Source organism: Syngnathus scovelli, chromosome 19 (assembly GCF_024217435.2).
Source record: "Syngnathus scovelli strain Florida chromosome 19, RoL_Ssco_1.2, whole genome shotgun sequence".
Classification (NCBI taxonomy): Eukaryota; Metazoa; Chordata; class Actinopteri; order Syngnathiformes; family Syngnathidae; genus Syngnathus; species Syngnathus scovelli.
The window spans coordinates 7,902,384-7,963,331 of record NC_090865.1 but is presented as its reverse complement, the minus strand read 5'-3'; the positions used below and the strand labels follow the sequence as shown (position 1 = coordinate 7,963,331).

The following is a 60,948-nucleotide window of genomic DNA, read 5'->3' as shown; positions in this document are numbered from 1 at the left end:
GTGGAATGCATGGCTGATGTTTTTTCTCTGAATCATGGACACGGCCAGAGTCGTCTTGACCGTTCAGTACTTGATTGTATCTTATGTTTTGACTAATGCTAGACGCCAGTTTTTGATTACTACTGAACGCTCTGCACAGAGGGAAATAGTTTGCCTAACAAAGAAAAGATACGGTTGAATGCGGTACGACAGTGTATGTCCAAGATTGGAGAAGAATGTTCACAGGAAGGTCACGTGGAGATAAAACCAGTGGGTGCCAGAAGGAGCCACCCGAGAACTCGGCCAAAGATGATCGCCAAGGCCGAGAGACGGGATGGAAGACAACAGCCCCCCACCAACACACCGAATCGCCCATAACCAGCACCACTCCCATGGAAGCAGACTCTCCTTCGAACTTGCCCCACCCCGAAGACTCATCGCCCATCAATCCCGGCCCACAATGTGCTACTGAATATAAAGCTGATCTAACAACCTTGGACTTTGCCTTTTCTGAATGGAGACTTTCCGCTCTTGAAGGGCCCAGCGCTGTATTGTACTTTCCTGAAAACAGAGGTTTTTGAACAAGAATTGTGATTGAACTCAACCAATCTGTCTAAGTCTAACTTCTGCTTCAGTGTCTTTGCATTTTCCTAAATCTGAAGAAATCAAATGAGCACGCAGTGAGTAAATTGGATAACAGGTGATTGGCAAAGGCTTTTGCCGTGAGGCGCAGATAACGCGCTCCCTAAATTGTGGACAAAATCCAACAAATCCGATCGGCACAAAAGGTAAGGGGGAAACTTTTTTCTCTCTCCCAGTTCAGCAATATTGTGGAGTGAAAGCGGAATACAAAAATTAATAATTTCAGCTCTGTGTTCAGGAATGGTGGTTGTATAGAAGTGTATGTTTGTGTGGAACTTGGTAAAAGTGATTTGTGGAAAAAATTAAAAATACAAAAACAGGTGAAGGCCTCGCTGATATAGCAGGACGGATGCCGAGCGACTCCAATAATGTGACCTTAGAACATTATAGGGCTGTCTAAGGCGAGGGACATCTGGGATGGTGAATTAAGAGAAAGGTGGTGAGGACTTTGTTTGATCAGCAAAGGGCGCTCACACCGCTGGAACTTGTGGGATGCCAGTGACTAGCATATGGGCACCTGAGTGGCCTCAATAGTAGACACTTAGGAACTTATACTGTTGCCTAAGGTCGGGGTCGATTGGATCGGCCAGGCCACCAATACGAGTCGGGGACTCGTGAAAAAAAAAAAAAAAAAAAAATGGTGAAGGCATCGCTGATATAGCAGGACGGATGCCTGGCGACCTCAATAGTGCGACCTTAGAGACTTATATTGTTGTCTAGGGCGAAGGGTAACTGGGTTAACCAGGTCGCTACATAATTGTTGAAGTGTGTCTATGATGATATTGTGTGGAAAGCAGGCTTGGCTGTCAGATGGGACAGCGGCACAGCTGAAGAAGTGAGTGATTAGTTGTGGTGCTGTTCATGGGATGGAAGTGATGATTTGTGGTTCATGAAGAACAATAAGTTGATTTGTATAAAATTGTTGATTTTATTTTGATTTTGCATGAGAGTTGGAGTCAGAAAAATGGCTTAACAAGAATTTGATAAAGAATGTATATTTAATTAGCATGAAGGTTATATCCCATTGTGTGGTGGGGTTAAACTGTAACCATTTTTGTTTTCAAAAGGGTGCGGGTCTAAAATTTGGGCCAAACGGTCAGGTGGGCACAAATGCATATTTTGGACAGAGGTGGGGGGTTACATTGGTGGCGAGGCTCTCCGCACTTCAGTTGCCTCCCACCCCACCCTTGTTATCAGCTGGGAAGATTGTTATGTCTATGTTGTGGGCCCGTGTGTTTGTTTATGTGCATGTTTGTCTTTGTGTATCAGTTCGTTATAAAGGATGGAATTGCGTTAAATTGGTGCACGGAAACGGTGTGCTAGGCAATGGTTTATCAGATTTGCATTGTTAAATGTAAAAATTAGAAATGATAGAATAATCTGAGGGTTGTGGTCAGAAACTCGTCCAACGAGGAGAGTGCCCAGCCCTCATAAAAATGTGAGAGTAAGAGAGAACATACATTGTAGAATTGGATAAAATTAAATTATGATTGCAGATTTTAAATTTAGGAGGAATTATTGATTGGTTATGACATAAGACTATACAAGGACACATGTAAGGATAAGTCAAAGATTTGAATCACTTAGAGTTAAAAACAACAAATAAAAATGACATTGCAAGGGGGGCACTTTTTATCAAAAGAACACCAAGTAAAGTATTAAGTAGTGGGCATTCGTGATTGGGATTAAATTAAGGATAAAATTAGGTCAATGATTAGAAATCAATGGTGCTCTACACAAAAAGGCTTAAATTTTAATGGGGAAATATTTGGAGTACTGTGTTGGTCTACATAGGTCATGGGCCTAGTTTATTTGGTTTTGATTGTGGTTTGGGTTTATTTTGTTTATTGTTAGGTTTTCCTTGTGTTTATCTGTTAGAGATTTGCTCACTCCAACTTATTTTGCAAGAACCAAACAGGAGACAAGCAAGTTCTTTTAGACACCTGCAGGTGGAGAGTCCATTCGTCGCTGTCTGAACAGCGATTATCGAATGAAGTCTAAAAGTCTCCTCCCTGCAAGGGCATATTTATTAGGAGGAACAGAGTGGGGGTGGGAGTGGACAGGTTTGGTGAACCCCCGGCCTCTGATAAGATCAGAGCAGGGGGTGTTTTACACTATTGTGGGAAACAGAACAACTTTGATTGCTTCCCCTGCAGCTGGTCAATCAAGCAGAGGAAGCAACCACTTCATCTTACTCTGCATTGTGAGGGCCAGACGTGATTGATTTAATCATTACATTGTGAGGGCCAGACGTGATTGATTTAATCATTACAGTCTACATTCCAACATAATCCTACGATAAAGATAACCTGGAAAACCCTAACATTATCGTTAAGGTGTTCCTTGTTATTCTCTTATCCCCTGCATTGTAAATGTCTTCTTTATGCAGATAGGTTAACAGGCTAGGAATTTAGTGAGGAGATAATTGATCAATTGATGGGGGTTAATAATTGTCCAAATCCTAGTCACATGTTTTGAGGGACCACAGCATTATATTTAATTTGCAGGCCATTATTTCGTATGTGATGACAGTGTCTAGATAAGTAGACTGTTTTATCAAAAATGTGAGAGTGAGAGTGGTTTGATTTGCAATCTGGCATTTGGGTGCCACTTTTAAGAGTCTGTGCAGGAGCATAGATTGTTTTTGTTTGTTTTTAAAGATATATTTAACAGTTTATCTCGGTGCAGTAAGGATATCGCAATTTTGAAAGACTTAAAATTAAAAGCAAAATTCCATTTTAATTCTGACACATGCCAGCTAACATGAGGATGGGAAATAAATAAAGGAATGAATACTAGCTCAAATGTGGCATGTGTTTTAAATTGGGCGATAAGACATTCACTTCCAAGCACTATCCTTTAGCGCTGCTGACAATAATAACTTATGAGATGTTAAATCAAGGAGGAGTGTCATATTTGGAACACCGGCGCTGTTTGACCTATAGATTGAACAATAACATTCACCGCATATACAACCATGTTGGTAGATTGTTAAATTACATTACAGTTTATTACAAAGGATTTCGGAACTTTATTTGATGATAAACACTGGAACAAGGATTTTAGCCGTGTTAATGGGTAGGGTGGATGGATTACAAAAAAAAAAAGCTTTTGATAAGGGCGGCTTGATAGTAAGATGATGAGTGTGCGCAACTGATAGGATACAATATGTTAATGGGAAGATTTGGGGTGTAAGGAACAAATACTACACAGGAAGATTGATAACACGAAGATCGTTTTGTAAAATTTGTGTCCCAGTGTGTTCTGCCCTAGAGCATGGCACAAGTCCTGAACTGAGTCCTTGTACTCTACTGGCTGCCTCAAAATCAACAGAGGACTGTCCCTGGTCATGAGACACCTTTGACTTTTGGGAGAACAACAGGAACTATTATCATGCTTGAAGGGGGCAAGCACAGCTCTTCACAGGACAAGAACCATATAGTTGGTGAAATACACACAGTTGCAGATCAAAAAGAAAATGGACTGAAAGAACAAAGACAAGATGGACGCATTTGAGAATGGCGGACGGTCCAGCCCTGAATCATCATCATGAGAATCTAAGAGGAGAGGCTGCTAAAGACTTGCACAAGTCACTTAAAGTCAATCTGGACACATTGCTAAAGACTGCTGAAGCATTACAAAGTTGGTGGAGTGTGGGACAAAAGGGATGGAAGTGTGTTTGGGTGCTGGGGCAGACATAACTGAGGAGTTTTGATAAAAGAGGGAATAATAAGGCTGCTTATTGACACTGAAACGGGGATAAAAAACAAAATACATAGATATGGACAGTGAAGATGCAATTATAATTATACGACAGCGTGATCAGAAACTTTGTAAAGTGGACATTGATCAATAGAAATTAAATCATTCGAATCATAAATTTTTATATGTAACTTAGCATTTCGAAGACATAATTAATCTAACTGAAATAATGAAATTTTATAATTGGACCAGTGAAAATTTGGATTCGGGCAACAGAAGGCTGAATTGCTAAACTTAATTGACCTGTATCAAAACAACAGAATTTAATTACACATCCACTGCGACTGATTTATAGGATGCATATTTCAGCTTGAAGGGGTGAGGGGCCATAAGAAAGTTGGAATTCTGGATAGTCAGCAAAATAGTAATACAGTAGGGCTTTAAATAACCAATACAATGACATGACCCTTGCGACAATTGATTTAAATGGCAATTTATGAAAGGCACTTGGGGTTAGGATTAACAATCCATCCATCCATCCATTACTGGTGCAGCTTGTCCTTACGAGGGCCACACATGATTAACAATAATAACTAGAATTATTCATTTCTGTAGAAATTGCGTGTGAAAGCGAAGAGGCTGAATAAAAATTCGGGGAAAGCTACAAGATTATGTTTAAATTTGGAACGTGTTGAATTGGCTAGAAAATTGATAAAAATATAGAAAGAATTTTGTAAAATTGGGCATGAATTTTAAAGTTGAAAATTTGAAATTTTCCACAAGTGAGAAGTTTTGGAATAGGATGAACCGTTGAAAAATTGAAATGGGTCGAGTCAGTGGAAAAAAAAAAAAAAAAGAAAAAAGGAAAACTAAGGGAAAAAAAGAAATTTTGCAAAATTTTACCGCAATGTTGGAAGTGAGGATGTGAAATTTGAATTTGAATCTAGGAGGTTAAAAATGTAATGGAATAAATCAAATGAATTATGTGGAAGTAGTTAAGATAAAAATAAAATAAAAGGAAGAAGAATGCAGAAGAAGTTGAATAATAATAAAGTCAAGGCAATTCAAATTTATTTATATAGCCCACAAGCAAGTCTCAAAGGGCTCCAAATGTACAAAAATTGCCAATTTAAAATACAAGAACAATAAGTGTGAGGGCCACAATGATGATCATGACAGCAAAAATATTTCTAATTGGTTTTGATAGGTACAAAGGGGGAACATGGAAGAAGGTTTTCAAAATGTGTTATATAGCGTGACTCAATTATCAAGAGTAAGTATTTCTTTTTAATTCTAAGAATTGGCATCAACAAAAAATGAGAACGATAATCCAAGGTTATAGTGTAAGTGGCAGGAGGAAGCTGTGTATATTTTTTAAACATTATTTTCAGTATCATTATTTCTTAGGAGGGTCAGTAATGCTTGATGAATGAAGGAACAAGGTAACAGTAAAAGGGAGTGCTCTAAAAATGTTTGGTTCTTTGCCAGAGGTAGTTATTTGGAGGGATGAATTTAAACTCAAAGCAAAATGGAACTGTTTAGTGGAAGAAATATGGGAAGGTGGAAATATTGAAGTTACAGCTCAACACAAAGTGTCAAATAGTCTAAGTGTGAGATGTGAGCAAACCAAATGGGGAGTTAAATCATGTTCCAGTATTATGCATATTGGCAAACGATGTGAGGACAGGAGACCAGACAATTAGATATTAATTTTGGATTTAAAATAAAAAAGGGACATTTTAATTGAGGAGAAAATTTTGCGTAGGGAGGGTTCTTTTTACAATTTAATATTGTATGTTTTATGTGTGTGTTGTGGGATGACAGTTTGTCTGTAATGCTGTATGAATGTCAAGTCTGTACTTGGGATGGGGTTTGTGTATTGTGAATGGTTAACATGATTCAAGGTTGGGGTGTTGTGATCACAGCAGAGGATAACATTCCTCTCACCTGAAAAATATAGAGATACCACAGATTTGAAAAAGCAAGATTGATCAGGGCTCATTTTGGACTAAATATGGGTTTAGGATGACTCTGGGGCACCATTGACAACAAAAGACTTCAATGGAGAAGGCCCATTTCAAGATTGTGACCAGACGTGACTCTACCAGCATTGACAATCAAGACTCTGAGCCAAGACAGTGTATGACAACAACTCTGGACTTACCTGACAGTGTGACGAAATGTATGTGACGGAATTTGTGATGACTTGCTTTGTTTTGATGTTTTACCTAATTGTATTGCAGCCTCTAACAGCAACCCAGGGAGCAGATTGTGCTTTATTTGTTAAACTTGCGTTTACTTTGCAGGTTGTCAACTGCAGTCTTGGAGAATTTTGTGTCATGTCTGTGAACATGCATTAACAACTAACCCTTTACTTTTCATAATGAGTTTGTAAATGTGATCGGTTTCATGACAGGCTCGGCAGGCTCCAATTTTCTATTTCATGCGTTTGACATGTGCCCGTGTGTGGATTATTATTTTTATCATTATGAATTTTTTTTTTTTTTTTTGGTATTATGGATGTTTATTGTACGGAGAGCTGCATGCGCAGCTACAGGTGGGTGGTGGCTTTTGTTCATACAGCCATGTGAGATGCTGCCAGTCGAGTTTCAGGGACTGAGAATTGGTGATTCCAGGCTAGGATGGAATCTGGAGGTACACCAAAGTCCAGCTGGCGGTGGGTATGTCACCATGGACATTGTTATTTTTACTTTTTAACAATGTGTCAAAAGGGGGAGGTAGAAAAAAAAATAAATAAATAAAATAAAGGGGGGAATTGTGAGATTTTAAGTGTTTTCAGATTTGATGGTTTTTAAGTCTTCAACATGCTGGACAGAGGAGAAGAAGCAGCTCGGCAGAAATGAAGTGAATGGGAGACAACATCATGAGATGGAGCCAAAGCCTGGTAACAAGTGTGAAGAGTTTCAAAATAGCTTATAATAAACAAATTGGGAACAGGTGGATTATGAACGTTAAAGTTTGAATAACACATTATTCACGTGATTCATTTGCAGGATAAACAATGGAAGGGATTGATAAACTGAACAAATTTAAGATGATTGCGGAAGTATTATGTCGGGAACAAATAGATTCGACAAGTTTTTTCCCTATAAAAGGGTGCCGTTTGGGTTTGAAGAACATAGTCGCTTCAAAGGAGGAAAAGCATGATTTAAGATACGTGATTGACCAATGAGAAGGCTATCCCTTGTACCAGGGGGGTCAAACTCATTTGTTCACGGGCCGCAGTGTAGTCATAGCTCCTTTCGGAGAACCGGTATGACTGTCCTACCCAAATAAATGTGTGAGCACCTCATATTATATAGAGTAAAAGCTACAAAACAAACTGGCAAGTAACTTGCTTTCAAATCAGACAAATAAAAACCGGTCTAATATTTAAAAATCAAATATTATTAAAAGTGAAGACAATTTGCAATTCGAGTAATGACACGTGAGTAAAAAGCACAATTTGTCTGCGCGGGCCGCATAAATTCATGTGTCAGGCTGCATCTGGCCCCCAGGCCTTGAGTTTGACACCTGTGCCTTATACAAAGGTAAAGTAGGATTAGAATTTGATAAAACAGATATGGACATCATCATATTCCATTAGAGTTTAAATTGCTTGCAATACAATTACAAATTAGTTAACACCTGTGTGATTGATTGATTGATTGATTGATTGATTGATTGATTGATTGATTGATTGATTGATTGATTGGGTGGTTGATTGATTGATTGGTTGGTTTATTGATTGAGTGATTCATTGAGTGACTGACTGAAGGGCTGAGTGACCGAATGGGCAATTGTTCAATGTCTGTCTATATGTATGTACTATATATGTATGTATGTATTTCGTTATTTGTTTTACGTATGTAATTCGTTATTTGTTTATATTTCTCTTTCACATTTTCTTTCTCATCTTCCACTTCTTTCGGCTGCTCCTGTTAGGGGCCGCGACTGCAGAGCGATCGTTTCCATATCTTTCTGTACCACCAACCATCTGCATGTCCTATCTTTGTCTCTGCCACACTCTCCATTATTTTGGCCAGTAGATTTCCAAGCCTCGCTTCTAACATTCTTTCCGATAACTTCATGCTTTGCTTAATCAACATAACAACACCTCTGTAGCTACTACAGTTTTGCGCATCGCCGTGGTCTGAATTAAGAAATAGAAGTCAACACCTTTCTGGGGAACTTCTCGCTTTTTAAAAATCTCCCCTGCAATCTCTCCTTGATAGTTCCATGCTGTCACTGGAATGTCGTCTAGGCCAATTGCCTTTCCACTCTCCATCTTTTTCAAATGTCTGGGTATGAATTTTATCTATATTTATTTTTCTCACTCATTGGCGGCCCCACAGATAACGCGCTCCCTAAATTGTGGACAAAATCCAACAATCCCCTTTTCCACACTTTTAACAGTTACCTCTTTTTGCACTTCAGGGTCATTTGCTGATATTTGTGTGACTTTTGGCCGTGTCCTTTTGTCTTTGCTCAGGCATTCAGGACCACACAGCCATTTTGATCTGAGGAACAATTCCACATGCAACCCTCGTGAGGCATTGTCGGCTGGATTGTCTTTTGAATTTATGTATCTCCACTGGCTTGGATGGGAGAGATCCTGGATTACTGCAATTCTGTTGGATACAAATGTCTGAAATCTCTTTGTTTGATTGTGGATGTATTTCAATACAGATGTGCTATCTGTCCAGAAAGTTGAATCATTGAGTGGTAATTGCAGCTCCCTCCTCAGCATTCGATCCACTTTTACAGACAATGTTGCAGGAGTAAGTTCAAGCCTGGGTATGGTGATCTGCTTGAGAGGGGAGACTGGCTTTTCCAAATAGGAAGCAGGTATGAATTATACCTTGGGAATTTGTAAGTCTCAGATAGCTTACTGCACCATAACCTGACTCGCTTGCATCGCAGAAGTGATGCAGCTCGGCGGTTTCCACTGGGTTGAAGTTTTTAGGCTTTATGCATCTAGATACTTTAAACTCCCGTAATTGGTCTAACCCATCTCTGCCAGGGTCTTGCAAAGTCCTGTGGAATAACTTGATCCCATCCATACTTTGATTTGCAGAGTTCCTGGAGTAGTTGTTTGGCTTTCAAAATGAAAGCAGAGAGAAAACCCAAAGGGTCATAAACGGAACTTACAGTGAAGAGTATCCCTCTTCTGGTAGCAGGCCGGCTGTTTACAGTAACTTTAAAGCTTAAGGTGTCATTGTGGGTGTTCCAGTGTATTCCAAGTGCTGGTTCAATTGAGATTTGCTCCGTCAGCCTTTTTCTATCAAGTTCCAGTTCCTTGACTGTTTTTGCTCTGTGGTGTACAGGAATGTTTGTTAACACCTCATTGTTATTACAGACCCATTTTGTCAATATGAAACCTCCCTGGCTGCAGGCTTCAGTTAGATCTTTGACAAGCTTGATGGCTTGGTCAGTTGTGACCACAGAGCAAAGACAATTATCTACATAAAAGTTATTTTTGATTGTTTTCATCGCTTCATCAGAGTAGTGGTTCTGATTGTCATCATCAGTTTGATGCAGGGCAAAATTGGCAATGCTAGGGGATGATATAGCACCAAAGAGATGAACTTTCATTCTGTAAACACAAAGTGGTTTGCTGATATCACCCTCTGGCCACCACAAAAACCTAAGGAAGTCTCTGTCCTTTTCTTCAACATGAACTTGATAAAACACTGCCTCAATGTCTGCCATAACTGCGATTTGTTCTTGTTGGAATCTTAACTGCACTCCAATGAGGGTGTTTGTTAAGTCTGGACCTTGGAGAAGCTCTTTATACAGTGATTTTCCTCAAAAGGAGGATGTACAGTCAAACACCACCCTTAGCTTGAGCTTTCGTTTGTGGTGAAGACCATGATTTGGGATGTACCACACATGCCCATCCTTTCTGTGACACTGCTGAGGTGGAACCTTTTCTGCATAACCTTTTTTGAGAGTGTCCTCCATAAAGGAGGTGTATTCTTCTGCATATGTTCTATTCTTCGTTAACCTTTTCACAAGGTGCAGTGTGCGATCTTTTACCACATGATAGTTATCAGGCATGACCTTGGCATTATCGCTAAAGGGCAGTAGTATATGATAATGGCCATCTTTAAGGAATGCTGAGCTGGATGCAATCTCCATGAAACGTTTATCCTCAACTGACATCTCATTTTTCTCCTCATACATGTTTTCAGAGAAATCCTGGTTATATTGTCTGATGAGTAAATCATTCAACTCAACAATAGATATTCTATTACTTGCCACTGCAATGGGCCCAGATTCTGCAACACAGTCAACATTGAGTGGTCCGGTTACCACCCATCCTAGTAAGGTCTGGACTGCATAGGGTCCGTTGTCATGACTGTTAATTATGTTCCACGGCTCCATTGCTCGAGGAATATCAATTCCAATGAGGATGTCAATATCCGCCTCAATCTCCTTTAACTGGATGCCACTGAGATATGGCCATCTCTTCAGGTCAGCTTGTGCGATAATGTTTTCCTTTGAGACAGGGATTCTACTTTGTGTGTAAACTTTTGGCAGGTCTAGATACGTGCAACCATCCAAGTCCCCCACCTCGAGTCCTCTGACCTTATAGGTCCCTGCCGGCCTTTCCTGCCCCATTGTTCGCAAAAGTATTTCTGTTTTGCGTCCTTTTGCATTTAGCTGGCTCATTAATTTTTCTGTGCAAAACGTTGCCGTGCTGCCGGGATCAAGGAAGGCATAGGTTTGAATATACCTGTCCCCTTTTGCCACCTTAACTCTGACAGGAAGAATTGCCAGTGCTGGTCCCAGTTGCATTGCCTGCTGAAACAAGAGCGCTGCTTATGGGGGTCTTTTCTGTCTCAGCAATGGCCTTTGTCGTTTGATTTGTCTGTTTGGGAATTATTGCATTGTTAATATGGAGTACAGTAGGATGCTTCATTTGACAGACATGGCACATTAATCTCCTTTTACAATTTTTGCTTAAATGACTTTTCAACAGGCAACCAAAACAATGTCCATGACTTCTTAGGAATCCGACCTTGTTGTCATGTGCGTCTGCTTTGAAAAGTGAGCAATCAATCAGAGCATGTCTCCCTTGGCAGAATCCACAGGAAGAGATGTTAAAATTGGGTGAGGTTTCAAGGGTTACTGGTGGAACAGCTTACAGTGTTTTCTGTTTGTGTGTTCACTGCCACTGAGGTAGCAAAACTGCTGTTTTTACCTTTGATTGATTTTGGTTGGAATCTCTGAATGGGCCTTTTTGCGGGGTTTTGGTCTTGAATGTCTCCAAGTAAGGGATCCAAAAGCATCTTAGCATGTTTTTCCACAAAATCCACAAGGTGATGGAATCTGATCCTACTTCCAGTTCTCTGCTGTATCTCATAGGCTGTGGACCGTCATTTTTCCCTGAGCTTGTCGGGCAGTTTAGATGCAATTAATCTTAGATTTGATGAGATCTCAAGTTCCTCTAAATACTGTCTTGCATTACATTACAGCATCCTCTTACATACATTGCATATGCATGCATCGTTTTCCCATCCTCAGCTTTAATCGCTGTCCAATTCAAAGCTTTCTCCAGGTAAGCAGCAGAAATCTTTATTTCATTCCCAAAGTTCTCTTTTAACAGGTCTCTTGCTTCCTTATAGCCCCTGCCTCCTCCCATGTGCAAACAGCTGCGAACCAGATCTCTAGGCAAACCAGAAGTGATCTGTTCTGTCTTGATTATTTTTAGTTTTATCTTCAATCAAGTGTTCAAATGCATGAATAAACAACTGATATGCCAATGGATTACCATCAAAAACATGAGTTTCTTTCACAGGTAATTTAGATACATTTTGCTGCTCCTCTTATTTATTTATTTATTGTTGTGTTATTTATTCATTATTTATTCAGCACGCTTTTGTTATACTTGTTACTTGTTTGTCTGTTGTGAGCCATGTCTTGTCACCGTGGGATAGGGGGGAACGAAATTTCGGTTTCTTTGTGTGTCTTTGGCATGTGGAGAAATTGACAATAAAGCTGACTTTGACTTTTTGACTTTGCGAGACAATGAGGTCTGCTGTATCATTTTGTCTTTGAATAACTACATCCAAATTACCAGGGGTAGCATTAACACCCTTGGTTGAGCGGGAAGGTGGAGGCCTGTTGAGATTTGAGATGGTTTGCTGGAGTGGGGTTTTGAGTATGGCACCTAATTGCACAAATTCCACATTGTTTTCCATTGTTTCTGGTTCATGGTGAGAATCATAATACTCATTCATGGCATCATCTGGGGCCTCCTGGCTCCCCTCATCATCACTTTGGAGTATTTTAATTTTAGCAGCTGATGAAGCAAAGTCCGCATCCAACTCAAATTTTTCCATCTTTGATTTCAATTTTAATTCCTCCATCAGCAAAGTTTGTTTTTCTTTCAATGCAGCAGCTCGTGCCAGTACAGCAGCCTGATCTGCCTTGGCCTTCTTTAATGCTGAGAAGACTGACGAGGCAGCGCCAGACTTTGATCTGCGTGATACATTTGATCTGCGTGATACATTTGACATGCTGTCCTGTGGTCCAATCTTTGACTGTGCACTTTCTCTTTTCCATGTTTCCACTTCTTTAATGAAATAATTCAGGTTAGTTATCTTGGGTTCATACCAGTCATAATAATCATTTTCCTTTTCCTCCTTACTTAAGAGTTCTTGCGGAGACTCGTGCGCATTTGTAAATTCATCCACAGTTCCTTTAAACTATTCAAATGCGTCACAGACTTTATCAACATTTCCAACATCAGTCATCAAAGCCTTAATTTCATTTAATTTCCTAGTGCATGCCCCCAATCTGGCTCTGCGTGAGGCAGAGCGCGACTTCCACACGTCTTCCCCAGGTGCGGGGAGCTCAATTACACTCTCAAGTGTGTCCGACATCCTCACAGGTTACGACACAAATTCCTTCAATTTCCGTTTAGTTCATCCTTGAACATCATTCCATCATTCCGTTTTGTTGCATCCACAATACGCAACTTTGCATTCCACAGTCCCAATTGTTTCCTTGTAGCACAGCAGCGCTTTCATTCATAAAGCTGAACAGCTGTTTTCACTCACGGCTTCCTCGTCTGACAGCGGGTGATCGCTTGGATCCACGGACTCTCCGAATTAATTTCTTTCGAGTCTTCAGTGAAGTTTATTCAACTTGTTCTGGCTACCCTTGTATTCCAAAAATTGTCACCACAAAAATAAAAGAGTAGCTTGTAAGGAAGTCTTAAACCCACTAAACCAAAAAGCACTCGCGGAGATAGTTCTTCAATCCAAAAAAGGTATTTATTTACATTAAACATAAATCTCCGGGTTGACTTTCATATAAGAAAAATAAAACAATCTAGTAATGATTTTAGTAATCTTAGTGGTTGAAAAAACTGTATCACTACTCCTCCTTCAAAACCAAGAAAAGCCAAAGGAAAACACACCTGTCCTAACTCCCTCATTATAGGTAGGAGGTGGCTGCAAAGGAGGAGACCTGACTAGCACTGGCCCTATCTGGCTTCACATATAGAACAGAAATAATTCATAGGCCAGACCACAAATAATGACATTAATACAATCAATATAGGGAACTAATTAGGCTCCAACACCAAGACTCAAGTGAAATTATCATGGGCTTTGTATGAATACTGTTGCCAATTTACAAAATAAATTTTAAAAAATCAATGTGTTTATGTTGCAATTTCCACAGACATCTTGGCATCTTTTAATTGAAGACTGCCCATGATCTTTACAGTTACTAATTAAATGAAGTAAAATCTTTAAAAAAGTAAAGGTTATAACTATTTGTTTTAGTTTTTACACTTAATGCAACTAATGCTGTCCATTTACAAGAAAAAAACTGCTTTTATTATTTACAAAAAAATTATTTAAAAGAAAAAGAAAAAACTTTATTTTAATTATTTACACGTGTTGATCAACTTACAAATTGCAAAGAGACCACATTTCAACTAAAAGTGTTCACGACATCTGACAAATGGCTCATTAAATTTGTCTGGTTTGGGTGTTGCGCGGGCGGATTCTCGGGACCTTCTGCCTGACAACTTGGTCTTAAAAATGGGCGAGCTCGGCGAGAGGAACTGCAAGTCAGTAAATTTGTCCCCACGCCGGAGTTTCCTGTTGAATAAAAGAAGCTATGCATCATTTTCACACTGCCTTGTTTGGTCAATAAAAAGGCAAACGATTGACTGGCGCTCATTTGGAAAATCAATTTATTCATGCATCAACGTACTTGTTCAACGAAGGCTCCTTGTAGTCCACCACCAGGGTGCGTCGGCGTGCTCGTGGGAAGACGTGGTGGTCTGCAGGCAACACATTGGTCACGTCACTCAGATCAGAGCCGAGACACCGCGGCGTTCGATTGGCGGCGACGTGCAGAGCAGACCCACCCGGCCCACCTGGAGAGATGTGATGGCAGCGCGGGGAGAAGAACAATAAGAAGTAGAGACATGCACAGGGTGATTCCCAGATAAAAAAGGAGGGGAATGCTAAGTTAACACAAGCTAAACAGTGGACAAATGGGCATCACTAATATCAACATACGTTTCTTGCGAACAGTCACTCGCTGGTGTTGCCACTGTGGAGAAGGGGAAAGCGGAGGCTGACTTTGGCAGAGGGAGTCTTCCAAACTGGAGAGGATGCCATCAATGGTCTTGTCGGCTTCCGCCAGGGTGCTGACTGAAGGCACAGCGGTGGCCACTATACCCTGGTGCAGGACTTCTGTGAAGACATGTTGAGCTAACTTCATTTATATAATGTTAGCAATTTTCAGGTTTGTTCAACCGTCTACATTGTGTTGGCTAAGGAGTCAACTACAAAACTACACCAACACCTAATTTTGTCGTCGTCACCATGGTAAGGCATCCACAGAACTGAAGTCAAGTATCAAAACGTGGATGCTGACCGGTGTTTGTGTTGGGAGGTCGCCTGCTGCGCGTGTTGATGATCTTGGCGGTCTCAGGGGGCCAGCGTCCCCTTCTGGCCTTCTTGGGTATGTACAGGTCATCTTCCGACTCAGAGGATGGCGAACATGGTGAGCCAGAGTTCGGAGCCGGGGGTTCTGCGGCGGGGTCTTCAAAGCTGTCCAACTTGCCCTTGAAGGGCGTCCGGTGAACAGCCTCCTCGCATGTGAAGTCAAAAATGTCCGAGCCCAGCGAGGTTTTAAGCTGCTCGGGGCGTGGCGCGCAGCACTCCTGGTTCTTGGGGTTCTCACAAGGTTTTTTGAGAGGGGCTCGCCTTGGTTGGCATCCTCGCTTGGGGGGCTTGTGCATGGACCCCTTCGCTTTGAGCCGTGCCGGTTTGCCAACCCTCACGGGCGCTTCAGATTTCTGCATGTGGATGCCATCGTCCACCTGCACCTTCAAAAGCTCCCGGGCTTCTTCACGTTGCTCGGGGTGCTTCTCTTTGAGCGCTTCCAAGTTCATGTCGCCCATGGAACCTATGCAGTTAGACCGCCTTCTGCTCTTGCATTCTCCACCATTGTGTTTTGGCCTCACCACCACCGTCGGAGGCAGAGCCATTTGGACATATTCAGACCGGACGTCCATTTTAGGAGACTCTGTCAACACAGTCAAAGGTTGTTATTGTACTAACACATAAGAGTAAGCATCTCCTGCCCCCACCAAAAAGTAATACTAAAGGAGAAAAAAATAAGCGCCATTGGGTGACAACACCTGCACTCAGTCCCCTCCACAAAACTGACATTTTAAACACATTCTACAGGGTCCTGTTAGCTGAGTTTTGAGTGAATCTACAGATTAACTTCACACAAAGAATACACCGAGTCATCCTTTTTTCTATCCAAATAGTAAACTGTATTACTGAAATTACTCTATACCAAAATAAATTAACTGCACGGAAAGAAAGGAAAAATCTGCTAGCTCAGTGGCCTAGTAGTAGAGTGTCCGCCCTGAGACTGGAAGGTTGTGGGTTCAAACCCCGGCCGGGTCATACCAAAGACTATAAAAATGGGACCCATTGCCTCCCTGCTTGGCACTCAGCATTGGGGGTTGGAATTGGGGGGTTAGATCACCAAATGATTCCCGAGCGCGGCGGCGCTGCTGCTCACTGCTCCCCTCTCCCCCAGGGGATGGATCAAAATCACATGGGGATGGGTTAAATGCAGAGGACAAATTTCACCGCACCCAGATGTGTGTGTGACGATGATCATTGGGACTTGACTTTAAGTTCAACACATACGTATGCAGTTCTATCTAGTAAGTTCTCCTGTCTGACATAAAATGAATTGTTCTGCACAATATCTTACTGTGTGTGTACCTGCACAAATCGGGGAAACGTCAGCAGTCCTGCCTTCACCAATACTTTCTCTCCTACACAATTCCAACCAGGCATAGTTAGAAAGACGATATTTATTCAAATGTACACTGAAAGAAAGTTGTACCATGGTGGAGCCACCGTTGCTTCCACGGGCAACTCTGCCACTTCCACGGGCAACTGTGACACCTCAGCCTGATTCAAAACACCATTTGAAGAGACTTATCATTATGAAAACATTCTTAACCAAGTTGTTGCAAGGACGCCGATTACCAGTGTGGATGCAGTGGCGAGGGCCCGCTGCTCCAGGAGTCTCCTTTTGAGTACTATCACTTGCAGTTGGAGGGCTTGCCGCTCCATCATCAGCTGCAAGATGACAGCTTTGGCCTGTCGCACCATCTCCTTCTCGGTCTGCAGTGCAATCGCCAGCGACGTGTTGTTTTTTTGCACCGCGGCCAGAAGGTCGCCTGGCGCCATCCTGCCTAATGTCCACAAGAACAACACACACTGGGTTAATACTGCACGACGCGGAAGGATTGTTGTTTTTTACAATAAAAGCAATTATGTTCTTTGTAAAGGACTGAATAAAATATTCATGTTATTATATCTATTAAAAACTAATGACAAGCAGAAATTAATGAGCGACTGGTGTTACTGTTGTGGGCAAGTCTGGTTCTCTTCCCCATGTTGCACGCCGCGGCCTGGGCCAGCTTCTTATTACGCGTCTCCTTCACTTTGTTCATAATTTCAGCCAGAGTGCTCCGAGCTGGATTTTTCTGGATTCGTTCCTTCACCATGGTTCTTTAGACGCAACAAGACAGGAAAATCATCCAAATGCCAAAACACAACTTCAACGCTCACAATGGCCGAAAGGACAACAGCTCCTATAGCTTCTGTTAGCATCAGGACAAACGTCTTGCAAAGCAGTCAATTTCGCTTGAAAATCGACCACATTTTTCTAGTAATATTTCCTACTTGAACAAGAAGTGTGTTTTATCCAATGTACAAGGAAACCGTTACCGTATTGCCGAGTCGACGACCGCTGCAAAAAGCCTAACATACTTAAGATTTTTAAATGTGTGCCTGGAACGCTGATTGGCCGTAACATGGAATAGGCGTCACTTCCGGGGTGAACCGCGCGATTGAGGGCGCCCCCAACAATTTTGAAGAATGTTTTTAATTTTTCATCATTTAAATAGTTTTGTAGAATGTACCTTTTGATGCTTTTATTCTCTGAATTATTTTATCGATGTATCAATTTTAATGTTGATACGTGTATTTGTATAATTCATTTACAAACAGTATTTGTCATGCTGCCATGTGTTGTCCTGGTTACTTCCTGTTTTATTGTGTAAATTTCCTCTCCTACCCTATGCGTCCGGTCACGTGACTCCCTGATTCCAAGCGTGTGCACCTGTGCCAATGACCAACTGTCTTCACCTGTGTTCCCCTCCTTCTGTGTCCATATAACCCGCGCCTTTCCCCGTGTGCAGCCAGTGCGTCTTGCCTTGCTAAGCACACTAGCGATCACGAAATCCTCGAGTTCCCCGTAGAAGCCTTGTTTGAACGACTTTGATCACCTGTGTTAACTTGGTTACATAGATATCTTCGTTATAGTATTTCCCTCGGTTCGAGGCGCTTTGATTTCCCTTTTTTCTCCCTCGGTTCGAGGCGCCTTAGTTTCCCCATTTTTTCCGTCATATTGATGCGCTATTTGTTAGTACTGCCTTTGGAGAAAATAAACACATCTTTGGACTTTGGAAACTGCATTCGAGTCCTCTCCCTGCTCCACGCCTGACAAGTATTTATTACTTTGAATGTTTCTATTTTGAAATAATATACATCACAGGTGTCAAACTCAAAAGATCAGTTCATCCTCACGTTCTGCGATAGCTTGATAACGATCCGGATTAATTGAACAAAGTGTGTTTAACGAGGGAAGCTTCAAAAACATTTAGGAATGCGGTATTCACCCTAATCCACTTCATTCCCGGAGTCTGTCATGATTTAACAAATGTGTCCGGTCAAATGCTACAATTGAATGCAACGAGTTTTGCTTCAAGGATCATTGTTTTTAAACAGTTTTCAACACCGCCTTTTCACTGACAGCGGTGGAGTCCACTCAAAATAAAAGCCCTCTGAAATATGCACATTTTATTGTCATTGCACCTAATTTAAAAAAATAATCAAAATAAATTCGTTAGCTGTCGTTAGACCAGACCAGTCCCGAAGAACATGACCACCTCTGGTGTCCACCGAGAGAGTTTCTATTGAAATCTGATGTTGCATTTCAAAATAAATATACATTTTACATTGTTTTACATTTTAAATTAGAAAACTGTTTATACATACTTTTTTTTTTTGATTCAAAAACATAATTCACTCATTTTTGTTGTTTTTTGGGGCCGCTGAAAGGGATTTATAAAACTTCCATTCATTTGTATGGTGAAGATGATTTGTATTTGAAGTTACGAGCGTGGTCACGAAATAAAAAACTCGCAAGTTCAATGCACCACTGTATCGTTAAAAGGCGACCAAAGAATCTAAAAAACAGCTTCTTTTTTTTTTACAAGCTCTTGCAGCAGCGCCTTTGCTCCTCCTGCACCTCGCTGGTGGGCCGCACCGTCCCCGACAGCGTCACGGCGCTGATGGAGCCCCGCGTCACCTCTCGGCTGGACACCTTGCGATGAATCGCTGCGGGGTGCAGTGAGGAGAAAAAGATAAGAATACAAAATTTCGACGGCAGCAAACAAGACGAGTGGAGCGCACCCGTCAGAACGTCGATGAAGGCCGCCTCCACGTTGGAGGAGTCCAACGCTGACGTCTCCATGAACATCAGACCCTTGCCCTCTGAATGCAGACCAATGGGATGGGGAGATCATGTGACCAGAGAGGTGCCATGTAGAAAAAGAAAACATTTGAAAATATTGGCAAATTGCGAGAGACCGAAATTGTCATTTTCAAAAAGTTGTAACGTTGTGTCCAGACAAAAATGTAAGATCGTGTTCCAAGACTCAAGTGGTGGGAAAACTACAAGGAAGTCAGCGCGCATGCACCTGCAAAGGCCCGGGCTTCGTCGGCCGGGACGGTGCGCAGGTCCTCCAGGTCCCTCTTGTTGCCCACCAGCATAACCACAATGTGCGGGTCGGCGTGGTCGTAGAGCTCCTTCAGCCAGCGCTCGGCGTTCTCGTACGTCAGGTGCTTGCTGATGTCGTACACCAGCAGGGCGCCCACCGCGCCGCGGTAATACCTGAAGCAAATGACGCTTCGCCGTAACGTTTGATCTCCACAACCGTGCACCACGTTGTACCGTGGACCCACGCCGAGGTGATGGCGCGGTAGCGCTCCAGTCCGGCCGTGTCCCACACTTGCATCTTGATGGTGCAGTTGTCCAGTTGGACGGTGCGAGTGCTGAACTCCACGCCGATGGTGGTACGGCTGTCGAGGTTGAACTCGTTTTTGGTGAAGCGCGTCAACAGGTTGCTCTTACCCACCCCGGACTCGCCGATCAGAACCACTGGGGACACATGTGCGCACGCACGCACACACACACAATTTAAATGCCAATCATGCCATCGGGTCTCCAAAAGCCCAAGCGCTCACGTTGAGTAGTTCAGTCACCACAACACAAAAACAGTCAGCACGAACTCACCTTTGAAAACAAAATTGTATGTGTCGTCCGAGCCCATCCCGCAATCGCTCACTCAGGCTTCCTACTCGACATCAGAAGCCCCCCCCCCCCTCCGACAGAGTAAATACTACATCCAGCCCTCTGGTTTCTCTCCCTCCACACCAGGGAGAGTACTGAGGTGGAACCGGTCCGACCGCACTTCCCTCTTTATCTCAGGCTGCCGGTGGTTTGAAGGGGGGGGGTGTAGGCTCAACCGGTAGAACGGCTCGGGAAGCTGGCCCGACAGGTGGCACGCCTGCCAGGACCGAAGCGGACGCACCTTTGTTGGAGATTACCTCCATATCAGCAGTGGACACGCGTTGTTGAAGACCGTTTTGGTTTGCATTCTAATGTATTTCATTCACTCTTCTCCACTAAACAAACGCAATTAAAAAGTGTAGTTACATGCCCGAGGCACACAGAGGCGCTGCTAGCTGCCACTTTTGGTTGGGTCGCTTAGCTCTCATTGTTCAAATGAAGCTATTTGAAGAAAATGTAGAGAATTAAGATTGTAAAAAGATGGAAAAAATTTAAAAAAATATTTTTTGTAATTATGTCTTTTGCTTAACGTGACAAAAATTTTAGCACAGGTGAGTTGTTGCTCCGCCTCTTTGCAGCTTTACAGGTACCAGGTTGACGGAACCAACCAAGACAGGGCGCAGACACGTTTTGACCATGTTTCATTTTAATTTTTTTTAGGACAGTACCGTTAAAAGTTAGTTCCAACATGTTCAATTGGGATATGAATTTATTTTTCTCCGTTTTCAGGCGAGGTCAACAAACAAAGCAAAGCTGAAGAAGCAGTTGCCATGGTTACAACTACAATGCTGAGAGTTTCCAAAGGAGAGAGCACAAAATAGATCTAGGGCTAGATTCGTCTTTTTCTTAAAACGTATGGCAGGCAAGCCCCCATACTAGAATTGTTTTGTAAATCCAACTGATTGAACAGATTTCATTCATTAATTTAAATGCGGCAAAAAAAAGGAACTTTCAGATTGAAAAGAAAGAAAAGCTCATTTTGTTTCATTGTTTCCACTCTTTGCGTCTGTAAAATCCTGTAATATGCGGCTGTGCGAATTTAATACACACAAAACCTGGGGGTCTCGCGTTGTAAGGGGGGGCACAAAAGGCACAGCAGCAGTGCCTAAGACACACAAGCACCCCCCCCCCTCCCCCCAGGAATGACAAACGACATGTGGAGGGCATCACTTGGAACGCCGCAACCATGCTTTGATCAAGAACAGAAAACAGGAAGTCGCAGGAACATTTATTTGTTCACCTTGGTTTGCTGGCGCATGGCGTCAGGCCGCGCACTTTGAGCTCTGCAAGCAAGAGGCCGTCCGTCCCACAATTGCCAAGTAATGGACGAAACAGAGGGTGGATGATGCTTAATGTTGGAATGGCGCAAAATCAAGGTGTCACATCTTGCCCAAAGTGTCTTTGTAAAGTTTGGGGAGCGATTTGCGATACTTTTAGTCTGTGGATGTGGTGTGTGTGAGCGTGTTTATGCAGGGCACTGGTATGTATGTATGTATGTATATATGTATGTATGTATTGTATGTATATATGTATGAATGTGTGTGCATGTATGTATGTGTGTTTGTGTGTGTGTGTGTCTGCATGCGTGTCTTTACGAGGGCTGCGAGCCCAAGAGTCTCTCGATGGCGGCATTGATGTCCCCTCCGGTGGCGATGAGGGCCTGCAGGTTGGCCTCGCGGTTGATAAAGCCCATGGCGTTCAGCTGGTCCAGCTGCGACTGGAAGCGCACCTCGGGGGTCTGGTTCTGCCCGGGGTAAGTCGTTGGAGAAAAAGCAAAATCACCCTTGGATCTCGGCAAACTACAACCTGCGGATGCTGTTCGTGCGTGCGTGCGTACCGCTGCGCCTCCTCCGGCAAACATTTGGAGCATCTGTTGCATGAGCTGCTGCTGTTGCTGAGTGACATTTGGCGGCGTTGCGGCACTGCTGGGCGAGGACGCGGGGTTCTCGGCGGGCGTGCTGCCTCCGGCGGGGATGCCACCTGCCATCAAGCTGCGGCCAAAAAGAAATGTGGCTATAATGTTGCTTGTCAAGCGCGCGCGTCTGCTTGTGGGGCTCACCTAGGCATGAGGCCAGGCGCTTCGGTCTGCAGCGTTTGCAGGCCCTGCTGGATCTGCATGAGCGCTTGCATGGCACGCGGGTTGGTCATCACCGACAGCGCCTCGGGGTTCTGCATCTGGAAGCAAACAAGCCATCAAAGTGAGCTCAGCTCGGAGGCAACGCACAAGAAAACGCCCGTGCTACCTGCTGCAGGAAGATGGGAAGCTGAGACCGGAACTGTTCTTGCAGCTGTGGGTTTCCGGCAAACAAGGGGTTATTCATCATCACCTGGGAAGACACAGACGATTCTTCTGGGTGAGAGCGTAGGAAAATAATGCAATGTCTGGGGCAAGTTCTTAATTCTCCAAATTGCTTACTGAGCTAAAAATGACGACTGTGTGTTTTTCAGGCGTGGCTTGAGAAACTTTTTAAGTTTGTTCTCGAGTCTTCTCATGACCAGGTACCCACCTGGGAGGCCAGCTCTGGGTTCTGGGACAGTGACTGCATCATGCTGCGCATGTAAGGAGCAGAGAGCATGTTCTGCATGAGCTGAGGGTTTTCCGAGATCTGCTGCAGGAGGCTCTGCATGCCCGGACTGCTGAACATTCCTGGGTGCGAGGGAAAAACAAAACAAAGACATGATCTCAGTGGACAGGTGCCTCTGATGACTGTCACCATCGTACCGTTTCCAAGACTGGCAGGGTTGACACCCAACGGGTTGGACACGGTGGGGTTAGTGCTGGTGGCGGGGGCGGCCGTGCCTCCCGCCGAGCCGCTGCCGTTCTCCGGTGGGGTGGAGGCGTTGGGCGGGCCCCAGGGATTGGGCAGGGGCTCGCGGTTTTCCGTCCGCGACGGCTGGACGCCTGACTCTGAGCCGCCGCCAAGGGCCGAGAAGGGGTTGTTGCCAAACTGCCCGGGGAAAAGGTTCAAGCGGGAGACCCCCTCAATGTCAAGCCATTCAAATTGGCAATGCTTAAGATGTTTAACGGAAACGCAGGACTTAAGGTGAATGTGGCATTATGGCAAATGAGAAAGTGCGACATTTTTCTTGAGGGATATTTTTGCTTGTGAAATGTGGACTTCAGCTGGAAGTCGGAATGGTTGAAAAGTTTGCTACCTGACATGATGTGAACGTTGTTTTGCTCCAAGAAGAGAAACTCTTCTGGCATCTCATTTACCTGCTCTCTGGCGGCGCTGAACATGGGCTCCTGGATGTCGGTGTACATCCTGCGCAAGGCGTTGTAGCCGCCCGGGATGCTTTCCAGGTTGCTGAGAGCCCGGTCCTGGTTGCGCATCATCTCCTGCATCATGGCTGGGTTGCGAGCGAGCTCCATGGTCTGCGGCGAGGGACGCAATGTGGACAAGGAGTCAAAAGCAGCACAGGTGGATGGGGTGCTTCCCCACGACTCGCGCCCACCTGTCTCATGAGCTCAGGATTGTTGAGCATGTGCGAGATCTCTGGGTTGCGCTCCATCAGCTGCTGCATTTGCGGGTTGGACACTATCATTTGTCGCATCAGGTCCGGGTTGGACATCATGTTCTGCACTAGCGGGTTCTCCATAAGCTGCGAGAGCATCTCCGGATTGGACATGAGCTGGCGCTGCATCTGCTGCTGGAGCTCCATGAAGTTGGCCGAGCCCATGCCCAGGCCCGCCAGGTTAGAGAGTTCGCCAAAACCCACTGCGGGGAATCAAAGGGGAGGCCGGTGAAGGCCACTGCACATTCGCGCAGAGACACTCACAGGAAACCAGCCAACTCACTCAGCAGGTTTGGCGTCTGTGCAGGCAGCTGGGGGGAGCTTGCCGTGGAGGCTGCTGCGGTGCCCGTGTTGGGGGCGCCAGCGCTTCCTGCTGGCGTGGGCGAGGAACTCGAGGCCGAGGTGCTGCCTCCGTCTGAGGCCCTACGGGCCAAATAACGTGAAAAAAAAATCTGAGAGTGCAACATTATTTTTTAGATTGTATTATTATTCATATTCTATATATGTATACGAGTGGAAAACAACACTGCGTGGCTACAATTTGGCCAATGCGCCATCTTACTTCTGTGCTGTCTTGATGACCAGGTGCACCGTCAGGCCATCCTTGATGCCGTGCTGGCTGAGGCTGTCGCCGTCCTTTAGGATCTTGCCGGCAAAAATCAGCACTAACTGGTCTTGCTTGGCTTTGAAGCGCCTCGAGATCTCCTCCTTGAACTGAAAGACAGACCATGGGCTCAGTCCCAAACCCAAACCTGGAATGCTGTTTCATGATTAACACCGTTTGTGCTTGCTGCCATAGTGACGGAACATGGACATGACAGCAAGTGAATCTCTTCTCAAATTCACATGTCGTGATGACTTTGGCCCTTTTGAGTCACATTATCATGCCATGTTAACCGTGACAACACCGTGCTGCCAGAACAAGACAATCATGGGCAATCGAGATGACCCCTGACCTGCGTTAATGGTTTACAGCACTTTATTCTACTTTGTACCGTTTCATCCATTGCCATCAGTAAATTCCTAGTCTAAACTGTCACTGTATGCATTATTATTTTTATATATATGCGGGAGGGGGCGTCTTTATTTTCAGAGGATTCTTGCACTGCATGGACGACTTAAAACCCAGCCCAGCAACTTCGCGATGCTCGAATGCAACCAGATGTTTACATCTGCTCCATTACGTGAATAATAATAACCAAGTGATGCTGTGTTACTGCGCTTGACACGTCGTCGAGCCAACGGGCCCTGTGGGTCGCGAGCAACAATTCCCAGGGAAGCTGAACGAGCCATGACTCAGTAAGTGGCGGTGACAGTGGAGAATGTTCCAGACTCAAACGAACGCCGCCCATTTGCTTGGCCGAAACTCGCAGCAAGACGGAGGCAATTGTCCAAGCCCCAAAACACATTCAAAGGCGGCCTCAACAGTGTTTCGCACCATCGGCCAGTTTAAAACATAAGCGTCAGCTGACACTATTTACGACACAGCTAGCTAGCGTTGACTTAGCCCAGGTAGCATAGCAGCTAACCGGTTAGCCACAGCGCACATTCAAACGTTGCAATATGTTACTGTTAAGTACGCTTACTCATGATCCCGCTACACGTTTGTTGAAAATGGGAGGCTCTAGTAAAAGGAGAAAAATAATACTATATCGACAGTGTCGCACTTTGCCGGTAAGAACGGCGTCCATTCTAAGGAGGCTAGCTGGTTAGCTGAAGTTGTGGGCACGACGCTCGCTTCTCTTCCCCCTCCCCGCAGACACACGCACGCGCCTGCCACCGGCCCCGGAAAAGCCGTCTCAAACCTGTGTGACGGACGAATCTTCAGCGATGGCGATTTCCTCCTTGTCCTTGGGTGTTTTAACGGTGACTTTAATGATGGTTCCCTCCGCGGAGTCATCTTTATTGTTGTTATTAGCAGGATCTGCGGCGCCCTGGTCAGCCATCTTTACGCCACCGACGGGAAACAGCTCGCGACTAGCGTCTGCTTCCGGGTCGACGGGGGGGTCAAATATACCCCGCCGGAAGTTGGAATAATCATGATAATCATAATCGTGTCCGGAAATTTTATCATTAATCATGTTCCAAACGAATAAATTTCAGTTTTGTTTTGGAAACCAAAACAAACAAGTCTCGCGTTCGTTCTGAAATGTTCGCGTTTAGTCGAAAAACAAATAAACGAAATTGTAATTCAAACTGTTAAAATAGTTGTGACAGTTAATTTCGACCTAAAAGTATCTTTATATAACTATTAGCATCAACGAGATTGGCTTTTTATCAAACTAACTTTGATCGCTCCTGACGTCTTTCATTGTGTTGCCCGTCACACACATAGGCTCCATAACGCTCACTCTGAAAGCAAAGTGTGCCTTTCAACCCTTTGCATTGACCAGGGCAGGTTGAGAGCACACCGTTTGAAAAAACACGCTGAGAGTGAATGAACACATGACGTATAAGATAGACAATGAATGTAATGCACTAACTTGAATTACTCTTCTTCTTCTGTCGTGTGTCTTCAGACTTGCAGCGCCGTTGAGGCGAGCTGGGTCAACGAATCGTCGTCCAGGTCAATCAGGCCTTGTTCGCCATTCGGTGGCCGGTGTTTGGGGCAACTGCTGATTATGAATTACTCTGAGAACATTCAAAGAAAATGTTAGGGTTTTCCAGGTTATCTTTATCGTAGGATTATGTTGGAATGTAAACTATAATGATTAAATCAATCTTGTCTTGCCCTCACAATGCAGAGTAAGATGAAGTGGTTGCTTCCTCTGCTTGATTGACCAGCTGCAGGGGAAGCAATCAAAGTTGTTCTGTTTCCCACAACAGTGTAAAACACCCCCTGCTCTGATCTTATCAGAGGCCGGGGGTTCACCAAACCTGTCCACTCTCACCTCCACTCTGTTTCTCTCAATAAAAATGCTCCTGCAAGAGGCCTGAGTCAGACTTCATTCGATCATCGCTGTTCAGACAGCGACGAATGGACTCTCCACCTGCAGGTGCTTAAGAGGACTTACTTGTCTCCTGTTTGGTTCTTGCAAAATAAGTTGGAGTGTGCACAACTCTAACAGAAAAAATAAGAAATTGTAGTGTATACTATACACTGTATAACATTCCCGAGTGGAGAATCAATGGGAAAGATGGCGGAGTCGTCACCGCGTTTTTGAGAAGCTCCCTTAAAACTGCAAATTTTTATTGTTTAACCTTACTTTACTTCACCCGAAGTAAAACGATTGACGCGTAAAAGTTGCTTAAACCGGCGACATTAAAACATCTTGCTTCTCCAAGACCTAAGACGCCAGGAATAATGAAGGACAACGAACATGACTATTGTTCAATGGACGTGACGACGCAGGCAAAACGTGGACCAGGCTCCACGCCGGCCGGCAACACCAAGTAAGTCGATGAAGAAGAAGAAGGCTAAGACTTCTGAGGAGAAAGAGGATGACCAAGCTACCAACAATGATATTCTTGAAGCAATACTTATGTTGGGACATCGTGTGGCTGAGCTTGAGTGCCAGTTAGACGATATCAGAGAACAAAATAGGCAGAACGCTGCCATGATTGCCAACTTAACTAAGACCGTGCAAGTCAACTCGGAGGAAATAGATGGACTAAAGGAGGATACCAGTGTGCTGAACGAAAACAAAGAATTGAAGAACAAACTCTTTGAACAACAATGCTATAGCATGAGGTCATGTTTTCGAGTGAGAGGTATTAAGAAAACGAGGGATGAAAATCTCCGGGAGACTGTGGTTCAAATACTGAACTGAATTGTTCCAGAGCTCGCAGTGAAAATGGACCTCGCGGTAGATGTTCACAGGCTGGGGAAAAGAGAAGACAACTGTTAGGGTTTTTCAAATTATCCTTATCGTATGATTATGTTGGAATGCAACTGGTAATAAATAACCTACCTTGTCTCATCCTACACAAGGTCGTAAAACATCCCCTGATATGTTTTGACTAGAGCACAAGGGCTTCCTATTCAGTCTACTCTTACCCCCACTCTTTCTCTTAATAAATATGCCTTTGCAGTTGGGAGAGGCTCCAGATTTCATTCCTGTAGCGAGTGATCTCTCCACCTGCAGGTGTCTAAAAGAACTTGCTTGTCTTCCGTGTGGTTCTTGCAAAATAAGTTGGAGTGAGCAAATCTCTAACATTTTGGTGCCGAAACCCGGGACCCCTCATACCCGGTATCTGTCTGACGAAGAAGGACGTGCTGCATTGTCGACAAGCCAGCGTCCACTAGGAGGACCTGGAGGAGAAAGTCCTGGGAAGAGAATTCTTCGCTGGGCCAGCATCTTAGGTCTGCCTTCGTCTGACAGAGGTGGATTGACGGGACCCGGCAGTGCAACGAACCAGGGGACAAGTAAGTTAAAGGCCTGAAGTTGTGTGATTGTGTTGTTGTTTGTGAAACGCGTAAAATAACCCACAGGTGCACGAGAGATACGGCTTTGGTTTGTCCGAGCTATGAGATACGGCTTTGGTTTGTCCGAGCTATGAGATACGGCTTTGGTTTGTCCGAGCTATGAGATACGGCTTTGGTTTGTCCGAGCTATGAGGCCTAAAAAAAGCGCTGGAGTTTGTGTGATTGAGTGTGTGACTGGTAGGATAAATTGACTAAAAAGCAGTTCTAGCGTTTATCCACGGCAATAAAACAGGCTAGTAATTTGTTGAGAGGTCAATTTAAACCTGCATTGAGGATCCTCAAAGAAAAAAAAAAAATGAAAAAAATTGTAAAACCTTAAACTACTAAAATTAAGATGGGAAATAAGAACGGTAAATCTATTGCTCTGCTCTTCTTTAAAACGAGAAGTTCATGGCAAGTAGATTTCTTAATTGTATGCAATACATGCTGAAGTGGAAGAAAATGTATGGAGTACAAGGAAATTTGAAATGTGGAAGAAGTGGTAGAAGTGCTAGAGTGTGGTTGAAATCTTCACAAAGAGATGAGAACGAATTCAAGAGACAAAAGCTAGAAAGATGAAAACTGATGAGGTCACAAGTGTTTGTCAGACCAGGAGACAATAAGGCCCCTGTGAGCAGGTGCAAAGCCGCAGCTCAAGCAGCGGCTCAAGCAAGGGGCAAGAGGAGTTTCCGGTCCTATGCAAATCATGTATCGAAATTTAAAAGATCTGAAACCTCTCCCATATGACAGCGAAACATGTCATTGTCAGGTTATCAAAAATCTTTTTAGATTGTTAGAGCCCCTGTCCACACAAGAAGTATGACAATGCTGTTTGTAAGCCCAATTACAAATGAATAGGGATCAAATTGTGTTACACTGAAGTTAAAATATGCAAATCAAGTGGTAAAGAAATGCAACTTGCTTCTAGAAGATAAATAAATAAAATTAGAATGTGCTGTCCTCGTGTGCATGGGAGGGACCAGCTCATGATCGACCACAGGAAATGGCCAGCCTGTGACGAATCATTGTTGCTGAGACCTACCTTCCGCACGCGAGAGCTGTGCATGTGTGTGCGTATGTGTTAAGTTGATGAAGATTGGCTAAACTTTTAGTATAAAGAAATTTGCTAGACTATTGTCTATTCAATTTACACCGCAGAACAGAAACAATTTTGACAGATAAAAATGAAAGAAAAAGAGAGAAATCTGTTTGCGAGCAGAAAATAATCCACACTAGTGCATGTTAGTTGTTAGAGATTTGCTCACTCCAACTTATTTTGCAAGAACCAAACAGAAGACAAGGAAGTTCTTTTAGACACCTGCAGGTGGAGAGTCCATTCGTCGCTGTCTGAACAGCGATTATCGAATGAAGTCTGAAAGGTCTCCTTCCTGCAAGGGCATATTTATTAGGAGGAACAGAGTGGGGGTATGAGTGGGCTGAATAGAAAGCCCTTGTCCTCTAGTCTAAACATCTCAGGGGATGTTTTACGATCTTGTGATAAGGAGGACAAGGTAAGGTATTTATTACCTGTTGCATTCCAACATAATCCTATGATAAAGATAACCTGGAAAACCCTAACATCTCCCTCCTGTTTTATCATATGATTATGCTACCCCAAACAACAAAGACAAGTAAGAAAAAAACACATATATATGTATAATGAAGAAAGAAGAATAGGAAAAATAAAAACAACAAACAATGATAGCAACACTTTCCAGTGAAGATGAGGCATTACCTTAATACCCCAGATCAAACTTATTGTGTAAGCGAAAAACCTGCTGGCCAGATGTTATTAGCAGGAAAATTCTTACACGGTCCCTTTGCCTTAAGGCGACCAGAATGCTATCAATAAAAAACAAAAACACAGAAACAGTACATCATTGTATCCATCACTTGTGAAGCATTTTCGGTGGTCAAATCATCAAGTTTCTGTAAAACATGCTCAACAGAACAGCATCTACGCAATCCACGTCTCATTATCATTATCACATCTGTCACGTCTAAGAAGTTGTATATGTGCCCGTGTTTTCGTCAGCTGATGATGTTCTAGTCTGTAGGTGAGGTCTGTCACACACACTGGCGCACACACTCGTGTCCAGTTGGCAGGCAGCATCGGACAACTCCTGTGACCACAAAACCATGATCCGTACTGAACAGGCACGTGCACTCATAGGATGCAGGTGAGGCAGTGCCTCTGAACTTCTGGATGAAGTAGGTCCCGTCCGATGGTGCAGCCATGTTGGTAGTAGAGCCCTCCCCACCTGAAATGGCTCTCTTATCTTGACACTCATCGGTGATGTCCAGAGCTCCCATCCAGTTTCCTCCTGGAGAGCAGTCGTCGTTAATGCATTTGTGGGTCCTGCAACCTTGGGTGCAACATGTGTAGTCAGCAAGACTTGGAATGGTCCCTCCCGTCGTGGCTGGCCCAGTTCCTTCCTTTGATGACCTCGATGTAGACCCAGTCTCCTGGATTGATGGGGTTGTCGACCTGTGAGGAGGAAAGATCAAGCGGCAGTAAATTTGTCTTTGACACAGTTTGAGCGTCCTGATCATATAATCTGCCAAGGACTGCTCTTCATCTGTTGTTTGCAACTCTCGTAGTCAATTGTAGTGCCCATTTAACTGGCAAATAGGAATGTTTGCGGGAAGAGTTTGAACACTTCCTAATGATTCCCTTTAACCAAAAACTGTTTATGACAGGGGCATTCCCATTTATTGCCTCCTGGTTTAAAAGAGATTGTCTTACCCATGCCTTGTTTCTCCTCACACGCTCGCATCCACACAGGGTGTGAACACACACACACACACACGCACACGCACCCACGCAGACAAAGAGATTCTAATCCATCTCTCATGTAGCTTCTCTTGATAGAATCTCCTATCGGTAACTGTATAGCAGACGTTTTAGCATATAATCCCATACTCTGCTCTCTCACTTCTACTTTTCCATGTCGGTGCAGTCGTAGGTGGCCCCTATTGTAGTCATTGTCTTGTTAACTGTTGCCTTGTGACTCCTATGCATGATTGTGTGAATGTCAAAAATTGAACGTACCTAACTTTCTGACCATCCAACCTCCACTGTGGTATAAAAACCCTTACTATTGTATTGAGTAGGTACATTGAGCAACCTAGCTTCCTCCTGACTGCCAAATGTCCTGTTCTAAAATTTATAGAACTCGACCTCTACGTCTTAAGCTTGATGAGCCAAAATATAAGATCTTGCTCTTGTTTCCTACCGTTTTAGCCTATTTGTTTTATCCAAATCCGTTCAATCTCTGATTATAATCTGTAGCCCTACGTATTTTTCAAATTTTTATTTATTTATTTATCAAATCTCCTCAGTTCTGTCAAACTCAGTGCACAATGAACCTCCCTTCCACTTTGAACCAAGCTCCACCAAATTTGGGAACGCCGTAGCAAGGAGTGCGATTTGGTTGTCAGACACTCCAAGTCCATATCTTTTTGCCGCACTTCACCCTATCAAGTTGGTGTTCTTTTGTTGTTGCTTCAGAGTGACCCCATCCATCACTCTTGAATGAGTCCATTGTTCAAATGAGTCAATTTTCATCATTGTGAGTTCCTCCGCTTTCCACTGTCTTTTCTCGTCCCCGAGGATGTTGTATTTCCTCTGGAGTGTACTTGTCCTCCTCCAAGCACAACAGCAGTCTTTTCTTGTCCTTCGCCAAAGGTCAAAGGTGCTTCAGAGCCAGGCACCATTTTGTAGTTGTTCACGGCTGCAGGCGAAGACTCGGATTGGGTTTCAGGGGCCCTGACACTGAGAATGACAGGCTGGTTTGAACACTTGTAAGACTATCTCCAAATGTAGCTGCTTCCATCAATTTGCTGGTAATGTTTGTTTACCAAACTTCAAATTCTTCTAATAACAGAGGTCTCGTTTTTATATCGTAAATCCTGCAACTCATCCTATTTTTTGAGCTACATTTTATCTATCTATAGTTCCAATTTAATCAGACAGTATGTTGTCTTCTGTATCATTATTGAAAATCAACTCATCGAGGTCTGCTTTCCACATCAAGCCCTGATCTGTATGTCTTGACCTCTCACATGTTATTGTCATGCTTGCTCAAAAATGTGATTTAGAGTATGGTGCTGTGAATTCTCAATCTCCCCAATGAAATTGGATCTCACCTCGTAGTTCTTATCGTTCTCATGTTCCTGTTAGCCTGCAATTGTCCAAATCAAAAATGTTTTCTTTTAACTGTCTTTCTTTTGAACCTCTAAATCTCTCATGTTGCTAACCTATCTACACCAGAACAAAAAATTTACCACAATATAACACCAAATGTATTCGAAAATTCATCATAAAGTGTTGTCTTATTACTATCTTCCACTATCTGTCCTACTCGCTCCCCCCCCCTTTTGAGGCTTGGCAACGCCCATGCCTCACACCTTGACAAACTTTTTGGGAGAATGTGTTCTTTACTACATACGATTCCATCATCATTTAATTTGACTTTCTTTCCAAAACGCTTCTCAATTTCTCAGTTCACACATCTTCTACATGTGTTACTGGTTCTCCAGTTTTTTTTCTAGTTAATTATCAATCCAAAAGCTACGTGTTTCTTTCTAACATTCAACCTGCTCAAAATCACTTTTTCATCAAAGTCGCTCTACTAATTCTCTATAGTATTCGCCAACGACTTCAACCATTCAACCTGTAATTTCTTTTCATTCAGGCTATCATTCATCAATGTTCATTTGCATCTCACACGCAGTCTCCAAAAAGGAGTCTTTCTATCACATTGGTCCCAATTCATCCAAGCTCACCACACAACATTCATATATCATTTTCAACTCAGGTTTCCTGGTAGAACAATCCACCAATTCAAAAAAACTTAACTAAAACAAACAATTGGCAAATTAATCTGAAGTTTTTCTTTGGTTTTAAATTTGAAGAACTCAATCTCTCAGATTTAGCTTGCATTTAGAATTTTGCATAATCTTATAACACAACCAATCAATTATTCCTATTAAATGTAGCATTGCAAAATCTTAAATTCACAATTTAGCTTCTTCCAATTCCTGAAAGCATGTTCTGTCATTTTTTTTTTTTTTTTTTTTCCGAATTTCTCATGTGGGCTCGACACTTAACATGCACTAGTGTGGATTAGTTTCTGCTCGCAAACAGACTTCTCTCTTTTTCCTCTCATTTTTATCTTTCGAAATCATTTCTGTTCTGCGGTGCAAATTGGATAGACCACAGTCTAGCAAATTTTTTTATACTAAAACTTTAGCCAATGTTCATCATTTTAACTTATACGCACACACATGCACAGCTCTCGCATGCAAAAGGTAGTTCCCAGCAACAATGATTCGTCACAGGCTGGCCATTTCCTGTGGTCGATCATGAGCTGGTCCCTCCCATGCACACGAGGACAGCACATTCTAATTTTATTTATTTATCTTCTAGAAGCAAGTTGCATTTCTTTACCACTTGATTTGCATATTTTAACTTCAGTGTAACACAATTTGATCCCTATTCATTTGTAATTGGGCCTACAAACAGCATTGTCATACTTCTTGTGTGAACAGGATTTCTAATAATCTAAAAAAAAATTCTAATAATCTGACAATGACATGTTTTGCTGTCATATGGGCATCTATTCTTTCTTTCTCTGTATGAGCATAAGCGGTCAAAGAGGAGGAAGCTTGTCATGCTAAAAATGAGGCTTTTCCTCTTTTCCTTCCTCCACCCTTTGATTGATATTGTTTTGCAAAACGACACTCTCGTGCGAAGTGTCCTCGTCTCCCACAGTTCCAACAGTTGTCAGAATCTCGTGGGGGTTTTGAATTATATGGCGGCCTGCGACCTTGTTGGCCTCTACCTCTCCCTCTAACCTGCTGGGACCCTTGGAAGAAGACTGTTGTATCTTCATCTAGTTCATCATCATCATTATCTAGATGAAATACATCAGAACTTTTGCCTTTTTTGATCACTTTTTCAGCATGTCTGGCCCATTGCATAGTTGTTGTCACACTTGCAACATCCACTTCCACCAAATGTTTCCTCACCCAGTTGCCTATTTCAGGGCGGAAATTAGTGAGGAGCGCATTTTTAAGCTGTTGTTGATAAGCACTCTCAGCTGTATCATTGAATGGGATGCCACTATGCACCCTGAATTCTTTTTCAAATCTATTAAAAAATCTACTTGCCATGAACTTCTCGTTTTAAAGAAGAGCAGAGCAAGAGATTTACCGTTCTTATTTCCCATCTTAATTTTAGTAGCTTAAGGTTTTACAATTTTTTTTCAATTTTTTTTTTTTTTTCTTTGAGGATCCTCAATGCAGGTTTAAATTGACCTTTCAACAAATTACTAGCCTGTTTTATTGCCATGGATTAATGCTAGAACTGCTTCTTAGTCAACTTATCCTACCAGTCACACACTCAATCACACAAACTCCAGCGCTTTTTTAGGCCTATCCAGGGATGGGTGTAAAACCCTCCCAAACAGCTTTGGAAAAACGGACAAAAGAAAAAATCTACGCCCTTCTTCAATTAAGAAAAAGAAGCTCTGTTTTTCTTAGCCCGTTTCTTCCACTGGGACTTGAACCCAAGCTATTCTTTGGCTTGGAAAAACATACAAAGAAAAATCTACGCCCTTCTTTGATTAACAAAAAAGAAGCTCCGTGTTTCTTAGCACGTTCCTTCCACTGGGACTTTAACCCAAGCCAGATCCCTCAGCTCGGAAAAACAGACAAAGAAGAGTCTACACACTTCTTCGATGAACGAAAAAGAAGCTCTGCCTTTCTTAGCCTGTTTCTTCCACTGGGACTTGAACCCAAGCTGTCTCCCGTGCACCTCTATGTGTTACGCGTTTAACAACACAACACAATTTCAAGCCTTTAACTTACTTGTCCCCTGGTTCGTTGCACTGCCGGGTCCCGTCAATCCACCTCTGTCAGACGAAGGCAGACCTAAGATGCTGGCCCAGCGAAGAATTTCCTTCCCAGGTCTTTCTTTACCAGGTCCGGCTAGTGGACGCTGGCCCGTCGACGGTGTACAGCGCGTCGTCCTCCGTCAGCCAGATGATGGGTATGAGGGTCCCGGGTTTCGGCACCAAAATGTTAGAGATTTGCTCACTCCAACTTATTTTGCAAGAACCAAACAGAAGACAAGGAAGTTCTTTTAGACACCTGCAGGTGGAGAGTCCATTCGTCGCTGTCTGAACAGCGATTATCGAATGAAGTCTGAAAGGTCTCCTTCCTGCAAGGGCATATTTATTAGGAGGAACAGAGTGGGGGTATGAGTGGGCTGAATAGAAAGCCCTTGTCCTCTAGTCTAAACATCTCAGGGGATGTTTTACGATCTTGTGATAAGGAGGACAAGGTAAGGTATTTATTACCTGTTGCATTCCAACATAATCCTATGATAAAGATAACCTGGAAAACCCTAACATTAGTGTCAAGCCCTCATGAGAACAAAACAACAGAACATGCTTTCAGGAATTGGGAGAAGCTAAATTGTGAATTTAAGATTTTGCAATGCTACATTTAATAGGAATAATTGATTGATTGTGTTATAAGATTATGCAAAATTCTAATTGCAAGCTAAATCTGAGAGATTGAGTTCTTCAAATTTAAAAACAAAGAAAAAATTCAGATTAATTTGCCAGTTGTTTGTTTTAGTTACGTTTTTTTGAATTGGTGGATTGTTCTACCAGGAAACTTGAGTTGAAAATGATACATGAATGTTGTGTGGTGAGCTTGGATGAAATGGGACCAATGTGATAAGAAGACTCCTTTTTGGAGACTGTATGAGATGCATATGATGAGCATTGATGAATGATTGCCTGAATGAAAGGTTGAATGATTGAAGTCGTTGGCGACTACTATAGAAAATTAGTAGAGCGACTTTGATGAAAGAGTGATTTTGAGCAGGTTGAATGCTAAAAAGAAAACGTAGCTTTTGGATTGATAGTTAACTAGAGAAAGAACTGGAGAACCAGTAACACATGTAGAAGATGTGTGAACTGAGAAATTAAGAAGCGTTTTGGAAAGAAAGTCAAATTAAAAGATGATGAAATCATATGTAGTAATACAACACTTTACTACATATGGATTCTCTAAATCATACAATTGAGTAAAATAAAACATACGTTTTGATTCGTATTCAAATTTCTAAGAATCTTGTGATAAACAATGAGAAAACGATTGAAAAGTAACTAAAGAAACTACAAGAAAGTGAAAATGTCTAATCATTTGCTAGCTGAGTCACTCCCCATTCGGGGAGGGCATCCATTTACTTGCTAAGCTAGTTGTCAAAACAGTCCAATTGCCACGAAAAGTAGCTATGTGCACGTGTGCAGTACACACACACACACACACACACACGAGACTGATAAGGTGTCAAGAGGTAACAAGCTTGCAGACAGAACCACAAAGCTGCAGCGCAAAAGACACTTCAAATTTTATACACACAAGAAGCAGATTAGATCACTGAAACATTTTTAAAGATGTGCAGCGACAAAGTCCATAGAGTGAAATTCAATTATGGACGAAAAGAGGGGCAAGATTAGAGAATGGCATCTATAAATGACCTACCCCACCAAAGAACCTATGCTAATGGTGAGCAATATTGAGCCATGGTGCGTGTCACATGGCTCAAGAGGAGGAATAGTGGGGCAGGTCAGTCAGCTTTATACAACATATGGATTTGATTCATATTCAAAACAGTTTCAAAACAAAACAATTTTTTTTTGTAGAGCTTGTTTCAACAAAAACAAAAACACTGAATGCCTCCAATTTAAAAGATCAATTTGACCTTTGCAGGATGATCTGCTGTGTCGGATCTGGACTGCCATGAAAGTAGGATGTTTATATGTGTACTTTGTCAACAACCTCTGTAGATGTTAAAGAATGGGATGAATATCTAGAATGAATGTGGATAATTTGTTTCAGGTAACTAACTATAAGAGTAACTGAAAAAAGAAACAATTGATTGCTTATGGCAAAACAAGCTGCAAAGACAGAAAAAAAAAAAAAATTGGATATGTCATATGTATGGATTTGCGACCGATTATTTATGTTGTACCGTTGCCATTGACCAAAGATTGTGTGAAATCTGTCACGTCTACTGGATTGTGAAGTGTGTGACAGAGCAGTCTATATAATATCCATTGAGAGAAAAAAAAGAAAAAAAAAGAAAAAAAAAGAAGCCATTGCTTTCAGAGAATGTAGTCAAGCGAAATTGTATATACATCAACATGCCAAGATCTGGGAAAAAAGCTGGTAAAAACCAAAATATCTTTAAATTTGAGAGGCGACGATGATCTGACCGAAATTGATGCAATTGGAGTCCCTAGAGGAGTTCCTGATTAATAAGAATTAAATGACCAAATTGCAGCAGGATGGGAGTCCTCCATTTGCTGCTGGTGAACGATGAACAAGAACGTAGACAGGATAAATTACATCCATCACAACATGCAGAAATTGGGCAAACGGACACAAGCGGGGCTCGAGGCAGTGCATAAACAGCTAGCCACGCCTTCCCTAATGTCGATCCAGAACCACAATGCTCATGATATGTTGTTGTCTGAGAAAGGAGGCGTCTGCGCAATGTTTGGAGAACAATGCTGCACCTTCATCCCCAACAACACCGCCCCTGATGGGAGCCTGACGGATTGCAGGCCTGCGATCCCTCAAAACGAGGATGAAAGAGCACTACAAGTGGATGAATGCTTTTGGGAAGTATAACGCCATTGTGTCCTCAATTTTACCATCAGTTTCAGTGTTGCTGCTATGCTCACCTTGTATGGATGTTGCATACCGTGTCTTCGTGCTCTGTTTAATTGTCTCTCCACTACAGTAATATCGCCCATGGAGGACGAGATTGCTCAGATATACCTAATGTCTGAGCGGCAACATGATGATGTTGATGGCAAAATTCCTGCATCTGTGTTACCAGACTTTTCCCAGATCCATGGGATTCTGAATGATGACATCACAACATTTATCCTTTGGTGTAAACATATTTGTCCTCATGAATGAGGGGTTGTTTACGGTGATGTGTGAATTTGAGCAAATATGTGATAAACAGTGGGGAAATGTCAGGATAATTAGTTTTGTAGAAGCGCTGGCCGGCCTGAACCGGAGGTCTCATACCTTCGCTCAAGGCCAACACATCTGCCAGGTTTTAGGGAGTTCTTATACTCCCTTCCTTGTCTTATCTGTGAGAGGCCCTCACTATTTATGAACAGAACACTTTTGTTCTTTGTCTAGCTAAAGAGAAGTTCTTTATCTATTATACCTTGTAGTTTCTATTTACAAATTGTTGTTGACCGGGACAGTTTTTAAGTTATCCCATATTTACTCAATGTTTGGTTAAGTAGACTTCATGCAAGTTATCTCACATCTGCTTAACGTTTGTTGGAGTGTATGCACGAGAGGTATCTGATGATTTACTCATCATTATTATTGTGTGAAACGTAGCAGGAAAGTCTAGAGCATTGTTTTACAGGGACACGGCATCCAGGAGTTGGATATCAACACCGTGCTGTCACAGTCAAAGATGCTGACCCTTACCGCCCTGGACTTGCAGACAGTGCCTGTGATCAGCTATTCTGGGCAAATCTCAATGTGACTGTTAGAGGATGAACAATACCACAAGTGGCCTAAACAGAGAGACCAGCTGGAGTGAATTACACGTTACATCCAAGGTTTATCCGATGCTGCCCGCCAACTGGACAGGAGTGTGTGCACCAGTGTGGGTGACGGACCACACCTACAGGATACGACATCATCAGCTGACAGGAGCACACAACTCTTCTGGACGTCGACGCAGAGCAGTTGCAACCTTTGACCCTCATGACCCTGTCTGGGGTGCGAATGTTCCAGAGGACCATAAAGTATGGTCCGTCGGAGACAAAGTTGTCCTTGCGCTCTTCCCTCAGATTGGGGTTGGGAAACTATCGCTCTTCATCGAGACACTGAACTATCGTTTTCAATCCTTTGTGAATCTCTCACTGCAAGTCAACGATGGACAAAATAGAGAGATTCAGGCTATTAGACTGATGGTCTTGCAAAACAGGATGGTTCTGGACTTGTTGACGGCAGCACAAGGTGGTGTGTGCCACATCATTGGGACTTCCTGTTGCACATACATACCAGGAGAAAATGACACCCACATCAACGACGCCATGAATTCACTGAAGAACTTACAGCAGGCCATGTCGAATGACAAGGTCCCACATCAGTTTGATTTCTTTTCGTGGCTATTCTCTGGCAACTGGTGGCAACTGCTTTTGAAATTGCTGTCTCCTGTGCTTGTTGTGCTGGTGGTGTTGTGCTTGTTTACGTCCTGCGTTATCCCATGTTTGAAGTCTGCTGTGTCGAAGTTTGTGTCCTCTACTGTAGCCCAAGTTCATATACAACTTCTTAGAGATGACGGATGTGATGACGATAATGACACGTGGATTGCGTAGATGCTGTTCTGTTGAGCATGTTTTACAGAAACTTGATGATTTGACCATCGAAAATGCTTCGCAAGTAATGGATACAATGATGTACTGTTTCTGTGTTTTTCTTTTTTTTTTTTTATTGATAGCATTCTGGTCGCCTGTGGCAACGGGGCCGTGTAAGAATTTTCCTGCTAATAACATCTGTCCAGCAGGTTTTTCGCTTACACAATAAGTTTGATCTGGGGTATTGAGGTAATGCCTCATCTTCACTGGAAAGTGTTGCTATCATTGTTTGTTGTTTTTTATTTTTACTGTTCTTCTTTCTTCATTATACATATATATGTGTGTGTTTTTTTTTACTTGTCTTTGTTGTTTGCGGTGGCATAATCATATGATAAAACAGGAGGGAGATGTTAGGGTTTTTCAAATTATCCTTATCGTATGATTATGTTGGAATGCAACCGGTAATAAATAACCTACCTTGTCTCATCCTACACAAGGTCGTAAAACATCCCCTGATATGTTTTGACTAGAGCACAAGGGCTTCCTATTCAGTCTACTCTTACCCCCATTCTTTCTCTTAATAAATATGCCTTTGCAGTTGGGAGAGGCTCCAGATTTCATTCCTGTAGCGAGTGATCTCTCCACCTGCAGGTGTCTAAAAGAACTTGCTTGTCTTCCGTGTGGTTCTTGCAAAATAAGTTGGAGTGAGCAAATCTCTAACAACAACCTGACAAGGCAAGCTGTTATCCTGTTTGCACAGAGGCATGTGAGAGATGAGGTGTGGCGGAGAACTAATGATTCAGGGATTTGCAAATCGGAAGGCATACGCTTTGCAGAGATGTTACTGAAAGAAGACTTGGAGGAGCGAAAAACGACAGTGGCCGCTGGTGGATCAAGCAAAAAGAGCTGAGAAACGGGTCTACTTTCGAGGCCCCTACGCTTACATAGGAGGACGTCGTGTTGGAGGAGATGAACGGCAGTCGGGATAGGATATGCATTTTTAATGGTGGAGGACGGGCCTACTTTCGAGGCTCCTAGGTTTACATAGAAGGTCGTCGTGTTGGAGATGATGGACAGCAGTCGGGATAAAATATGAAACTTTAATGGTGGAGGACATTAGTGCAGTTTAAGAGCTAAGGTTGAGAGTTATTTTTCTTCTAGGTAGTGAAGGAATGAGGTCGAAATACAAAAAGTCCTGCCTAGCTACAAAAACAGATATGCTCAAACCTCATTGAATAAAGTACATAAGCAGACAAGTATATTCACATATTAAATAAATAAAATAAACATTTTAAGCATATAATTTTACCTACACACCAAATCAATAAAGAAGACATAACTACACATTTTTGATAAGTGGTGATGAGAGAGGTTTTTATAACTTTATGATCTGATATATATTTCTGAGCACTTTGAAATAACAAATGACTTTTGATATATTGCCTAAATAGCTTAATGACCCTTAAGGAACTGTGTAATGCATGCCTGATGTTTTTTCTCAGAATCATGGACACGGCCAGAGTCGTCTTGACCGTTCAGTACTTGATTGTATCTTATGTTTTGACTAATGCTAGACGCCAGTTTTTGATTACTACTGAACGCTCTGCACAGAGGGAAATAGTTTACCTAACAAAGAAAAGATACGGTTGGAAGCATGATTAAACTAAGAATAAGCAAAGACATGATGTATCAAAAGAACAGCAATAGATTAATGATGTCACAGCCAAAAGCTAACATAATTTCGTACAAAATGACAAAATTAAAAGAATGAGGTACGACAGTGTATGTCCAAGATTGGAGAAGAATGTTCACAGGAAGGTCGTGGAGATAAAACCAGCAGGTGGCAGAGGGAGCCAGCCAAGTACTCGGCCAAAGATGATCGCCAAGGCCGGAAGACGGGATGGAGGACAACAGCCCCCACACACACCAAATCGCCCATAACCAGCACCCACTCCCATGGCGAACTTGCCCCACCCCAAAGACTCATCACCCATCAATCTCGGCCCACAATGCGCAACTTAATATAAGCTGATCAAAAAACCTGAATGGAGACTTTCCGCTCTTGAAGGGCCCAGCGCTGTATTGTACTTTCCTGAAAACAGAGCTGTCTGAACAAGAATTGTGATTGAACTCAACCAACTTCTGTAAGTCTAATTTGTGCTTCAGTGTCTTAGCATTTTCCTAAATCTGAAGAAATCAAACGAGCACGCAGTGAGTAAATTGGATAACAGGTGATTGGCAATGGCTTTTGCCGTGAGGCACAGATAACGTGCTCCCTAAATTGTGGACAGAATCCAGCAGTGCTTATCAACAGCAATTAAAAAATGCCATCCACGCAGGGTCCAGGCCAGCAATACAAGGCTGGGTGATCAAACATTATATAGGAATGAACACCGGAACTTTGGAGGAATACATAAATCACGCCCTCCATGCAGAAAAAGTAGTCAAAAGAAAAACAAAAACAAGTGAAGGCAACAAAAGACACTTTTTTTATTGATCAGGATAGTGACACTTTTTACCAAAATACAGGCAGAGGGTGGAAAAGCAAAAGAGGACGAGGAGGATCAAATAGAGGAGGCTCCAAGGGCCACGGGAGAGGATTTGTACCTTATAGTGAACGTGAATGTTGGGATTGCGGAGAAAAGGGCCACTTGGCGCACAATTGTCCATATAAACAAAAACAACAATGACTAGTACAAGATCAAAATAAGTCAGATTCTCATGTAATAAAGTGGGGACCTGGCAGCCAAAATTAAAGAGAAATTAGCTTAAATATACAGGAGATATTCGTGTTAAAAGGATAAAGTAAGATAAAGAAACACTGAAGTTAAAATTTGCAAAATAAATGGAACAGAATTACAAATAGCTCCTAAAACTAAAATAGAGAATAAATCTGACAAGTAAGATGAGCAAAAAGGTGTTCTTAGTACGCTCTATGTGGTTTTATATGTTGTGCGTCGTCCTCTTGTGCTGGTGTGTGTGTGCGTGCGCGCAGAGGATCCTCATGAATGTTGTGTATATGTGTGTGTGAGTGAGATGTGTGTCCTATGGAAGAAATCAGTAATGGAGAATGTTCAGGAGGCTGTTGAGCAATAATAGGGTAATTGAGAAGTGGATGATGGTGTGCTTAAGTTGGTTGGAGAACCTAAGATGAGCAGTGTGTGGCAGTAGAGAAAATAAGACGTGTGTGGCAGAAAGTGACTAGAACAGTGGCTTGATAGGACGAAAATGAGAGACAGCAAATGTTGTGTAGAAGACCGTGAAAGATGTCGTATGTGAACATGATGAAAGGGGGCAACAGCAAAGTTGGCCTGCCCTTTGAGAGGGTGAGACTGATAAGCGTGCCTGCGCTCGCGCGTAGTCGCGGGTCGGGGCTGTGCGCGTGGGCCTGTGCTATGCTCGTGTGGGCGGTGGGCCGGCATCATGATTGTTGCAGGAAATGGCCAGCCTTTGACCAATCAACATTGATGCCGCGTCCCCCCTCGCACGGGGGGTGCTATGGCTGTGGGCGAGGCAGAGAAAGTGTGAGTTTCTCAGAGAATGTTTGAAGCAGGGTGATGCTTAAGGAAGATGTGACAACATTAGCATGAAGGATAAAAGGCACTGATGAGGAAAAAAAAGGTGTAACCAAAACGTCAAAATAGAGGATGACATTTGTGCAGCGTTGTTTGTTGGTATTGTTTGTGAGCTGTGTCTCTGCTGTTTTTGTGTTGTCTGTGTGCTGTCAGTGTTATGTGTTAAAAGGATGAAATTGGCTAATATACGTAGGTGCACAAAATAATTTATTAGACTGTAGTCTATCTGATTTGCACCGCAAAACAAAATCAATTATGAAAAAATAGGAAGTAAAGAAAAGCAAGTGTTAGATAAATTGTATATATATGTTATCATGCGTTCCCTAATGAGTACTTATTAATAAAGTTATTGCGCAGAATGCTTGCTGTTTCTTCTTGCAGACATCACCCAGTCCACAACAAGTCAAACGATGCTGTCTGGAGCTTCCTGACCTTCTACACATCTGGGAATCCAAGAAAGTTGTTGATGTCTGCACATGTCATTTTGTCTATGCACTCTTTTCACATGACTACTTTGTTTCCCATAACATTTTATCCTTGCACACTTTTCGTTTCTCATGGGATCCTGTCTGTGACTTCTAGTTTCACATAGAATCTCGTTTCTTCTGTCATGAGACAAAGCCCACGCTTCCCCCCCACCTATCAGGGGCTAGTCTCACATTGTAGGTAGGGCATTCCTGAATAAAAAGAGAGGAGTGTAAACAAGACCTTTAGTGTAGTTGGATTGATGTAAGTCTGAATGCACTCCTCGCGAGAAAAGACTCAACATTCTGCCTCACTGGTTTTGTCTGCTGATCCTTTTGCTGAATCTGAACCTAACAGATTTTTGGGGGCTCGTCCGGGATCTCAAAAGACCTATTTCGGGGTTCCGGCCGACTTTTCGACCCAGGACAAGTCCTTGGCCAAGGCATATTGAGGAAACCCTTTTCACGGGGCTGACTCGATCAGTTGGCTGGACACCGGAGTGGTTGACGAGATCATCCGAGGAGAAGGCCCAGCAGACTGTGAGTACGAATCTTGATTCTGTTGAAGTAATGAAAGTGCAGTGACAAGAGGTCACTTAAAACCTTGACAATTCTAGACCCTATCAAGTGCAATTAGAAACAGTAAATTCCGCTGGGATGTTGGAGTCCCCTGACTGATAAGTCAGTTAAATTCCATGGGAAAGCGGACCCATCTGTTTTCTAAAGAAGTACAGGTAATTTGGAGCAGTTAAATTCCGCTGAGGTGTCGTGGGCCTCCTAATTAACCTTCCTAATGTGTTAGTGTTAGCTTTCTGCTGCCATCTGTGGTGTTTTCTTAACTCTGGTTTAGCTGGTTTGGCTTCTTTATCCATGAAAAGATAGGTTTTATATCGGCTTTGGGGAAAAAGGCAAAAATAGGTTTTTCTTACACAATAGGAAGGTTAAAGAGTTTAGATTTTGTTAAGATCCACGGGAGGGCGGACTCCCCTGCTTGCCTGTGGGAAGATAAGAGTGCGCATTGTGTGTGTGTGTGTGTGCGTGTGTGTGTGTGTGATTTGACTGAGAGTGATCTCCTTTGAGCTCTCCTTTGTGTAAAATACACGGGACTGTAAACCGTGGCTTTGTGTGGACAAAAGCAGGGATTCTCCGTTTCCTCCGGAGACTCACCACACATCGAACATTTAAACACTGTCCTGTGAATAAAGTCAACTCGTAAATTTAGAAAATAAACCATGGGGACAGCGAATAGCAAACAAAAACCGCTACCCCGACATGAATTAAAATGCAAAGATTGGAAATTGATGGAAGAAGGCGACCCCGAAAATGTAAGATATCTTGATAAATGGATAACTGATTACAAATTTGATGGTCAGCTGAAAACGAATTCGTTGAATAACCTAAAGCAAGCAATTGATGCTAAATGTGGTGTAAAGAAGAATAGAGACGGGTATCATCTGATAGTACAATGGGAATTAGAAGCTGAAAAGAGAAAATGTGGGCAGATAAGAGAAAAATTGAGAGATAAGGAAGACGAAGAAAAGATAAAAAAGAACTTGCTGTTGCACAGGCAGGAGGATGATGAGACAGTGTCAGCTCGGACCCGCTTGAAGGCCGAGGCTGACAATGTGATGAATGAGGATGAAAAAAATGATCAAAGTGTCAAGGCGGAGATTGCGGCACGCCAAGGCGAACCAATTTTTCCGTCTTTATACCCCAAATTACCAAACACAGATCATCCTCCTGAGTATAGTGCTTCTGCTTGTGGTATGTTGGCGCGGAGCCGTGCTCGTGGTATGTTGACGCGGAGCCGTGCTAAGTTGGATCCTTCGGCTGACGCATACCCGATGATTGAAGTGGCAAATCCTCATGATGATGGAGGACCCACAATTTTAGTGTACAGAACATGGACCAGTGCTGATATAAAATCGGTAATTGAGGGTATAGCGTTGCCCACTGAAGATGTTGATCAATACTGTACTGACGTGAAACAACTCATTGCTTCGTATAATTTGAGAGGCGATGAAGTACAGCAGGTTTTCATGGCATCCTTAACCAAACATTGGGCAAGCGTTAAAGGCACCTGGGATCCTTTTGATTCCCGGGGCCGTCCATTGGAATGTAACGGGGTGCCATTGCAGACAGAAATTGACCGCCTATTGGGCAGGATAAAAATAAAATTCGAACGTAGAGCAAATTGCTCAAATTTAGTGCTGACGTCAGATGACGAGCACGTCCTCGCTGAGGTCCCGAGTCATCTTTGGTCTGCGGGTCCTTCTGACGTTGGTTTAGTGAAAGGTGCGCTTCCTGTTGTCATAAGACCTAAAACTGAATACCGCCCTTGTGTGAGGCAATATCCTTTAAAATCTGATGCCTTACAGGGGATCACACCTGTTATTTCTGATTTATTAAAAGCAGGTGTCATTGTTCCTTGCCCAGATTCTCCTTGCAATACTCCAATTTTCCCTGTGAAGAAGTCACTCCCTTCTGTTGGGTGGAGACTGGTGCAAGACTTGCAAGCTGTAAACAATGCGGTTATTCAGAGGACACCTTGTGTCCCTGACCCGCATACCTTATTAAATTCATTGACACCTGATGCGAAATTCTTCACAGTGATTGACATTAGCAATGCTTTTTTCTCTGTCCCTATTGCGGAAGAAAGTCAGTTTTGGTTTGCGTTTACATATGCTGGCTCCAGGTACACCTTTACGAGGTTGCCACAGGGGTATTGTGAAAGCCCGACAATTTACTCACAGGTGATGGCAGCCAGCATGCCTAAATTTGTCCCGCCAATGGGAAGTCAAATCTTGCTCTATGTTGATGACATTTTGATAGCGTCTCCTGATTTGGCCTCTTGCCAGAAAGACACGCTTGCTGTGCTGCATCACTTGGCAGGTGAAGGCCACAAGGTCAGCAAGAACAAGCTTCAACTGTGGTCCGCTGAAATTAAGTATCTAGGCCACAATCTGAGTTCCCAAGGTCGATCCATAATTGAGAGCAGAAAGGCCTCTATTTTACAAGCTCCTAAGCCGCTAACAAAGAAGCAAATGATGTCTTTTTTGGGTCTCACGGGTTATTGTAGAAGCTGGATACTGGATTATGCCCAAATTGTTGCTCCTCTGTCCAAATTGATGTATGTGGAGGACATCTCGATGTCCACTCACTTAAAATGGACTCCTGAAGCTGAGGATGCTTTTGTTTTGATCAAACAGACTTTGGTCTCCAGCTCCACTCTAGCCTTGCCCAACTATGAAAAGGTATTTGTCCAAACTGTTGACTGCAAAGGTCATTACATGACCTCCGTTTTGCTCCAATCACATGGCTCAAGGTTGCGACCTATTGCTTTTTATTCCTCTAAACTGGACAGTGTTGCATGTGCTCTCCCTCCATGCGTGAGGGCCGTGGTGGCGGCCTCCATGGCTGTGGAGAGCAGTGCTGGTGTTGTGTTGTTTAATCCTTTGACGCTGAAAGTTCCTCATGCTGTCTCAGCTCTTCTGCTGCAGACTAATATGACCTTCCTGTCGCCTGCGCGTCATCTTTCTTGCATGGCTACGTTGCTGTCTCAGCCACATCTGACCGTTGAAAGATGCACGACACTCTATCCTGCCACTCTCATTCCCCTTCCTGGCGACGGCGAATTCCATGATTGTGTCGATGCTGCCCAACAAGTTGCTAAGGCTCGGCCTGATTTGGAAGATACGCCTCTGCCAGATGGTCATGTGGTTTTTGTTGATGGGTCTTCTAAGAAAAATGAATCTGGTGTGACCCTTACTGGGTATGCCATTGTTACTGCCGACATGGTTTTGGAGGCTGCTAAACTGCCATCCAATATGTCTGCACAGGCCGCTGAGCTCATTGCTTTGACTGGGGCCTGCAAATTGTTTGTAAACAAATCCGTCACTATCTGGACTGATAGTCAGTATGCTTTTGCTACAGTACACGTGTTTGCTCAGCAGTGGAGCAACCGTGGCATGATAACTTCTGCAGGGAAGCCCGTCACCCATTCCAGATTACTGACTCAACTTTTGGATGCTGTCCAGCTGCCTTTAAAGATAGCAGTTTGCAAATGTGCTGCTCACACTGCGTGCTCTGATCCTGTTTCTCTTGGTAATGCTTTTGCTGACAAATCCGCGAAGGCCGCTGCGGAAGGCCTGCTCCATGTCCTCTCGTCTCTCACGGCTCATGATTCGATGTCACACATCCCCCCTGATGTGTTGCTTGACATGCAGTCTCAGAGCCCCTCCCAGGAACGGCTTTCTTGGGAAAAACGGGGTGCAACTAAAAACACTGTTGGTCATTTTGTGTGACCTTTGGGCAAACCTGTCTTGCCTCGTAACTTGTTCAAATGGGCTGCTATTTCGAGTCATGGGGTCACCCATGTCTCGACGGGGGGTATGGTGAAACAAGTTGAGGCTATTTATACAACATACGGCTTTGCAGCTTTTTCAAAACAATTTTGCAGAGCGTGTTTGATCTGTGCTAAACATAACCCACAAGGCAATTTAAGACCTCAGAGAGGGAAATTCCCGACTCCATTGTATCCGTTTCAGATAATACATATGGATTATATCCAATTACATAAATGTGAAGGGAAAGAATATTGTTTAGTCATAATAGACGCATTTTCTAAATGGGTAGAAACATTTCCTACCAAACATGCTGATGCACTCACAGTGGCAAAAGCCTTATGCAAAGACATCATTCCAAGATACGGTATTCCGGAAACAATTTACAGCGACAATGGTCCACATTTTGTAAATCAAATAGTGCATAACATTGGGAGAATGTTCCACATAAATTTAAAGAACCATTGTTCTTATCATCCACAATCAGCTGGCCTTGTTGAGAGATTTTACGCGACTATAAAAAAACAGATTAAAGAAATGTATGGAGGAAACCAAACGACCATGGACTCAGTGCTTAGACCTGGTCAGAATGTACATAAATATTACAAGTACAACAGGGCTAACTCCCTATGAAACAATGTTTGGAAGGCCTTACAGGCTTCCTCAGTTCAAGAACACATGGGAGATCCCTGAGGAAGCCACGTTAGCTGATTACATGAGAAAAATGTTGGAACGTCAAAAGAATCTAACCAATAACACTGATGATGAACCCATTTCTCCGCAGGAAGACCCCAAAGTGGTACCGGGAGACTGGGTCTTGATCAAGAGTATCAAGAGGAAGAATTGGCATTCACCCAAGTGGGAAGGTCCTTTTTTTGTACTACTCACGACACCTAATGCTTTGAAAATAGCCGAACGCAACACGTGGATTCATTTATCTCATTGTAAAAAGGTGATCTCTGCAGACCCAACCTAAAGTACGGAAGGTGAGCAAAGTCTGGTAATAGTGCCTGATCCTGGTGCCAAGATCCAGGGTTGACACGAAAGCTAGCAGAAGCCAATTTCCAAGACACCAACCCGAAGCTCAGGGTGTTGACTCTGAGGAGATCCAAAAACATGAGCATTAGAGAGTCATTTGGTGAGTGCTTTAATCAGGCTGTGGTCTGCGCTAAGTCTGCCATGTGTTTTTGGTTGCTTTTGCTGGTTTGTGTTACCATTGTGTTTTTTTCGGGGGTTATTTTATTTGGAGGGATAGAGTACCATGAGCCTCGAACATTCTTCTCTCGGGCGACTACTAACGCTAATTCTAATCAATATGGCTCATGGGGAGAAATTGCTAGACATAAGCGCGACACTAAATCCCCTTTTGATCATGTTGTTTGTGTTCCAGGAGCCGTCCGTGTTCCAACTTGTGTACCATGGCTTTTGTCTTGGGCTTATAATAACTCATTAATGTTTACTGTGGCTCCTAATACATCTTCTTCTATTATTTTACCTTTGAAAAGTTTGAAAGGGTTTCGTAATGGTCGCCCCACTACTGGAGATAAATGGCTCGGGTATTGGTGGTATTTAACTGGCCACCCGGTTAACACCGGCTGGGGCACCCTTGTCACCACACAAATGCGAGGGTATTGGCCCTCTGGTTCCAGTGACGAGGCTGTGTTCTTTGCTAAACGAGTGACTTTGATAAATCGGGGCACAAGCCTCCTTTTGACTCTTACACTCCCTGATGGTCAAATTCGTCCTCCAAATGCCACCTTGTTTAACACTTCTTGTTGGGGTTTTCAACTGTGGGCTTGGTCCTCTGGAATCGATCCTCGCTTTCCTATTGCTATTTGCCTTAATAGAACAATGTCGGTCGCAGACCGTCCCGTTACAAATAAATACACCCTGTCAGCAGGAGCAAAAATCACAAGTATGCTCCTCACTGATGTAGACAGCTATTTTGTGGCCTCCACAGGGATAAGCGGTCATACCAACAGCTGGCTTCTTATGGCTGAGCAGGCCGCAAAGATGGCTGACACCAGTTGCATTGCATGCATGGGTCCAAGACCTCTTTTGAAAATCATACCTGTGAATATAGGTCCTAAGTGTGCTGTTACTTTAATGTTAAGCCTATCCATTTCACCCACTCATGATTGTTTTAAATGGGATAAGGTTTACCCTGTTGCCTCTATGACAAAATATAAACCCCTTTTTTCGTCCGATGTAGCTAAAGGTAATTTTACATGTATTGGATTACCTGGTACCGGTGAGAAGCTCGGCGCCCTACCTCCTCTATGGTGTGGGTCCATGACCAATGTCACTGCCCCTTTTTTGCCCATTGCTCGTAGTGATGTTTGGTTTTGGTGTAATAGTAACAAACTTTATGATAGGTTGCCTTTCGACAGCTCCGGAATTTGCGCTTTGGTAACCCTATTGCTACCTGTTCATTTGATACCGATGTCCTCTTATGATCTAACATCTTTTGCTAAGTCCGTGGTTTCCGTATTCTGGCCGAGAACGAAACGAAACGCCGAATGGCGGGGCACGGCTAATCCGACTTACATTGACGCCATTGGTGTTTCCATTGGTGTTCCTAGAGGAGTACAGAGGCTCAACAGGGGGGGGATGAAAGGGCAGTTCAGTCGGCTTTATACAACATATGGATTTGATTCATATTCAAAACATTTATAAAAAAAATAAAAATTGTAGAGCTTGTTTACTAAACTTGTTTGCTAAACTCAATCCACAGGGTTACAATGCCTGGTCATAATAGATGCATTCTCAAAATGGATTGAATTGGCTTCAAAATAAACACTGAATGCCTTAACAGTGGCAAAAATGTTATATAACGAAATAATACTTTGGCAACAACAGCTGTTGTTGTTAAAGAATGAAATTAATATCTCTAAAATGAATGTTTGATAATTGGTTTCAGGTAAATACCTATAAAAGTAACTGGTAAAAGAAACAATTAATTGCCAATGGCAAAACAAGCTGCAAACCAGAGAGAAAAAAAAGAAAAAAGAACAAAAAAAAAAGAAAAAATTGAATATATCATGTGTATGTGGGTTTGCGACCGATTCTTTATGTTGTACCATTACCATTGACCAAAGATTGCGTGAAATCTGTCACGTCTACTGATTGTGAAATGTGCAACGGAGCGTTCTATATAATATCCGTTGAGGAAAAGAAAAGAAGCCATTGCTTCTAGAGAATGTAGTCAAGCAAAATTGTATATGTATCGACACGCCAAGATCTGGGGAAAAGCTGGTAAAAACCAAAATGTCTTTAAATTTGAGAGGCGACGATGATCTGACTTTAATTGATGCAATTAGAGTCCCCAGAGGAGTTCCTGATTAATAAGAATTAATTGACCAAATTGCAGCAGGATGGGAGTCTTCCATTTGTTGGTGGTGTACGATAGACAAAAACGTAGACAGGATAAATTACATCCATTACAATGTGCAAAAATTGGGCAATTGGACACAAGCGGGGCTTGAGGCAGTGCATGAACAGCTAGCCACGACTTCCCTAATGGCCTTCCGGAATCGCATTGCTCTTGATATGTTGTTGTCTGAGAAAGGAGGGGTCTGTGCAATGTTCGGAGAACAGTGCTGTACCTTTATCCCCAACAACACCGCCCCTGATGGGAGCCTGACAAAGGCCATTGCAGGCCTGCGATCCCTCAACATGAGGATGAAAGAGCACTCTGGTGTGGACACATCAATGTGGGACAACTGGATGCATGCCTTTGGGAAGTATAAAGCACTTGTGTTCTCACTTATAATATCAGTTGCAGTATTTACTGCTATACTCACCTTATGTGGATGTTGTTGTATTCCATGTCTGCGTGCTCTGTTTAATCGTCACATCACTACAGCAATATCGCCCATGGAAGACAAGATGGCCCGGGTATGCCTAATGTCTGAACGCCAGCATGTTGATGATAACGATGAAGATGAAATTTTTGCACTTGAGTTTACAGACTTTTTCCCAGATGTGTGTGTTTCCGAATGATGATGATGCAACATTTATCCTTTTTGGTGTAAACATATTTGTGCTCATACCTGTGATCCGACAACTGAAAATCGAGTGAAGTGGTTGTTGTTGGTGATGTAAAAATTGAGTAAACATGTGATAAACAGGGGGAAATGTTGGAATAATTTTAAGTGAAGCTTTGGCCTGCCAGACCTGGAGGCCTCGCCTTTACGAGTTTATCTTTCCTTTTATCTAGGTTCTTCCTTTTATGTGATAGGGATGACTTGATCCCTGTCAGCCATTTGTATATTTCCTGTCCTTATGTTGTCTGTGTGTTTTTGTTCCCGTAAGAGGCCTTCACTAACAATGAGCAGGGCTTATTTGCATAGATGACATGTTCTTTGTTTGATTCACAGGAACTTCATTCTTTTTCATTTAGATGTAGGTTTGGTTCATAGATTGTAGTTTATCAGACCTGTTTTTCTTTGTTAAGGGTTACATACAGTTAGAAGTAGTTGCATAAAAGTTATCCCATATTTACTCAATGTTTGTTTAAGGAACTGCATACCAGTTACCTCACGTTTGCTTAATGTGTGTTGAAGTGTTTAGGACAAGTTACTTATTATTAATGTGTGTTAATTTACCAAGTAGATAAAGTTAGCAAAGGTTTAGTTGCATTTGTTCCACAGCAAAGCGGCAATCAACGTGCCTCAAGGTATTTGATCACAGTCGAGGACGAGTCAGCCAACTGCGAGGGAAGACGGCTGGGAACGGCCTCTGCGGGGGGTCACGAGCCAACAATGAAGTGCTAATTCACACCACACTACATTCTTTTGCTAATCAGCGTTGCTACAGACACAATCTCCCCTCCCTTAGTGTAGCAACGCCTCTGTAACCAGGGCAACCATAACATTAAAAAGAGGGGCACGTGGAGTAAGGACTCAGAACTGATGGACGATGTAACTGAGATTGCTTTCTCTATCGTTCTCCTCGCGAGTAAACCTGTTCTGGTTGTCTTCTCCTCTTCATTCCAGCGAGTGATTTAATGTCTAATCGTATTTAGACCCAACAATGTCACAGCCAAAAGCTCACATAATTCCGTACAAAATGACAAAATTGAAAGAATGATGAATGGAGGTGCGACAGTGTATGTGCAAGAATGGAGGAGAATGTTTACAGGAAGGTCACTTGGAGATAAAACCAGCAGGTGCCAGAGGGAGACAGCCAAGCCAAAGATGATCGTCAAGGCTGAAAGACGGAAAACAACAGCCCCCACACATCGAATCGCCCATAATCAGCACCCAACCCCACGGAACCAGCTCTCACCGAACCAGCACCCACTCCCATGGAATCAGACTCTCCGGCGAACTTGCCCCGCCCCAAAGACTCATCACCCATCAAACTCGGCCCACACTGGCATGTGCAACTGAATATAAGCTGACCAAAGAACTTTGAACATTGCCTTTTCTGAATGGAGACTTTCTGCTCTTGAAAGGCCCAGCGCTGTATTGTACTTTCCTGAAAACAGAGCTTTCTTGACAAGAATTGTGATTGAACTCAACCAACCTGTGTAAGTCTAATTTCTGCTTCAGTGTCTTAACATTTTCCTAAATCTGAAGAAATCAAACGAGCACGCAGTGAGTAAATTGGATAACAGGTGATTGGCAATGGCTTTTGCCGTGAGGCGCAGATAGCGCGCTCCCTAAATTGTGGACAAAATCCAACAAATGGTGACCATCCGACGTGATTTCTTCAGAGGGAAGAGTGCATGCTCCAGGAAAGGATTCTTCCTTCTCCGCTCTTGCTCAACAATATTGCAGTCTGATCAGCACAAAAGGTAAGGGGGAATCTTTTCCTCTCTCCCAGTTCAGCAATGTTTTGGAGTGAAAGCGGAATACAAAATTAATAATTTCAGCTCTGTGTTCAGGAAGGGTTGTTGTATAGATATTTAGGATTGTGTGGAACTTGGTAAAAATGATTTGTGGAAAAAGAAAGAAAGAGAAAGGTGGTGAGGACTTCGTGTGATCAACAAAGGGTGCTCACACCGTAGGGAACTTGTGGGATGCCAATGGCTAGCATATGGGCACCAGAGTGGCCTCAATAGTAGACGCTTGGGGATTGTGCGCGCTGTCGCCTAAGGTTAGGGTCGATTGGATCGGCCAGGCCACCGATACGAGTCGGGGACTCGTGAAAGAAAAAACAAAACAAAAGAAAAACAGGTGAAGGCGTCGCTGACATAGCAGGACGCATGCCGGAGTGGCCTCAGTAGTAGAAGCTTAGCGACTTTGTACGGTTGCCTAAGGTCAGGGTCGATTGGATCGGCCAGGCCACCGATACGAGTCGGGGACTCGTGAAAAAGAAAAAAAAACAGGTGAAGGCGTTGCTGATATAGCAGGACGGATGTCGGAGTGGCCTCAGTAGTAGACGCTTAGGGACTTTGTACTGTTGCCTAAGGTCAGGGTTGATTGGATCGGCCAGGCCACCAATACGAGTCGGGGACTCGTGAAAAAGAAAAAAGAAAAAAAAAAGGTGAAGGCATCGCTGATATAGCAGGACGAATGTCTGGCGACCTCAATAGTGCGACCTTAGAGACATATTGTTGTCTAGGGCGAAGGGTAACTGGGTTAACCAGGTCGCTACATAATTGTTGAAGTGTGTCTATGTTGATATTGTGTGGAAAGCAGACTTGGCTGTCAGATGGGACAGCGACGCAGCTGGGAAAGTGAGTGATTAGTTGTGGTGCTGTTCATGGGGTGGAAGTGATGATTTGTGGTTCATGAAGAACAATAAGTTGATTTGTATAAAATTGTTGATTGTTATTTTTATTTTTTGCCTGTGAGTTGGAGTCAGAAAAATGGCTTAACAAGAATTTGATAAAGAATGTATATATAATTAGCATGAAGGTCATATCCCATCGTGTGGTGGGGTTAAACTGTAACCATTTTTGTTTTCAAAAGGGTGCGGCTCTAAAGTTTGGGCCAAACGGTTAGGTGGGCACAGATGCATATTTTGGACAGAGGTGGGGGGTTGCATTGTGTGACATGGTGGTGGCGAGGCTCTCCGCACTTAAGTTGCCCCCCCCCCCCCCCCCCCTTGTCATCAGCTGGGAAGATTGTCATGTCTATGTTGTGGGCCCGTGCGTTATCTGTGTTTGTCTTTGTGTATCAGTTCGTTATAAATGATGGAATTGGGCTAAATTGGTGCACGAAAACGGTGTGCTAGACAATGGTTTATCAGATTTGCATTGGTAAATGTAAAAATTAGAAATTATAGAATAATCTGAGGGTTGTGGGCAGAAACTGGTCCAACGAGGAGAGTGCCCAGCCCTCGTAAAAAATGTGAGAGAACATATGTTAGGTTCAAAGTGCTAACTGAATATCTGAATAAGAGAAAAGGATCAGCAGACAAAAAACAAGTGAGGCAGAATATTGAGTCTTTTCTCGCGAGGAGTGCATTCAGACTTACAGCAATCCGACTACACTAAAAATCTGTTTTACACTCCTCGCTCTTTTTATTTGGAATGCCCTACCCACAGTGTGAGACGATTAGCCCTTAAGGGGGGGGGGGGGGGAAGAGATTGTGGCTTCGTCTCGTAAGAAACAAAAAGTAACGCACAAAGTGTTGCGTGCAGATATGGCTATATCAGCAAAACAGTTTAAGCGATATTCTGAGAGATAAAAAGAGAAAGTGTCGTTCTTTAACAAAGATCAGAAGGTTCATGACGCATTGTTTGACGTGTTGTTTTCACGATCTGTTCTGGTGGACGCTGAGCTGTCAGCAGCATCTTGTTTGACACAACCGTCATCTCGCCCCTGACCCAGCCGTAATCCTTCTGTTCTGTTGTACAAGATAAGAATAAGCAAGGCAAAGCAGCAAGCATACTGAACAGTAATATTGTGAATAAGTACTCATTAGAGAACGCATGATAACATATATATACAATTTTTCTAACAATTCCCCCCTGTTTATCATAAGTTCTCGGGGACTAACTTATCACCCATATGGCCACTTCAAAAGATTTTCAGCCAAGGGATCACATTTCGCAAGAACTAACTTACACTTGGGAGGAAATTGAGTCTTAATCGTCAAAGCCAGAGTCACGAAACAAATCGGACAGGTTTACCACAATGGATTCGCTGACAGAGTCGTCACTAGAGAAAGAACTCCCGTCGATCGAAAGGTCATCCCTTTGGAGTAACGGAAAAGTCTCAGCTGGTGGAGAGATAGCAGTTGTAATTAGCTTAATAATTAAGGATCGGAGACAAGGGATGCAGCAACATCCACACAGGGTTAAAATGGCAGAGAAAACGGCTATGGAGACCAGGGCAGAGGAAACCAGGGTGTGGTACTTTCCGAACACGTTCAACCAGTCGGTCCAAACCTCTGTGTTCACCCCACTGTGCTCCTTCATCTTCCCGTTCAAGGTCCTCAGACCCTCAATGGCCCGGGACAGGCTTCCGTCGGCTGCAGTATTATTTGGAATAAATGTGCAACATTGCTCACCAAACATGGCGCAGACACCGCCCTCTTTTGAGAGTAGCATGTCAAGGGCCATTCGATTCTGGAAAGCCATGAGGGAAGTAGCGGCCAGTTGGGAGTGGACCGCCTTGAAACCCACCTCGGTCCAGTTTCCAAGCCTCTGCACGTTGTAGTGGATGTAGTTAATCCTGTCAACATTTTTGTTAAGAGTACACCACCAACACAGGGCGGATTCAAAACCAGCTGCTATCTGATTCACCAGCTTATACTCATCCGGTACTCCTCTAGGAACACCAATGGCGTCTATGTAAATTGGATTAACTGCGCCCTGCCATTCGGCGTTTCGCTTCGTTCTCGGCCAGTATTCGGGCACTACGGACTTAGCAAAAGATGTTAGATCATAAGACATTGGTATCAAATGAACAGGAAACAATAGGCCTAACAAAGCGCAAATTCCAGAGCTGTTTAAAGGCAACCTATCATAAAGTTTTTTACTATTACACCAAAACCAAATATCACTACGAGCAATAGGCAAAAAGGGGCAGTGACATTGGTCATGGACCCACACCATGGAGTAGGTAGGGCGCCGAGCTTCTCACCGGTACCAGGTAATCTAATGCATGTAAAATTACCCTTATCTACATCGGACGAAAAAAGGGGTTTATATTTTGTCATAGAGGCAACAGGGTAAACCTTATCCCATTTAAAACAATCATGAGTGGGTGAAATGGATGAGTTTAACATTAAAACAACAGCACACTTAGGAACTATATTTGCAAGTATTTTCAAAAGAGGTCTTGGACCCATACATGCAATGCAACTGGTGTTAGCCATTTTTGCGGCTTGCTCAGCCATAAGAAGCCAGTTGTTGGTTTGACCGCTTATTCCTGTGGAAGCTACAAAATAGCTGTCTATATCAGTGAGGAGCATACTTGTGATTTTTGCTCCTGCTGACAAGGTGTAATTATTTGTAACGGGACGGTCTGCGATCGACATTGTTTTATTAAGGCAAATAGCAATAGGAAAGTGAGGATCGATTCCAGAGGACCAGGCCCACAGTTGAAAACCCCAACAAAAAGTGTCAAACAAGGTGGCATTTGGAGGACGAATTTGGCCATCAGGGAGTGTAAGAGTCAAAAGGAGGCTTGTGCCCTGATTCTTCAAAGTCACTCGTTTAGCAAAGAACACAGCCTCTTAACTGGAACCAGAGAGCGGGGTGACCATTTCGAAACCTTTCAAACTTTTCATAGGTAAAATAATAGAAGAAGATGTATTAGGAGTCACAGTAAACATTAATGAGTTATTGTAAGTCCAAGACAAAAGCCATGGTACGCAAGTTGGAACGCGGACGGTTTCTGGTGTACAAACAACATGATCAAAAGGGGATTTTGTGTTGCGCTCATGTCTAGCAATTTTTCCCCATGAGCCATATTGATTAGAATCAGCGTTGGTAGTTGCCCGAGAGAAGAATGTTCGAGGCTCATGGTACTCTATCCCTCCAAATAAAATAACCCCCGAAAAAAAATACAATGGTAACACAAACCAGCAAAAGCAACCAAAAACACATGGCAGACTTTGCGCAGGCCACAGCCGGATTAAAGTACTCACCAAATGACTCTCTAATGCTCATGTTTTTGGATCTCCTCAGAGTCAACACCCTGAGCTTCGGGTTGGTGTCTTGGAAATTGGCTTCTGCTAGCTTTCGTGTCAACCCTGGATCTTGGCACCAGGATCAGGCACTATTACCAGACTTTGCTCACCTTCCGTACTTAGGTTGGGTCTGCGGAGATCATCTTTTTACAATAAGATAAATGCAGAAAACAAATAAATGCAGAAAAAAACAATATTTTTTCCCTTCACATTTATGTAATTGGATATAAACAATATGTATTGTCTGAAGCGGATACAATGGAGTCGGGAACTTTCCTCTCTGAGGTCTTAAATTGCCTCGTGAAAAAGCTGCAAAACCATATGTCGTATAAATAGCTTCAATTTGTTTCACCATACCCCCCGTCGAGACATGGGTGACCCCATGACTCGAAATAGCAGCCCATTTGAACAAGTTACGAGGCAAGACAGGTTTGCCCAAAGGTCACACAAAAAGACCATCAGTGTTTTTAGTTGCACCCCGTTTTTTCCATCGAATCATGATCAGTGAGAGACGAGAGGACATGGAGCAGGCCTTCTGCTGCGGCCTTAGCGGATTTGTCATCAAAAGCATTACCAAGAGAAACAGGATCAGATCTTGCAGTGTGAGCAGCACATTTGCAAACCGCCACCTTTAAAGGTAGCTGGACAGCGTCCAAAAGTTGAGTTAGTAATGTGGAATGGGTGACGGGCTTCCCTGTAGAAGTTATCATGACACGGTTGCTCCACTGCTGAGCAAAAACGTGCACTGTAGCAAAAGCATACTGACTATCAGTCCAGATAGTGACGGACTTGTTTGCAAACAATTTGCAGGCCCCAGTCAAAGCAATGAGCTCAGCGGCCTGTGCTGACATATAGGATGGCAGTTTAGCAGCCTCCAAGACTTCGTCGGCAGTAACAATGGCATACCCAGTAAGGGTCACACCAGATTCATTTTCTTAGAAGACCCATCAACAAAACCCACATGACCATCTGGCAGAGGCGTATCTTCCAAATCAGGCCGAGCCTTTGCAATCTGTTGGGCAGCATCGACACAATCATGGAATCCGCCGTCGTCAGGAAGGGGAATGAGAGTGGCAGGATTGAGAGCAGCTGAGACAGCAACGTAGCCATGCAAGAAAGATGACGTGCAGGCGACAGAAAAGTCACTCACTCACTCACTCACTCAGGCTAGGAATTTAGTGAGGAGATAATTGATCAATTGATGGGGGTTAATAATTGTCCAAATCCTAGTCACATGTTTTGAGGGACCACAGCAACAACATTGTATTTAATTTGCAGGCCATTAATTCGTATGTGATGACAGTGTCTAGATAAGTAGACTGTTTTATCAAAAATGTGAACGTGAAGGAGGAGGTTTGATTTGTAATCTGGCATTTGGGTGCCACTTTTAAGAGTCTGTGCAGGAGCATAGATTGTTTTTGTTTGTTTTTAAAGATATATTTAACAGTTTATCTCGGTGCAGTAAGGATATAGCAATTTTGAAAGACTTAAAATTAAAAGCAAAATTACATTTTAATTCTGACAAATGCCAGCTAACATGAGGATGGCAAATAAATAAATGAATAAATACTAGCTCAAATGTGGCATGTGTTTTAAATTGGGCGATAAGACATTCACTTCCAAGCACTATCCTTTAGCGGTGCTGACAATAATAACTTATGAGATGTTAAATCAAGGAGGAGTGTCATATTTGGAACACCGGCGCTGTATGACCTATAGATTGAATAATAACATTTACCGCATATACAACCATGTTGGTAGATTGTTCAGTTACATTACAGTTTATTACAAAGGATTTCGGAACTTTATTTGATGATAAACACTGGAACGAGGATTTTAGCCGTGTTAATGGGTAGGGTGGATGGATTACTAAAAAAAAAAGCACCTTTATCAGATCGCTTTCTTATTAGGTATGTTAAGTTTAGAACCTGCCATCAAAAAAATGTGTCAGAGAGGCTATTGGAAATTTAATGACAAATTAGAAACCGAGGAGTACTGTAACAAGATAAAAAAAAATATTGCTGAAATAGAACATGATAACACAATTATTGGTCCTATTAATAAACGGGAATTTCTCAAATTCAGGATTACAGAAACGAGTATACAATCGGTAAGATTTTCACACTTAAAAACAAAGAGGAAGAGAAAAAACTACTGCAAGAGTTCCATTTTGTTTGTAGCAAGATTAATTTAACTTCGGAAGATAAAAGTAGAATTATGGCAGTACAAAGTAAATTGGACCGTTTCTATCTGAATAAGGCACAGGGAGCTTTTGTGAGATCAAGGGCAAAGTGGATCGAATCCGGTGAAAAGAATTCTGCCAATTTTTCAATTTGGAAAAAAGCCAGCAACAAAGAAACTCTGTCACTGGTCTTCTGGTGGATGGCAAGGAATGCAAGGATTCCAAGATGATAAAAACAGAAGTTTACACGTTCTACTCTGAATTATACACATCTAGATTTTCAAAAGAGGATTGTGAAATGCTTTTTCACAACATTCATCGTTTAGTCTCACAAATTGCTTCTTTACACAAAGGGGTCTGTGATTCAAAACTTAAAATTGAGGAGCTGGATGCAAGTCTTGGGGAAAATGTCGTTAAACAAAGGTCCAGGATTGGATGGGCTCACGGTAAATTTTTACAAACACTTTTGGGATAACTTGAGGAAATTATTATTTGAAGCTTTACAGGATTGTATTGATAGAAAACAATTAATAACTGTCAAGATCTGTCACAGTTTGTTTCCTTGTTTTGTCATAGTTTCTGTTATATCCTTACTATTTTCCAGGTTCTTAGATAGCAAGAATAGGTCGGACAACGACGTG

General features: G+C 42.9%; 3 protein-coding genes and 2 long non-coding RNA genes across 5 annotated transcripts; 1 reads left to right on the top strand and 4 right to left on the bottom strand.

The window, feature by feature from the left end:
• Window positions 1–5,757: 5,757 nt before the first annotated feature.
• On the top strand, window positions 5,758–9,032 carry LOC125986933 (uncharacterized). Its single transcript, XR_007487817.2, has 2 exons — window positions 5,758–7,228; window positions 8,816–9,032. It is a non-coding gene; the product is annotated as an uncharacterized lncRNA (long non-coding RNA).
• Window positions 9,033–14,150: 5,118 nt separating this feature from the next.
• sgo1 (shugoshin 1) lies at window positions 14,151–17,767 on the bottom strand. The gene is made up of 9 exons (XM_049750843.2): window positions 17,622–17,767; window positions 17,257–17,402; window positions 16,875–17,083; window positions 16,729–16,796; window positions 16,605–16,657; window positions 15,232–15,885; window positions 14,871–15,047; window positions 14,560–14,725; window positions 14,151–14,444 (listed from the first exon to the last, which is right to left on the bottom strand). Exons 2-9 carry the CDS (start codon window positions 17,396–17,398, stop codon window positions 14,279–14,281), a joined length of 1,635 nt encoding a protein of 544 aa, XP_049606800.1. The 5' UTR covers window positions 17,399–17,402; window positions 17,622–17,767; the 3' UTR covers window positions 14,151–14,278.
• Window positions 17,768–18,740: 973 nt separating this feature from the next.
• On the bottom strand, window positions 18,741–20,424 carry LOC125986919 (ras-related protein Rab-11A). Its single transcript, XM_049750877.2, has 5 exons — window positions 20,254–20,424; window positions 19,923–20,118; window positions 19,658–19,851; window positions 19,371–19,451; window positions 18,741–19,295 (listed from the first exon to the last, which is right to left on the bottom strand). The coding sequence occupies exons 1-5, from the start codon at window positions 20,288–20,290 to the stop codon at window positions 19,168–19,170; spliced, it is 636 nt and encodes a 211-aa protein (XP_049606834.1). The 5' UTR covers window positions 20,291–20,424; the 3' UTR covers window positions 18,741–19,167.
• Window positions 20,425–20,938: 514 nt separating this feature from the next.
• ubqln4 (ubiquilin 4) lies at window positions 20,939–25,827 on the bottom strand. The gene is made up of 11 exons (XM_049750835.1): window positions 25,632–25,827; window positions 24,389–24,540; window positions 24,110–24,249; window positions 23,767–24,029; window positions 23,528–23,686; window positions 23,033–23,258; window positions 22,818–22,957; window positions 22,554–22,637; window positions 22,370–22,485; window positions 22,148–22,301; window positions 20,939–22,054 (listed from the first exon to the last, which is right to left on the bottom strand). Exons 1-11 carry the CDS (start codon window positions 25,770–25,772, stop codon window positions 21,902–21,904), a joined length of 1,728 nt encoding a protein of 575 aa, XP_049606792.1. The 5' UTR covers window positions 25,773–25,827; the 3' UTR covers window positions 20,939–21,901.
• Window positions 25,828–29,536: 3,709 nt separating this feature from the next.
• LOC137839728 (uncharacterized) lies at window positions 29,537–35,644 on the bottom strand. The gene is made up of 2 exons (XR_011085862.1): window positions 32,908–35,644; window positions 29,537–32,830 (listed from the first exon to the last, which is right to left on the bottom strand). It is a non-coding gene; the product is annotated as an uncharacterized lncRNA (long non-coding RNA).
• Between the last annotated feature and the right edge of the window lie 25,304 nt (window positions 35,645–60,948).

Excerpts from the sequence above, each read along its gene's own strand:
- ubqln4 (XM_049750835.1), bottom strand. The coding sequence starts at position 25,772 with ATGGCTGACCAGGGCGCCGCAGATCCTGCTAATAACAACAATAAAGAT. Across the intron at positions 24,030-24,109 it reads ACAGACGCCAAACCTGCTGA|TGGGTTTTGGCGAACTCTCT; the intron begins GTGAGTTGGCTG and ends GATTCCCCGCAG. Across the intron at positions 22,958-23,032 it reads CCCTGCCAGTCTTGGAAACG|GAATGTTCAGCAGTCCGGGC; the intron begins GTACGATGGTGA and ends CCTCGCACCCAG.
- sgo1 (XM_049750843.2), bottom strand. The coding sequence starts at position 17,398 with ATGGTGAAGGAACGAATCCAGAAAAATCCAGCTCGGAGCACTCTGGCT. Across the intron at positions 16,797-16,874 it reads TCGCCACTGCATCCACACTG|GCTGAGGTGTCACAGTTGCC; the intron begins GTAATCGGCGTC and ends GTTTTGAATCAG. Across the intron at positions 15,048-15,231 it reads ACCTCCCAACACAAACACCG|AAGTCCTGCACCAGGGTATA; the intron begins GTCAGCATCCAC and ends ATGTCTTCACAG.
- LOC125986919 (XM_049750877.2), bottom strand. The coding sequence starts at position 20,290 with ATGGGCTCGGACGACACATACAATTTTGTTTTCAAAG. Across the intron at positions 20,119-20,253 it reads ATACAATTTTGTTTTCAAAG|TGGTTCTGATCGGCGAGTCC; the intron begins GTGAGTTCGTGC and ends ATGTGTCCCCAG. Across the intron at positions 19,296-19,370 it reads CTTCATCGACGTTCTGACGG|CGATTCATCGCAAGGTGTCC; the intron begins GTGCGCTCCACT and ends TGCACCCCGCAG.